General features: G+C 37.2%; 9 protein-coding genes, 1 long non-coding RNA gene and 1 pseudogene across 15 annotated transcripts in view; 6 read left to right on the forward strand and 5 right to left on the reverse strand.

Moving 5' to 3' along the window:
* The first annotated feature begins 5323 nt into the window (after positions 1 to 5323).
* Positions 5324 to 15245, forward strand: ATSAC1 (Phosphoinositide phosphatase family protein). The gene is made up of 16 exons (XM_086651047.1): positions 5324 to 5731; positions 5836 to 6040; positions 6185 to 6350; positions 7537 to 7759; positions 9182 to 9258; positions 9459 to 9646; positions 9742 to 9839; positions 10061 to 10194; positions 10274 to 10408; positions 10901 to 11285; positions 11401 to 11522; positions 11776 to 11886; positions 12577 to 12789; positions 13346 to 13537; positions 13981 to 14089; positions 14766 to 15245. The coding sequence occupies exons 1-16, from the start codon at positions 5603 to 5605 to the stop codon at positions 15021 to 15023; spliced, it is 2745 nt and encodes a 914-aa protein (XP_086507173.1). The 5' UTR covers positions 5324 to 5602; the 3' UTR covers positions 15024 to 15245.
* A 1018-nt stretch (positions 15246 to 16263) lies between these two features.
* On the forward strand, positions 16264 to 21224 carry LOC147532354 (Methylthiotransferase). The gene is made up of 11 exons (XM_086651048.1): positions 16264 to 16853; positions 16959 to 16997; positions 17228 to 17319; positions 17495 to 17744; positions 17844 to 17963; positions 18041 to 18116; positions 18473 to 18681; positions 18808 to 18916; positions 19208 to 19300; positions 19776 to 19936; positions 20499 to 21224. Exons 1-11 carry the CDS (start codon positions 16683 to 16685, stop codon positions 21060 to 21062), a joined length of 1884 nt encoding a protein of 627 aa, XP_086507174.1. The 5' UTR covers positions 16264 to 16682; the 3' UTR covers positions 21063 to 21224.
* An 866-nt stretch (positions 21225 to 22090) lies between these two features.
* Positions 22091 to 27370, forward strand: LOC147532355 (TOM1-like protein 5). The gene is made up of 10 exons (XM_086648209.1): positions 22091 to 22650; positions 22972 to 23096; positions 23191 to 23269; positions 23501 to 23599; positions 23703 to 23816; positions 24352 to 24506; positions 24862 to 24937; positions 25640 to 25725; positions 26469 to 26633; positions 26724 to 27370. The coding sequence occupies exons 2-10, from the start codon at positions 22996 to 22998 to the stop codon at positions 27058 to 27060; spliced, it is 1212 nt and encodes a 403-aa protein (XP_086504335.1). The 5' UTR covers positions 22091 to 22650; positions 22972 to 22995; the 3' UTR covers positions 27061 to 27370.
* Positions 27371 to 31167: 3797 nt separating this feature from the next.
* On the reverse strand, positions 31168 to 34881 carry LOC147532356 (uncharacterized). The gene is made up of 5 exons (XM_086647995.1): positions 34364 to 34881; positions 33382 to 33479; positions 33221 to 33286; positions 31695 to 32623; positions 31168 to 31459 (listed from the first exon to the last, which is right to left on the reverse strand). Exons 1-5 carry the CDS (start codon positions 34735 to 34737, stop codon positions 31448 to 31450), a joined length of 1479 nt encoding a protein of 492 aa, XP_086504121.1. The 5' UTR covers positions 34738 to 34881; the 3' UTR covers positions 31168 to 31447.
* A 2483-nt stretch (positions 34882 to 37364) lies between these two features.
* On the reverse strand, positions 37365 to 38085 carry LOC147532357 (ferredoxin-A). Its single transcript, XM_086646555.1, has one exon. It carries the CDS (start codon positions 37957 to 37959, stop codon positions 37522 to 37524), a length of 438 nt encoding a protein of 145 aa, XP_086502681.1. The 5' UTR covers positions 37960 to 38085; the 3' UTR covers positions 37365 to 37521.
* A 3570-nt stretch (positions 38086 to 41655) lies between these two features.
* Positions 41656 to 42357, forward strand: LOC147532358 (uncharacterized). Its single transcript, XM_086648153.1, has one exon. It carries the CDS (start codon positions 41843 to 41845, stop codon positions 42230 to 42232), a length of 390 nt encoding a protein of 129 aa, XP_086504279.1. The 5' UTR covers positions 41656 to 41842; the 3' UTR covers positions 42233 to 42357.
* A 2448-nt stretch (positions 42358 to 44805) lies between these two features.
* LOC147532359 (uncharacterized) lies at positions 44806 to 45408 on the reverse strand (annotated as a pseudogene).
* Positions 45409 to 45921: 513 nt separating this feature from the next.
* LOC147532360 (serine/threonine-protein kinase SAPK7-like) lies at positions 45922 to 57348 on the reverse strand. Of its 3 annotated transcripts, none has more exons than XM_086648189.1 (11): positions 56530 to 57348; positions 51575 to 51607; positions 51322 to 51445; positions 51164 to 51238; positions 50961 to 51062; positions 50816 to 50869; positions 50636 to 50728; positions 50449 to 50541; positions 46862 to 46966; positions 46677 to 46775; positions 45922 to 46465 (listed from the first exon to the last, which is right to left on the reverse strand). In XM_086648189.1, the coding sequence occupies exons 3-11, from the start codon at positions 51439 to 51441 to the stop codon at positions 46148 to 46150; spliced, it is 1059 nt and encodes a 352-aa protein (XP_086504315.1). In that variant the 5' UTR covers positions 51442 to 51445; positions 51575 to 51607; positions 56530 to 57348; the 3' UTR covers positions 45922 to 46147. The 3 variants fall into 3 exon arrangements, with proteins under 3 accessions (XP_086504315.1, XP_086504313.1, XP_086504314.1); XM_086648187.1 differs by having other exon boundaries at positions 51322 to 51441; positions 56530 to 56915; XM_086648188.1 differs by lacking the exon at positions 56530 to 57348 and having other exon boundaries at positions 51575 to 51901.
* LOC147532361 (uncharacterized) lies at positions 46655 to 49760 on the forward strand. The gene is made up of 2 exons (XR_015227697.1): positions 46655 to 49236; positions 49376 to 49760. It is a non-coding gene; the product is annotated as an uncharacterized LOC147532361 (long non-coding RNA).
* Positions 57349 to 61709: 4361 nt separating the features above from the next.
* LOC147532362 (patellin-3-like) lies at positions 61710 to 64639 on the forward strand. The gene is made up of 4 exons (XM_086645589.1): positions 61710 to 63389; positions 63496 to 63620; positions 63707 to 63848; positions 64124 to 64639. Exons 1-4 carry the CDS (start codon positions 62091 to 62093, stop codon positions 64376 to 64378), a joined length of 1821 nt encoding a protein of 606 aa, XP_086501715.1. The 5' UTR covers positions 61710 to 62090; the 3' UTR covers positions 64379 to 64639.
* A 315-nt stretch (positions 64640 to 64954) lies between these two features.
* LOC147532363 (uncharacterized) overlaps positions 64955 to 68531 on the reverse strand; it is a 5544-nt gene continuing 1967 nt past the window's right edge. Inside the window, exons 6-12 of one of the 4 annotated variants that reach the window (XM_086645592.1) lie at positions 68452 to 68531; positions 68094 to 68358; positions 67931 to 67996; positions 67424 to 67540; positions 66179 to 66245; positions 65959 to 65996; positions 64955 to 65295 (exon numbers count right to left, since the gene is read on the reverse strand). The exon at positions 68452 to 68531 is cut by the window's right edge and continues 86 nt beyond it. In XM_086645592.1, the coding sequence (XP_086501718.1) occupies positions 65220 to 65295; positions 65959 to 65996; positions 66179 to 66245; positions 67424 to 67540; positions 67931 to 67996; positions 68094 to 68358; positions 68452 to 68531 (709 nt within the window). In that variant the 3' untranslated portion in view covers positions 64955 to 65219. Of the gene's footprint in view, positions 65296 to 65954; positions 65997 to 66178; positions 66246 to 67423; positions 67541 to 67930; positions 67997 to 68093; positions 68362 to 68451 lie in introns of those variants that run through there. The other 3 variants (XM_086645591.1, XM_086645594.1, XM_086645593.1) reach the window with 3 other exon arrangements.

Consider the following 68531-nt stretch of genomic DNA (forward strand, 5'->3'; position numbering starts at 1 on the left):
CGGAGTGAGTTGAGATACTATACCACAACTCCTAAGATGATCGTCAAATTCTTGACTCAAATATTCACCACCTCGATCGGATCGAATGGCTTTTATTTTCTTGCCAAGTTGATTCTCTACTTCGTTCTGAAATTGTTTGAACATGCCAAACGATTCGGACTTATGCCTCATCAAGTATATGTAACCATAACGAGTGAAGTCATCCGTGAACGTGATGAAGTAGCCATAGTTACCTCTCGCCGGAGTACTCATTGGTCCGCATACATCCGTATGTATGAGTTCCAAGGGTTCTTTGGCTCGGTCTCCTTTTCCTTTAAAAGAAGACCTCGTCATTTTACCCATTAAACATGATTCGCATGTGTCATATGATTCTAAATTATACGAACCTAGAAGTCCATGTTCATGGAGCTTCTTCATGCGTGTCATGTTAATGTGACCCAAACGACAATGCCAAAGGTAACTTGGATTTGAATCATCTGACCGTAGCCTATTGGTTTCTATGTTGAAGACTTCGTTCTCAATATTCGTAATATAGAGACCGTTGTATAGCTTAGCACTGGTATAAAACATTTCACCTTTGTATAAAGAACAACGCTGGTTTTTTATTAATAGGTGATATCCCTCTTTGTCTAATTCTGAGACTGAGATAATGTTTCTAGAAATAGAGGGTACATAATAGCAATTATGTAGTTCTAAAACTAGACCAGTTTCCAAAGGTAGGCTGAAAGTTCCTACAGCTTTCGCAGCAACCGTTGCTCTATTTGCTACTCGTAGGACAAGCTCCCTTCCAGATAAATACTTGATTCTCTTAAGGCCCTGCACATCATAAATGATATGAGCACCACATCCGGTATCGAATACCCAGGATTGAGAATCAAATGTATTTGCTAAGTTAACTTCGATAACATAGATACCTTGGTCGGAATCGTGAGTTCCTTCCTTTTTCCTTTTGTTCTTCTGAATCAATTGAAGTTCTTTCTTTGATTCAAACATTCCAATGCCTCTCCGGATTGCCTTAGAAGTTCCGTACTTCCTCAACCGTGATTTGTTTCGGGACATGTCCCTTAATCGACGGATGATTGTGTGCGCATCCATTTTCCTGAATCTCTTTTGAAGATTAGGCTCCATGGTTGCCAACATAAGGCAAGTTACTGAAATTGATTTCATCCGGATACTTTTGGCCTGCTTTTGTTCCTCAATCTTTGAGTTCGCAGTTATTCTTGGAATAGGGGTATCCAGTACGCTTTCTTTGTTTGTAGATTTGAGAACACTTCTCAATCTCTTTTCCCAATCAAGGAAGTTATCCATGTTCAATTTGTCCTCATCAAGGATTGAACATAGGTTGAAAAGATTGATTTTTTCCATAGTAAAACTACATGAAACAGAAAAAAGGATTTTGCTAAGTATTACATTCGATAATTTTTGCAAAAAGTCCTAAGTTTTTGCCACATTATTCAAGATAAAACATGTCCCTAGATGAATAATGCGATTCCGAGATCCCATCTCTCAAGGATTAAGCGGACTAGGGCCCTGCCCTTAATTCTCATTGATTTAGGTGAGTGAATACTTTCACTGATCATACCATATGATTCTCGGTTGATGGATTACATGTTTAGTGTAAAATCCATCCTTTTGCCTCGAGTATCCAAGACTCTCTTGCTGATCTCGTTGAGTAGAACCATTTAGACATGTAGGCCTCTTCTATAGGCCTACCCGCAATGTCCCAAGGTAGAGGAGGTACTCTGCGAAGGCCGACCCACCTTCCTCGAACAAGGGCGCAAGGAGTGTCTTAATTTGGATAGGCACTGTACTCAAAATTACTTTTAGGAACTTTTACGCTAGTCTGGCGTTCGTTTTAGTGAACTAATTAGCCTAACTAACATCCACGACATAAAGCGTAAATAAGTAAGTAAGTGCGCGCGAGAAAGTAAATCAAGCACATATGGATCCTAGTATGGCCCCTAACCTAGAAGATCTAATCTCCTTTGGTTTGCTTCTTGTTTCGCCTTTTAGTTCGTCTAGATCTCCGTCTTTGAACCTCCATTGATTTCTCCCACTCGCCTTTGAATTTCTTCCTTGAGTTTCATCAATGGACTCATAAACCCTAAACTCTAATTACAAGACTCAAACGATTCGCAGATCGTGTAAACTTGAAATTAAAATTATTACAAAACATGCACCCATCCGTGCTCAAAACAAGAATAAGAAATAAATTCTATGGCCATACTAGTTTCCGCATTCACATCACATGCAATCATATAATATATTTCAAGGCTATCAATTATATATGCATGTATATCCGGGAGATACTTTTGTCGACATCCGTATGTCATGTACGCACCTTAAGTCTACATCAAAAGATTAGACTAATGGTGTGTCTTGGTTTGATTTTAAAATTTGATTTTAAAGAGAAATTCCGTTTGGGCCTTGAATGGCCCGGGTTAATTTCGGAAATATTTGGATTGGAATTTTGGGACAAAATTTGGATAAAACTCCCACTCGAATAGTGGTCCCTTTTCGTGGTCCGAAAAGCCTTGAAAAGACCCGGGACAAGTCCTAGACAAGTCCCGGCCCAAGCCCACAAAAGGGCTTGGACAAGGTCCGGATATGGCACGGCCCATAGGGCCGGCATGTCCGAGCCGAGGCCAATAGGCCTGATCTCATCCTGGCCGGAGCCAGGACGCTAGTCCAAGCACCAGACGTGTCCTAGACGCATCTGGTGCTGGACCGGACCAGCACTAGGTGTCTCGGACTTAGTCCGAGACACCCAGGACCCCAGACGCGTCTCCAAGACGCGTCTGGTAGTAGCTATTGGACGCGTCTGGAAGACGCGACCTGGAGCAGCTGGACGCGTCCTTAGACGCATCCAACAGTAATCTGGGACGCGTCTACCAGACGCGTCCTCCAGGCTACTGGTCCGGCCAGGAAGCTTCCTGGCCGGACCTATTGAGTTTCTAAAAACTCAATAGTTTCCCTTTTTTTTTTGTGTTGCAATTTTAAATTGCTTTTTCCAAAATTTGAAACACTTCTAAATATTTCAAATTCTTTTTAGAACAATTCTAAGTTTCCAAATTTTGTTTTTCACAAGTTTCCAAAAACTTAAAACAACTTTTTTAATCAAACCAATTTGGATCAAAATTTTAGGTTTTGAAATTCTTTTCAAGAACAAATTTTGAAATCTTTTGACAAATACTTGAATCTTATTCAAAATTAATCAAAAATTTTGTGTTTTAAACACTTTTAAACACAATAATCTATCTAGAAAAGCATGGAATTGGTCCAAAACTTAGATAAGATAGGCTAATTGCAAGAGGCTCTGACGCCACTGTTGGGTTTTACACCCTTCTACTAGTGTTTATAGCGGAATTAAGACATCTAATGTCTACACTAGTATTCCCAGGATCACATGCATAAACCTATGATAATCATTAATTAAAACTAGAAAGATAAATACCTTGTTCGCTAGTTTTCCCTCGAACCTTTCCAATTGCTTATGAGAAGACCAAGAGCTTCAAGTGTAGCTCCTCTACTTGGGACACGAGCAAACAATTTGATCTCCCACCTTGTTGTATAGCTAGCACACCAATGGTGGTTGGAAACGAAGAACTCCTTTCTTCTTGACTAGATAGATAGTTAATGGGAATTAGGTCACTTTCTCCTCTCTACTTGATGTGGTAGAGTAAGAAAGCTTAGAGAGAAATTCCACACCTTATTCTCTGCCCTAAGAGTGTTTATATAGAACCCTAATAAGAATCCACCTCCTTTTAGGTTTCCTAAAACACCCTTTAGAATAAGATTTAGGGAAATAGTCGAAAATAGCAACTATTGATATTTTCTCAATTCCCTAAGGAGGAGGTGCCCAAACACCACGAAAATTGGCAGATATAATATTTATTATATCAGCAACTAACCCTCCAAAATTCAGCTCAATCCGAGTCCTAGAAGTACCCGAACCGGTCTAGGCCCAAAAACCCTGTTTTTGGCCTTTTTGTACTATCTTTGCCTAATTCCTTTTTAGGCCTATGAGATATGTTTATGGGACACTCCCATGATTATATCTCACTCCCACTAGTCATATCCTAAATCAATTTGTCACTCTTATGTGTAACCCGTTGTAGGATCCGATCGAAGTTAGCCGCGAATTACTTCGTAATTCGACGATCGTAGTTGGTCTCTAGCTACAACTCTACGATCCCTAAATCAATCGGACTTGATGATCTTCCACATCAATTGTCCTATCCGACAAATTGTTCGCATTGTCACCTTGGTCGAAGGACATCTCCTTCAACTCCTTCACATACAATCCCAATTTTTCATCTTGCATCTCCTCTGCAAATTCATAATACCTGTGTTATCGTTTTTACTCTCCATGAAAATTCTTGGTTCATCCATGTTCAATCATCGCCTTTTCTTTTTCGCTAAATATTGATCCAAAAAACATCTTCTAATAATGCAAAGCACAAATAAGTTATCCTCAAATGCTTTCTTATTCAACTTTTGTAATACAGTACATTCAACCAAGAGTTGTCCGAAACTTGTCAATAGTTAACTCCTCGATTTAATGTTTTGAAATTGTTTTGGCAGAATGAAGATTGAGATACTTGAGCCCCAACCATGAAACTAATTTGTTTTTTTTTGGAAGTCGACTACGATCTACGCATGTTGTTACATTTGGCACTTGATACATCATAGATGTGATAAGCTCGATAACTGCCCACTCAAACACTAACAGAACCGGGCCTATAGCCCAACAAGACATGGCCTAAAACCCAACAACATTGTTTACACCCTAATAATCCCAATTCAAATAACCAAAGATTCCACCTTCTCTGGGATATGAACCTGGGACCTCCAGGGATTTCTGGAGTTTATGTCAACATCTTGGAACCACTTGGGCTACCAACTGTTGACAACCATGAAACTAATGAAACCCTTTTGCCTTTTTTTTAGTTGAAACTACCCTTTGCCTTCACTACCCATCGCGATTGATGTGCAAGATATATTTAGTTATTTGGTCCGACTACACCCGAGATACATTGTTCTTAGAAATAAGGGTTATTTCCCTAATGTCCCCCAACTTTATGACCAGCTTCCCGCCTGGCCCCCTACTTTACGAGAAATACCCATTTGGCCGGCTGGCGACCACTGCCGGAGAAGGTGATGATGTGGCGTGACATGGCAGAGAGAGAAAAAGAGATGGAGGAGAGAGAGTGACGGAAAGTTAAAGTTAACGGAAAAAGGGGGCCATATGGGTATTTCTCGTAAAGTAGGGGGCTAGGCGGGAAGCTGGTCACAAAGTTGGGGGCCATTAGGGAAATAACCCTAGAAATAATCTACCCGTAATGCCTCAGCCCGCCAACCCGGCCCGTTTCAGCACTGGCAGCAGATGACATCAATTTTTCTTACCGTCTCTCGCGTAAGTATAAAAGATAGTACTATCATCTTTCCCTCAATTTTCTCCTTCAATCCTTACTTTATTCGTCAAACACAGAGAAAGGGCGAAGAAGAGAACAACGATATTCAAACAAAAAAACACTAATGAACTTCATCAATAGGAATTTCTAAGTTCTTTGATTTTCTCTACCTTTTCGAACATCAAAAAATGGCGAAATCAGAAAAAATGAAGACGAAATCATCACCTCTTTTCCCTATTACGGATCAACCAAACGATCGAGACGTAAATCCTCATTCTTACTCACTCGAGAAATTCAAGCTATACGAGACTCGAGCAGTAAGATATTCCTTTTTTTTTTGTTTTTGGTTGAATTCAATTTGAAATTGAGTTTTCTAGGTCAGAATTTTGAGTTTGATTTTCGTGCTTTGATTTGTTAACAGAGGTTTTATCTAATTGGAAGTGATCGTAATAAGAAATTCTTCAGAGTTTTGAAGATCGATCGATCTGAACCATCTGAGCTTAATATTAGCGAGGATCCAGTTGTCTATACGCAGCAAGAAGTTAAGAATTTGCTTCAACGGATTAGTGAAGGAAATCGTTCTACTGGTGGACTAACCTTCGTTGCGAAGGTTTACGGAATTGCTGGTTCTCTCTCACTTTCTCTCTCTTACTCTTAGTTTTAATCAATAGAAGTTTTTTCTTAATTTTATTACTCTTTTGGATTTCTTTGTGAGTTTTTAAGGTAAATTTGAGATGAAATTGAGATTTCGTTTCTATTATGCTAATTAGGTTGCATCAAGTTCTTGGAGTCATACTATTTGATTCTTGTTACAAAGCGTAGGCAAATTGGATGTATTTGTGGTCATGCAATTTATGGCATAGAAGAGAGCCAGTTAATCACAGTCCCGCATGTATCAATTCAAAGTGATGTAGCTCACTCTAAAACTGAGCAAAGGTGGTGTTCCTCCACTAATCTAATTACGCGGCTTTTTATTTTAAAAATTGAATTTTGGAGCTTTGATGAATATTTGCCATACTATTCTTTACAGTTGGAATATGTCTGACATCAGTTAGAGCTTCTGAACAATTTTGATATACTTCCTATATCTTATGGTTAAAAAACTTGTGTAACCGATTTTTTTTTTTTTATATAGTTTGGTCATTTTCAAATGGATAGTTGATAGTTTCGTCGGGAATGAACTATCTCATTTCCTTTATGTAGTAAGGTGGAAATAGCTAGTTGAACTTCCTATACCTTGTTTTCCTACTTGCATGTCTTAAGTATACCGATTTACGTCTATAGCCCGTCTCATGTATCACACTGGCTTACTGTCTTGCGAATAAGCAGTTGTTACTCTAAGTGCCCGATGAAATATTAAGCCTTTGCGTGGTCTTTCTGAACGTTTATGCCCTCTCTCGGAGTTCTATTCACCAAAGCATTGTACTTTACAGTTAATCTATTTCTGAGGTAATGAGGAACTGAGGAAGGGAAGCCCCAATACCGTAATAGTAAGTTAGAAGGCGTAGGAATCCAAAACAGGTGAACTCTTTTACGACCCAAAATTGGAACAACTAAAAAATGAACTTAGTACACAAATAAGTATCTTCTTCGTGCCCTTATAGATCATCATTCTTCGACATTAGAATTGAAAGACCATTAACTATACTGTTCTCTAATAATTTGTCAGTTAATTTCCTTACTATTCAGAAAACTAAGGTCCTTGGGTGGTTAAAGAAGATATGGTGAAAACCATGAGAGCAGTAGGTATCCAATATAGGGTGCCTTCATAATCTAATTATAAGTTTCTCCGTTAGACATTTGGTTTATATAGAGTTGAGCCCTCCGGCAACAATGGATGCATATATTGGAACTTTTATGCTGTAGGAATTCATTATTTATTTTTGTATGCATCATCAGCACCTCTGTGTTCAAACAAATAAAAAATACAATCTTCAACTTGCAGACTGTATCTTCTTTGGTTCTGGTAGGGAAATCTCAATTTAGACACACCCCTGTCAATTAGGTTAATGATTGTACTGCATTTGACATCCACATATAGCTATCCTACTGTGAGCATTATTGCAGCTACACTTACATAGAGATTCTCTTATTCATGTAAGCTTAATTCCCTTAATTGCAGGTACAAGAAGCTCTTATCCAGTGTTGATTTGACAAAGGATTTTTTCTTCAGTTACACCTACCCTATAATGCGAAGTTTACAGAAAAATGTCTTGGCGGTGGGTGAGGAGAGGATGCCATACGAAAACATATTTGTGTGGAATGCATTTCTTACAGAAGCCATTCGATCAAGATGCAATAATACCTTGTGGACAATCCCACTGGTTCATGGGAACTTTAAGCAGGTTCTGTATATTATTTATTCTTTATCTTCTCGACCATCACTCGTAAATGCTACTTGTGTTCTATGGGGTTTGGTATTTGACCATTCCATTCACCAATTTATGTATGACGTATGTAACTATATATATATATATATATTACATGCTACTGTTGTCATCAGAATTTAAAAGTATGTTTCAACTGACTAGGGGGTGTTCATCTTTAGACTATCTGATTTTGTCGGGAGGTCCAGAGATTTGATAATCTTTTAGAGTTTAGACCATCTGGTTTTGTTGAGACTTGGAAAGTCTGAAGATATTATCATTTTGTGATGTTTTGTGCATAATTCATTGGCACTTGGCCTCGGGGTTGAGTGCGTTCTTTGGCTGAGAGAGCTTTCAGGAGAATTGCGTTCTTTGCCTTATGTTTGGTGAGTGTAACTTAGGTGCACAAATGAGAAGTAGTGCCTTAGGGAACGATACTGAAGTTTGGAAGGGGATGTTCTATGAGCCACACATTCAAACGTATGTTGCACAGGAGTATCAAATAAATACTTGTATGAATTCAATTTCCTCTTTGTCCTCTTAAATGGGTTCTTTTCTTAAGGATCAGCCGATCAGGTGGAATCCTGAAAAATCACCTTGGCATCACATTAAATGAGGCACTTGTTTGAATAATCCGTGCTTCATAAGGGCAGTTGCCAACATGTGTTGTTAAAATGTTTGGGAAGAAAAATAGAGCTAGAATGAAGTTTGGTAACTCTTATCTAGGGTAGAAACTTCTGACAATCAGTTTTGGAAGGAAAATCAAGAGCTTGGAAGATCGTACTTGGTCTATGAAAAAGTTTAGTGCAGCTAAGTTGTGCTCGTCAATTTATTCATTCTTATCTTTCACCTTGTATGTTGACTTCTTTTTTCGGATAAAGTATTCTCATGTAAGTTGTAACCTTTTCTTGCTAGAAAATAATGACTTATGCATGGTCTTACACGGCTTTACTTGTAAACCATGACTTGTCAGTTTCCTTTTTGTTGTAGTGGGTGTATTTATTCTTGAAAGGATTGAGTTTCTCTTTTTGCATATCTTGATGTATATTTTGTTCATTATTAATGTATAACTTTAGGTTTATCTGTCCTTTTTTGGTGCATTCATAGGAGAATCAATATTACAGTCTTACACATTACCTTTGCTATCATCCCAAACATGTCTCAGTTTTTGCCCAGGATGCATGGAGTAAAACTTTTATGTTTTTCACACAAAAGCAAATGACAAGCACACACCTTACTATTGTTTTGTGTTGTTACTTCCTACTTTTGCTCCATGTCAAGTCATTCCCTCCACAAGGAGTTCGAAGAGCAGCCTGCTTTTCTTAATCAAATTACCCCGTCTTCTTTCAGCTAACAAGATGTTAGAACTTAACTAATGTTATATTCTTTTGACGATGGCAGATGAGGTTATCAATCTTTGGACGGGAATTCAGTGTTTCTCTTATTTCTAGACGTTCTCGACACTTTGCTGGCACACGGTATGTCTCAGTATGTTATTGAGCATCAACTGATGCTGCTTTATACAAATTTTCTTTCTCATGATATTAATTGATCAAGTTCTGTGGACTGAAGATGAAGAAGATATTTTTTTTGTTTAAACTTAAATTGACCTCCCTCCCTACATTGAGAAAATAACTAATTTAGTTATGTCGTACTAAATCACTGATTTTCTCTGCAGTTATCTGAAGAGGGGGGTTAATGACCGAGGCAGGGTTGCCAATGACGTTGAAACAGAACAAATAGTCCTTGATGAAGAATCTGGGTTGAGCAAGGGAAAAATGAGTTCTGTAGTGCAGATGAGGGGTTCAATTCCTCTTTTCTGGTCTCAAGAAGCTTCCAGATTAAGCCCCAAACCTGATATAATATGTAAAATTTTCAATCTTAATAGCCATTATATTTGGTTGTGTTTTAGCTTTTGCTTACAGACAGTTTGATGCGAACTGATTTCCATGTTTTTTCAGTGCAGCGATATGATCCTACGTACGAAGCAACCAAATTGCATTTTGAGGACCTGGCAAGACGATATGGGAATCCAGTTATTGTGCTCAATCTAATTAAGGTTTATTTCTATGTCCATTCTAAAATCTCTCTTTCCCTGTAGTAATCATTGCATTACTAATTTTCTGATCATACTATTTGTTGTACATGGGGCATCTTTTGAGTATACTTATACTCCTACTATTTGTTGCTTGATTATAATAAATTTGCATGATTAGTTTATATTTCAATTACCTAAAGCCCATGCTTAAAGTCTTGTTTAAAAATTATGGGGTTATGCAGACTGTTGAAAAAAGACCTAGAGAAATGATGCTACGACGTGAGTTTGCTAGTGCAGTTGGTTATCTGAACCAGATTTTATCAGAAGAAAAACACCTGAAATTTATTCACTGGGACTTCCACAAGTTTGCGAAGAGGTGAGCATGTGAATGTCTGACCACCACAGTCCACACAATATTCGGTCGAACTAAAAATTTTGTGTTTTCTTTCTCAAAGCAAGTCGGCCAATGTTTTGGCAGTTTTGGGTGCTGTCGCAAGTGAAGCACTGGATTTGACTGGTTTCTACTATAGTGGGAAGTCCGCCAATGTAAAAAAAAAAGCAGATTCTCTCAGTCGAACAAGTACAGCCAGGTAATTGTAGCTTCATTTGATTATTGAAGCAGTCTTGGTCATGCCACAAAGTTGAAAAGTTGCACAAATTTTCTAACCTACCTTCCTAATTTATTGTGCATTATATTCTTTTCTGCGTTGATCCATATAATATGTTTCCACAGAATGAGCTATCCGCCCAGATTGTAGTAGTTTTTAACATTGCCATCCTGTATTATATAAGTATCTGTATCTGCATTAGGTTAACGCGAAATTTGCTAAAAGAGGCTGCAAATTTTCTGGTGCAAGAAAGACAACGAACAGTTACTCTTTTTCTTAACCAAAATCATATGTATAATGTATTTCAAATTGGTTCATATGGATGCACAAAAGTAGATGTAATAAAGCATTAGTTTGGCCCGTTGATATTCATGGAATTAAAGCAGAACAATAAACCCTGTAGATCATTCTCCTCAATCTCAATTTAAGCTACATATTTATTATAAATGAGCCACTCTATATCAATTTCTACAGGGATAGCACCCTCGCAGATCTCAGAGCTAATTCCAGTGATTTTGTGAAGATTGGAAGTATCAGTGAAGGTCTAAACACTTCCGCCAGTAGAGAGAGAGAATCAGAGTCTAATCAAAAGTCTAGAGAAGCCACACGATATGATACAGCACCTCGTTTTCAAAGTGGAGTTTTGCGCACTAACTGCATTGACTGTTTGGACCGTACAAATGTGGCCCAGTATGCTTATGGTTTAGCAGCTTTAGGGCGTCAACTGCATGCAATGGGTTTGACTGATATGCCCAAAGTGAATTCTGACAGTAGCATTGCTGCAGCTCTCATGGATATGTATCAGAGCATGGGTGATGCACTTGCTCAGCAATATGGTGGCTCTGCAGCTCACAACACTGTGATCTCTTTTATTGATTCCTGTTTGATTATATAATTATACCCACACTGATGCTCTTATCAGTACTTCATTTTTATTTGTTGTCATCTATAATGTTCAATCTTTATGTGATCAGGTTTTCCCAGAGCGACAAGGAAAGTGGAAAGCTACTACTCAATCTCGGGAGTTTCTCAAGTCTATCAAGAGATACTATAGCAATGCTTACACAGACGGTGAAAAGCAAGACGCAATAAATTTGTAATGATTCCTCCTTTATTGTTTATTCTTACGACAACGTTGACAGTACTACAGTAGAATTGTCATATGTAACTTCTGGACTTGAATTGTTCCCTCACATCCAAAATTTCCTATAACTCTCTCTTCCTGAATAACTTATGATTTAGTCTTTCACTGCTTTTGCAATGGCATCTTAAAACTTCATGGTCTTGCTGCTTCATTTGGTTTCAGATTCTTTTCATGATGCTTATGATACTCTTTGGTGGTTTACCAGATTTTTGGGTTACTTTAAACCACAGGAAGGTAAACCTGCTCTCTGGGAATTGGATTCGGATTATTATCTTCATGTTACTGGGATTGGAGATGAACCTGTTCATGATATTAGGTAAATTTCGTTGTATAAGTTATTGTCCTACTTATTAGGTCCTTTATTTTTATTTTGCTTTAGATACTGTTACATTATATACATCAGACGTGAAACCTAGAGAAGTGTCGTATGGAGACAAATTGACAATGGCAATCACGCATTATACCCATTTAAGTAACTAGCTGTGTCTGACCAGAGTATATGAGTACTTGTCTCGTGGTTGTAACTGAGTTGGAAAAATCTATGTTAGGTATAAAACTCTGTCTTGAGGTGCATGTTGTTATACACTAGAGTTGCACCCACATAAAGTGGCAGCACACTGTCAGTGCGTAATGCCATGTCAATCTCGATGCTTATGCCACAAGGGAAGCTGAAAAACTGGACTGTCAACCGCTGATGGTTGGTTGGAGTGTCAATGTATATGGGACCTTGTCTGTAAGTTCCATGTACAAGCAGTATCACTTTTCAATCGGGCAAAGACTGAATTATAAATCCTTTGAAAAGCTATAGGTAGTTCAGTTTGGTTCCAGATCAGGAAATGGAGTCTTACTCTTTTCCTTTCTTTTGTTTCTTTCAAGAATACTAGCCTCTTCATAGCATTACAGTTTGCAACTTCTTATATCTTGATAATTCTTTCTACATGTGAAGCTCGAAGACATTCTTTTCATTTTTGAATCTTAAAACTACTTTTTGTCTGCTCTTTTGCAGTTCACCTGCAGATACAAAACCTATGACAGGGGGAGCAACAGCTCTTGAACCTACTCCAGCTTGCAGAGAAGACTTCTCACGTATGAAACTGACATCATTCGAGAAGCTAATTGAGAGAACGTGTAGTTCAATCAAGAATGTAAGGCTTTGCAGTGAACCAGAGCTAAGGATAGGTGGTGTTGCGAGTACTTCTGGAATGGCCCCTGATGCAGCGTATGTTTCATTACTCGTAGAAACTAGTAATTGGAGTACTTCTCTTGGCTTCTTATTGCTAAGAAGGGGTTTTCTATTTCGGGGTTCTTTTTTCCCTCCCTCTAGCTTTCACATTGACTGTGTAAAAAATGATCAGTTTCTTAGTTTAGGAACCATATTATATGAGACTTGACATATAGGACACAAATATAGTGTTGACTCCCTATTATCCCTTGTGATGTTGTCGCAGGTGTTACTTGTCTTAGGCTCTTAGGGTAATGGGTAGTGCTTTTCTTTCCTCAGTCAAATCCAAAATGTGACTCCAGGTCTGGATTGACTCTTGTCAGATTTCTTAATGGTTATCTTCATCGACGTTGTTTTTCGACTGGAAGACCAATTTCTTTCTGACTCGGGATAGCTGACTTGTCTGACTGTGTTTTGGGTCCATTTGATTCAAACGAGTCATAATCAGACAATGAGAAAAAGCAAAAACGCACTTTAGTCTCTATGTGGATTTGTTCCTACGGTAGAAGAAATATTTGTGAAGTTTTTAATACCTTTTTGCCATTTGACACAGTGAAATACAGCTTAAAAGCCCAAACTGGTTGTTTGGTCAGAGAAAGTTAGAAGATAGCGGTTCTGTTCCAAAACTTGCTGCTCAAGAAAATATATCTGAAGCATCTTTAGATGAAATGATTGCCAACGGTTTCTGTGACCTAAATTGGCTTTCTTCTATTGGTGATGTCTGTGATGAGGACATTTTTCAGAGGTAAAAGTCTCGAATCTTGATGAAGTACTCCCTTTCTCTTCGGATAAGTAAAGAATTACTAACAGTTGATCTAGAGAGTCCGTGCTCACACATTGTTCTGATAAACACTTCTGATTTAGTCTAGTCAACAATTGTTCAATTGGTACTTTCTTTATTTGGTACACCATATATTTGTAGAAGCTAGACTTGAGCTCTTATTGTTCCTTGATGGTACAAGACTCTCCCCTTTACACTATTTCATTACTATTCATTGTACTTCAAAAGGATCCAATATGGTATTTTCTTTGACAACCTTAGATGTTTAAATGTTCGAAACTGCATAATAATGATACTGGTAAGCTGTGTTTAAGAAACAAATTTAGATATCGCAGAAGAGAGATCTGTGTGTCCTCAAGAACTTTACAGTCCTAATAGTCACACTCATAATCATTATTCTTTGCTAGGTACACAATTAGTGCAGTCGATGATGCCAATGGTTGGTTTGGCGGAACCCTGCTGCAAGATGAAAGTGAAGATAGCGAGATTTACAAGCATTATGCTGAACTATGTCAGGTAAGAAGTTCAAATTCTTCTATTTGTGTTCTTTATGTTGAGCAACTAGGCTATTAGTAAAGATGAATCTGGGAGGCTGGGTGAATTACCATCCACTTCAAATGGTTGTTCTAAATGGTCTTTTCGAGAACATATAACATAAATTAGGTACTAGATCAAAACAACAAATCAGTTGTGGATTTTCGCTTCTACTTAGGATTTAGGAATGCGAAGCGAACTTGAAAACTCCCGGAGCGAGGATTCAGTCGCAATTCCTGTACTTTTTTCCTCTATTCTGTTGTGTATACATGGACAGTTTTCTTCATGATTAACAACCCCATTTGAAGTTTTACTACAAGTAAATGAGTAAATAAGCATGTAAGCGCATGTAAGCAATTTGCTTTGGGATTAGGCCTGACCAAATGGCTCCGGCTGGCTAAGCCAGGCTCGAGCATAAGTCACTAGGCACATTATATGAGAAATGTAGACACACATATGTATGGTTAACAAATATACAAGGAAATGAAGAAATAACTAAAAAAAAAGAAAATGGGCGGGTGGGCTGTCAGGGACTGAGGGAGGTGATTACATCTGCCCACTTAGTCGTCCCCGAGTCCGAGACGGCTTGTGACCCTAACTTCTTAGGCATGCATATCTCTGCTGCCACTTAGTCGTTCGGTATTATAAATCTATGCAGGGCCCTGCAATGGACATTTTCCAAAATGATCCTGAGAAGGAAGAACACTATTCAAATCTTCTAAGCCTCGGTGTTGTAGAAGGTGTAGACGATGCTGAAGTTACAAAAGAGATGGAAGCAGCACTCCAAGAGTACGATCAGATAGGTTCTGACCTTGGAATCATTTCAACATGTAAGCCATTAGTTGAAGATTCTACCAGAATAACAAGATTGATTATTGGAGAAGAGAAGATAAATTCAAGGTCAACAACCATTTAATTAAGTTTTGATTATGCATTTGAGTAAAAATATCCCATTTTATGCACCATTGCTGTTGTAAGTTAAGGCTGTAAGTGAAGAGAAGGAAGAACATGAAAAAAACACATAGAAAGAGTCAGTCTCGAAGAGTGCTGCCCTTTGAGAGCTTTGGCACTGGCTGATTATAATGACGTGTATCTATTTCCATTGTTTTATTTCATTTCTAATTGTCATTTTCTTTCATATTCTTTTTTAGTTATGCCATCACTATGGATGCTCGTGATATCTGCAAATATTATGCTTCCACTTTTACATTTCAGGTCGTTCGAAGATAAATTTTATATGTTCAGCATCTGAGGGGAAAGAAACCCTGGAAGCGAGGTGGCTGAGTCTGAACAATCACTGTGTACTTCCAGGCGGCTTAATACTTGCCTCACCTGCTAAATTAGCAGACTACCCCAAGTACTTGCCCTATAAAGTGTCCCATTAGCCTACTTGAGTTCTAGTAACAAGTTGAATTTCTCAGATGGAATACCCTACGCATGGAGCTGGATAAACAAGCAAAATTATTGAAAACGATATTACTTTGGGGCAGCCAAAAAAGTGTGGGCACACTATCCAATTTGATCAAATTAACTTTACTAGGGGACAAGACAACTTAATTTTGAGATGTGAAAGACACGGATTATTAATTTTTGACCTCTTAAGCTTCATCCACTAAACATTCACCACTTTTATTGTCGCTGATTACTACCACCTCCGACCAGACACCGCACTAATCAAACCACAGTCATTTTTTCTCCGTCTACTATTTACTCTTTGTTGTCGACAACTCCATCCCAGACGAAGCTTCCCTCGCGTCAGTAGTGTGTACAGACTAAGAATGGAGAGATGGTGGTGATTGGATGTGGTGGTCGGCGTCGATAGTGTAGAGTCTAAGAGCATCTCCAATGCAACACTCAAACTCTAAATCTTGAAGTGTCATATAGGATTTTTTCGATTTTTTTTAATCCATCTCCAAATGCAAAACTCAACACAAATCTCTGAAGTGATGTGTCAAGATTTATTTTAGAGTGTCCTCTTGAGGATCTCTAAGTGCCACATAAACAAATCAATAAGTTTAAACAAAAATATAGGTTTTTGAAATTTCTCTTGAGTGTTGGATTGGAGAAGGTTTTGCAATAGAGTGTTTCTAAATGGCCAAATAAGAAAGATACTGTTTAGAGATCCATTTTTCACACTTGACACATAGGATTTTTAGAGTTTTTCTTGAGTCTTGAATTGGAGATGCTCTAAGAATGGGGAAAAGAGACATGGTGCTAACTAGATGCGGCGGTCGACAGATAACTGTTATCTTAGGTGATCTTTGCAAATCAAAGAGAGGGAGGGGTTACGAGTAAATAATGCGCCCAAAGTCTTCACCCCAAACATGTTTTAGGTGCCCCCAAGCAGCTGTTTCCGAGAAACTGTTCTAAGAAAATAACGGTGCTAGAAAACGGGTATTACCTATCGTTTTATTGTCTCACACTTACACCGTTACACGTTACACCACCTCAACTCAAAACGACGAAGTTCTACTGACGGCCTTTTGCACGACCTGTCTGTGAAACCGGTATCTCTCTCTCTCTAGGATTTTGAGTCTTTAGGTTTCTTCACACTCTCTCTCTCTCTCTAACTGTAATGGAAGACATTGAAGATCTATTTGTTGGAGGTGGAGGAGGAGATCCTCCTGGCTTTCGATTGCCCTTAACCACAGTTGGATTAAACCCTAAACAGCCGAAGAATAAGAGTCTTCACTATCTAACCCGAGAACTACCTTCTTCTCCCTCTCCTCAAGTACCAGGAACTCAGGTAATCCCCACATTTATTAACTCCTTTCATTCAAACCCCTCACTAAATCTCTCTCTCTCTCTCTCCCTCTCTAATTATCTTCTGTCTCTGTCTTCAAATTTGCAGACTATCTATATAAAGACCTTTGGATGCTCTCATAATCAGGTAAATAATTGTTATCGAGATTGAGTAGTTGCTTATTCAAGAACCCTAATGAAATCGAGAAATTTCCAGCTTAGATAATTTGTTAGTATTAGTTATGTTGTTTTTTTGAAGAAATGAATGCACTTTTAGGGTTTTCATGGAGTGAAATCTCTTGCATAGTGTTTGTTAAATGTTAGGTTAAACAATTGTTGTGCCAATCTAAACCCTTCTTTTGTGTAATTGTGTTTCAGAGTGATAGTGAGTATATGGCTGGTCAGCTTTCAGCCTTTGGATATGCTTTAAGTGATAACCCGGACGAGGCTGATCTATGGCTGATAAATACGTGAGGATTTTTCGTTATTTTTTTTAGTATTATTTATGACTTATTTTTTTTTGAACATACTATATCTTAATTTGGCCACTATTTATAGGTCAGTTGGATGATGTGAAAATATGTTTACTTTTTGATATGTCAAATTCTACGATTTCTCGTTGGTAAAGTCTATTTTTTAACACAGATGCACGGTAAAGTCGCCTAGTCAGTCAGCGATGGACACTCTAATAGTAAAATGTAAAATTGCGAAAAAGCCACTAGTAGTGGCTGGATGTGTGCCTCAAGGAAGTCGAGATGTAAAGGAGTTAGAAGGGGTTAGCATAGTTGGAGTTCAACAAATTGATCGTGTTGTTGAAGTTGTCGAAGAGACTTTAAAAGGTCACGAGGTCCGACTTTTGACTCGTAAGACTTTGCCAGCTCTTGATCTTCCAAAGGTAAACCCTAAAAGTCTGTATACACCAATATCATTCTCACCATGAGATTGGTCATCAATTATCCTTAAAGAGAATTTTGCTTGACATTCTTCTTAACAGGTGAGGAAGAACAAGTTCATTGAGATTCTACCGATTAATGTTGGTTGTTTAGGTGCTTGCACTTACTGCAAGACAAAGCATGCTCGTGGACATTTAGGGAGCTATACTGTCGGCAGCCTTGTAAGTGCCTGTATCATTTGACTTTTATTGATTCAAAACGTGACTATGTTTTTCAAAAGCGTTAATACCTGGTGCAGGTAGAGCGTGTAAAAACTGTAATAGCTGATGGAGTTAAGGAAATATGGTTGAGCAGTGAAGATACTGGAGCCTATGGTATTTCAAAGTGCATTTCTTTTCTATTTATATGCATTTGCTATTACCACGTTTTTTTCACAACTATAGAGTGTTAGCTTTCTTGAGAGCTTGAAGTAAAACTTAATTAGCTTATGACAAGATGAAAAGTCTTCAGGCCTGATAAATCTAATGTAAAGAACAATCTCCTCCTCCGTGCACTTCATATTACTTTTTTTCATGTGTGACTTACCTATATTTGGTATATACTTTAATATTGAAAATGTTTTTGTACGATATCATAAGTTTCAAAAAATTACACTATCTCTTAAGTTTCAAAAAATTACACCATCTCTTTCCAGGTCTCTTGCGTTAAAATCATTTGGTGCTTTTTGTAGGTCGTGATATTGGCGTCAATCTTCCGACTTTGCTAAATGCACTTGTTGCAGAACTTCCTTCTGATAGAAGTACTATGCTTCGAATAGGGATGACTAATCCACCTTATATTCTTGAGCACTTACAAGAAATAGCTGCAGTTTTGTCCCACCCATGTGTGTATTCGTTTCTTCATGTGCCAGTCCAATCTGGGAGCGACCCTGTTTTGACTGTAAGTGCATTGGATGTAGTTATTCTCTAATTTCATTTGATTCATTGCTCAGTGCACATCAACTGTGAGATATGTCCTTGAATGCTTTTGTGTCTTCATTTTAAAGTGAATCCTGCCTTATTTCAGGCAATGAATCGGGAATATACTGTGGGGGAATTCGAAAAAGTGGTGGATACTCTTTATGAGCTAGTACCCGGGATGCAAATTGCCACTGATATAATATGTGGATTCCCTGGTAAATAACTCACATCAGAAACTCTTGATGTCACTCTTAACTCATCAAGGTTGCTGAGCCTTTCCTATGGAATTGTTTTGGTGTTTTTTTTTTTGTTTTCTTATAAACTATATTTCAATTGGTACATATAAGGTATCATAATGAACAGTGGTGTGTGATCAGACAATAGACAATTGAGAAAATATATTGGTCATTTAACACTAAATATTCAACGCTCTTTAAATAGAAATTTTGGAGTTGGTTCTATTTTTCTTTCTCGCAGTAAAGCAACCACTTTTTGGTTTTTCTCAGGCGAAACAGATGAAGATTTTGCTCAAACAGTCAGTCTTATTAAGAAGTACAAGCTTCCTCAGGTTCATATTTCACAGTTCTATCCAAGACCTGGTAAGCCGTTGGAATCAGTTGGTGCTTTTAGTTTCACTGATTAAGTACTCTGCTTTAGCAATGTTTTAAAAGACCTTCACAGCGTGCGCCTCGACGCGAGGCAATCACCTGATGCCTCGAGGTGTACGTATTTGAATTCGAGAATAAAACGTGGGCATATGAAGTCACCTGTTATTTTTGAGTTGTTGGGTAACAACAATATTTAGTATTTTTTTTATTACACACTTAAGACTTTATATTGTTTTTACATAATTGATATCATTTCCTTACAAAAATAGTTTAAGCCATTTACGTTTTAAGGTGTATGCCTTGATGCGCCGCCTCGCCTTGTGAGCGAACCACCTTGAGGTGTAAAAACGTATTTTAAAACATTGTGCTTTAGAGTTCTGCTAGGTATTTAAGCTAAAGTTTGGATTCACATGGTACTTTTGCGTTGTATTATAAATTGTTTATCAATCTTGTGTTGTAAATCCAGGAACACCTGCTGCAAGGATGAAAAAAGTCCCAAGTGCTGTGGTGAAGAATCGAAGCCGGGAATTGACTTCTGTTTTTGAAGCATTTTCACCATACCAAGGAATGGAAGGCCGTGTGGAGAAAATATGGATCACCGAAATTGCCACTGATGGGGTTCACTTGGTAAGCCTGTTTCAAGTGTGTATGTTGCGTTAACTCTTAGCTAGTCTATTCGATTAGGTGTACCCGACTTAGAGCAGGGATCTGGCTCTGGCTCTGACTCTGACTCGGGTTTAAAAAAACCCTGGTTTAGGGTCCGGTTAGGTGCAAGTTTGATGCCAACCTTTATTTTATTAATATTAACACGTATTCTACAATATTTTACTTACATAAAATTCCTAGCCTAATCCTAACCCCGACTGCATTCTTTCCCCTACATATGTTCACTTCTCACTTTTCTATCGAAGCCCAATCTTCGGTGGCCCATCACCTCAATCCAAGATTCCAACCTGAAGAAACTGATATCCCTTTCGGAAATGGGCTTCGGCCTGTCCCCTGGAAATGATGGCTTGGGCTGAGGGTCAGATCAAATATGTCTAACTTGTTTTTGCTTGGACTGACGTCTTGGGTGACCCAGCAACCCGAGCTGGTCAATGGATCGGAATTTTATTTTTCAGATCGCTTTCTGAAGGTGTAAGTTCAAAATTATTGAATCTGAATGCAGTTTATTATGTTGTGGCTATAGGTTGGTCATACGAAGGGATACATACAAGTGCTTGTGATTGCTCCAGAAATGATGCTAGGCATTTCAACCGACGTGAAGATAACATCAGTAGGGAGGTGGTCAGTGTTTGGCGAGGTAATCGAAATTCCAACTGATTTAAAAGAAAGAACCACTTCCAGGGAAAGAAAATCAATTCCTGACAAATCTCTTCCCTGCTCCAACAAAACCGATGAAAGTCTCTGCTTCTCCATGGACGAAAGTTGTGCTTGCTCTAGCAACCCCGAACCTTGTGCCTGTGAAGGTCAAAGCTGTGGGGAATCAAAAGTTGCAGACAATAGTATTACATCAAAGATTGAAGATCAAAGCCCTAATGACCCACTCGGGTCGTCACTGCGGAAACGTAGTGTAGTTTCTGAAGCCCAAGAAACAACGACGAAAACTGAACATGCGTTAGAATCAACAGAGAAGCCAAAATCACAGGCAAGTATTATTGATGGGGCTTTACTAATTGCAATGGTCATAAGCTTTATAACGATTCTAGGTTTACTAGTTCTGTTAGGGTTTAGGATACAATATTCCAAGTGAACAATTTTGAAGTGATAAAAAGAAGACCCATTTTTGGTTTAGACAAGTGGGAGATTTTTAAAGCATTTTCTGTCAGTGTCAGATCATTTGCTTTTGGACTGAATTATGTAATCTTTTTTGTATTGGTTCAATTTTATTTATTAGTAATCAACTTTTTGTTTTACTGTTGCCTTCTCAAAATAGCATTTCAGTTTGGTCCTCATATTGACTAACTTATCTGGTTGTTCCCTACATTTTGACTTAATAGACAGCTCAACCCCAAACTAACTACTCCGTTGGAAACAGTTTCCTTTTTCCTCTGTAAAATTAATCTCTTTCTTGGTTTGACTATTTTTTCAATCTTTTAGAAGGACGAGAGGAACTTTCTTTGTTCATCAAAAAAAAAAGAGAGGAACATTCTGATTTGAAAGACTTTGGTGAAGAACTAAGTTCAAGGTTTTGAATTCGATTCAGTTTTTTGTGTATTTTTCATGTTATCTGTCTTGTCTCAATAATGTACGTGAGTTTATTTGGTATCCATATTCCGATGATTCAATTTCAAATAATGTAAAAAAAAAAATCATATTCATAGTCTCATATTTCTCCCAAGAACTGGACTAAAAAGAACCAAACTTTTTGATTGAATCTTTTCATCTTCAAATAAGAGATTTGAAAAATAGTGATTTGTTCTATGTTTGTGTTTCTTTATTTAATTAATAAAGCAATTGGAATAACAAATATTTTACATTTTGTTTTGAAGGATCATTTCATTCAAAAATACTAAAAAACTCCTCCTACAACAGACCAAGATGAGGGAAGTACAAAGTTATCACTATTTCAATCAAGTTACACACTTACGGATTTAAAGCAAAATGAGCTAAGTCATATGGGATGGAATTCAAACTTATGGGACACTGAGACGAAATCATGTGGTGACAAAGTAATTTTTCCACGTAATGTTTCCAGATCATTTCTTAATCTCCAAAGAATGTCTCGAATAGAAGAACTCATATGAGTATAAACCGATAACTTCTCCCAACTCACACCCTAACGCATAAGTTGGATGTTCGCTATGCAACCCATAAATTATAGAAAAAATTAGGGTGACCGACAATGATTAAAAAAGCATAAATTTGTCGAAATGGTCCACCATGTGGTGAGCAACGAGCTATAAGTTTGTTTGGTGTGTTTTTATGTGCCACGTCCAGCTCCTCACTCTCTCTACAGTATACTCGCAAGTAACAATAACAACCTGTCTTCTTTCCCCCACCCTCTCTCTCTCTCTCTCTCTCTCTCAATTTTCCATCCAGATTCTGTTTTGACTCTCTTTTCTCCCTCTGGACCCTCTCTTCTCACACACTCATTTGAGTCATATCCATCCATAGTTTTCCAGCTCTAAAAACTTTCACTTTCTCCCTCTCTCCCTCTCTCTCTCTAAAAAAAAGAGGACCAACAAAGAAAAAAAAAACAGAGCAAAAGTCAGTTTTCTTTGCAAAAAAAAAAAACTCACTTCTTTCCAGTGAAGAAGAACTACTACTATTGCTATTACTACTATCACTTCCTGAATCTTTCAGGGTGGGCTTTTCAAGCATTCGTGTGGGTTTCTCAAGTAAGTGAATCATGAATCAATTTGGGTTATTTTTTTCTTTCAATTCAATGGCTAATAACATTTAAGATCTGAAATACTTTCATACAAACATCTCTCTTACTGCGCAATTTTGAGGTGATTTCTTAATTTTTGGGGTTAAATTGTAGTTTTCTGCAATTCTTAGCAAGTAATTTAAGAGTTGGAATCTGGGTTTAATTTATTTCTTAATTACAAAATCAAGAGTTTAGTGACGATGTTTATGATCTTTACTGTGTTTATTGAAAATAAGATTAAAATGTGGTAATAAGTGTAGACTGAGATACTAATTTGATTTTGCTTCAGGTTTGATCATATAACAATAGATTTATGGCAGCTGAACTTGTTAATATAGCAACAAGTGAGAAACTAAATGAAATGGATTGGGCTATTAACATTCAAATTTGTGAATTAGTAGCTCGTGATCAAGGGTACGATATACTCGATGAATTTCGTTCGATATTATAGTTTGTGTCGTTAGTATTGGTATATGTTTGATTTAGTTCAGTATATTTGATGAACCAGGGAGGCTAAAGATGTTATAAAAGCCCTAAAAAGACGATTGTTGGATAAAAACACAAATACTCAATTATTCGCTGTAATGGTTAGTGATTACTCTATATACTATCTTGTCAATCAGTTTCATTTCCACAGAAAAGATTAGTAGTTTTCAATTTGTAAATCAAGTCGAAATTAGCGAAAACTATTTTCGGCGCTTGACCGCTTGTCTATAATGTTAATTTTGTTTTTACAAACTCAAATACGACTTTTTCGATGTGCACTGAGCTTATAACATGATTTTCGATGAGCACTGAGCTTATAACATGATTTACAGTTGCTGGAGGTGTTGTTCAATAACTGTGGAGAATATATTCACAGGCACGTAACTGATATCGAACTTCTTCCTGTACTTGTGAAGATAGTGAAGAAAAAGGTCGGTAAGGTTTTTATAGATACATGAGGTTGCTAATTTTGATTTGTTACCTACTTCTCAAACACCATTAATAACTGTTTGTAGTTTGTTTGCTTTTTCACAGTTAGATTTTTCTTTACGAGAGAAGATATTTGTTCTTCTAGAGACCACACAAGCATCTCTTGGTGGAGCTTCAGGAAAGTTCCCTCAATATTTTGCTGCATATTCTGAGTTGGTGGTAGGTAAAGATGCATATGAACTATAATTCCTTGTTTACTCGTTCCTTGAATTTCACTTACAACATAATCGATCACATCTAGATTCATTTGTGTATTATAAAACGGGGAAATAGCGTATCTTGAGGAAAAGAGTTTTTCCTTCTTCCAGCTAATCCTTTTTTATCAGTCTCTTTTTGTTGTCAACGACTCAATTAAAGCTCATTGTGGCTGAAATATTTCGAAATTTAATTCCTTCTTTAGGCATTGTGAAGAGAAAGCATTTGAATTTCCGTTTCGATGGAAATTTCGGTAGACATGGATATCGAAATATTTCGGCCTTTCAAAATTTAATTTCTTGGCTCATAGTCCCAGGAAGTAGTCTTATTGAAGGTGTATACTTTTTGGGGGCTTACCTCAAGATACTTTCAAAATTCTTTTTCGTTGTTGTTCATTGGCTCCCACCTATCAAAATAGATCCCCAAAGGACCTATGCACTCTGATGTTTGTGGGCTTAGCACATGTCAGTACGATAATATTTTCTTTTTGTATTTACAGAGTGCAGGAATACAGTTCCCTCAAACACCCCATGTTCTCCCTCCAGATCCTACTCCAGTGCCACATAAAAGTATTTCATCTAAAGCCAAATCTGTCCCTTCTAAAGGCAAAGCAGTTGCTCAACAATCAGGTTCTCAGGATTCACCTGAATCAAGGTACTCTACCGTCAAATAACATTTAGTAGGTTTCTTATCCACTCTACGTAGTTTTTTTCACAATTCTTGCACATTAGCTATGTTTTCTTAGCCGTATATTCGTTTTCTATTTTGTAGTTTTGTTTATACTTTAATACTTATGGTAGTATCTACTTGTAACATGATAGTAGTAAAACTTGGTTTCCACTATAAGTTGTAAGTAGTTTTGAACTTGGTCTTGACGTTACATTCTAGAAACACAAGATCTTAATGCATTCCATATTATAGGTCAATTTTTGTATTTGACCAATTTTACTAAGGAGTTGGTTTACTTCCTCGTAAAAACTAGTATAATTAATAAAATTTATTTTTCCAGCATTATTCAAAAGGCTCGTGCTGTGCTAGATCTTCTGAGAGAAGTCCTAAGTGCTATTGATTTCCGGCATCCTGAGGTATGGGTTTGAATAAGTGATATGCAGATGTCACAATTTTAGACTTATAGTGTTTGGCAAACTTGAACCACACATTGCATCCCAGAAATCCCACCAAAGGGGTTTTAGGTGGAACCCCTGTTTAATCACCATCTTTGATAGATTCTTCTAGATTGCATCATGGAAATAACACCCGGCTCAACCAGCTATATATCCTTACTATACCAAGGCCCACTAGCCTAGTGTAGTGTACAAGGTTTTCCATTGGCACGTACTCTAAACCACCCCAGGCTTCTCAGTCTAACCAATCTATGTTGCAAGTCCATCCAATAGGCCAAGCTAATATAGTAATATGTGAGAAGGTATTGTGTAATATAATCCAGGTCTGGAACGTCTTCCTAAACAATGCAGGAGGAAGTGCCTAGCATATGAAACTTCTATTTGACATTATAAATTTACCCATCTTCAGATATCAGATTGGTCACTGATGAGAATATTTCAATCGAAGTTTGTATTTGGTTTGTTCTATGCCTATTTTATGTTATGTTAGAAAAGGCTCAATATGCCCCTTTGCTTCCGTATTGGCTTTTTCACCAATAGCTAAACCTTAATGTACTTGACTCCCTTCCTCAAAATTGTCTAACGAACTCGTCGTATGCACAAGCGCTGTAAGCGTCAAAATTGTTCATATGGTTGACTAATAAGCTATTTATCGAAATGCAGGGGGCAAAGGATGAGTTCACACTTGATCTTGTAGAACAGTGTTCATTTCAAAAGCAGCGAGTAATGCACGTTGTGCTGACTTGTCGGTAAAGCTATTCAGTTGAACTCTCATTTTCAATACTCTATTCTTACTACTTGAATTGCGCTTCTGTTGCATACCTTGTGGTGTTACCAGCTTATTTTTTTTAGATGTTATCTGTCATTGTTTCTTAATTTGTCTATAGTTTGTCAGTTACTTGATTTTATGATTAGAAAAACTTGATTAAAGTTTTCATGGGTGCAAGAAATCAGACACTAGACCTAGGAAAACAAAAGGAATATTGTTTCAGTTCAGCTCAATTCGTTAATCATATAAAAGTGTGAAACAACATTAACTGGCTTCTTGGATCAAATTCCGTAATCTTATTGACCTAATATGCATGTAGTTGTCCATAGAATACGGAACGGTTCGGTTTCTTAGTTGTCATCAACCAACGGCAACAACTCTGGGGAGAGTCCAAGCCTATTTTAAGGTCCAACTACAGTCCAACATTCAAGTTATTTTGCAGTTTGACTAGATGATAGTTTGGCGGCTTGTGAAAATTTTATTTTGAATTTTGAACTGATTTCGGAATGTCATGTCTAACGTACCAATGAGAGAATAACATCTATCCATTACTCATCAACCTTTTCTACCACCCAAATCAGGTGTTTTTTTTTCCTATATTATCAAGTATAAGTTAGTTTCGAACATTGTCAAAATCTTAGTAGACCAACTATGAATGAAACTTTGTTAACTTTTATAGTCCCAAATGTATGACATTGGTGTTTTGCCTTTTAATCTCTTCAGGAATGAGAAGGTGCTTTCTCAAGCAATTGAATTGAATGAGCAGCTGGAAGAAGTACTCTCCAGACATGATGCACTTATTTCAGTTCGTCCTGCATCAACTGCCACTCCTTTTGTTCATGAAGAATCAGGTGAGGAAGAAGAAGAGTCCGACCAGCTTATCCGAAGGTATTTTTCTTAATGCTAGGGGTTTGTTAAGGAAAAAATTAATTTTGGATTGTTTCCTTTATCGCTCTCCTACTCTGTAATATTTTACAGAATTCAGAAAGGAAAAGGTCGTGTGAAATTTGAAGATGAAGATCAGCACAAGGAGAAAGCACCCGGAAGTCTGTTTGGAAGAATTCAACAGGAACGGTTGCATCGCCCAATCATAAGGCCAACGGGTTCAGAGCCAAAGGAATCTAGTAGCGAACCTCTTCCTCCACCACACCCTGTTGTCGTGATTCCTCCACCACCTGCCAAACGCGTTGAGAGAGAGAAATTCTTCCAGGAAAACCATGTAGTCGACGTTTCTGCATTGCCTAGTCAAATGGAAGGCGTCTCGTTGAATGGACGTAGCTCAACAAGTGAAGTAAGCGATTCTACTCCGAGTTGATTGGGTTTGCCTATGTGAAGTTCAATTTTCAGATTGTTGAAGTGAGTTCCTGATTTGATTGTTCTCGTGGATCATTGCCGGTTAATTAATTTTGGTGTACAATAAGCTCATAATTTGAATGTATTCTTTGGGGCATCAGCAAGAAACATTGAAATTCCTCATGGGGGCGCCTTTAAAACTACCTTTTTATATATTTTTTTTTCCGAAGTTGACTGATAATATGCATTATTCTGTATTCCTTCTATCTTGTGTATAAGTTTTTATAAGTTGTATTCTGGTGAGTAGGTATAAACTGATGTGTTTGAGGTTCTGTTACTGTTCGCCGGTAATATAGTCCCATGAATTTGCTGTGATAATTTGCAGGAAATGGAGGAGGTAGGTTCAAGAGATGAACTCACTTTCTATTGCCTTGGATTTGAGGTTTCACATTTTAAGCCTTGTTCCAAGTTTGATTTCACAAACTTGTTGGGAAAAAGCTCACAGTTTTGGCCACCAAAAACCAGATTGGTTACTAAGTTATATAGGCACCCTGCTGTTTTGGAAACCCCAACCTTAGCTACGGACAACCCCCCACAGAACTTTGGACCAACATCCGGCTTCAACGAAATTCGATGTTAGACATTATAAAGAAGCTTTAGGGACAAGCTTGGGAACAGAAAGAGTTGGAGAATTGGGAAGAGTCGATTCAACTAAGGTGGAATTTGATTTTCTTTCTAAGTGTGATTGTCTAACTCCGGCTATTTTGATGAACTTTGAGTTCGGGCCATTATGCAGATTTTATTGAATGGATTAAATACGAAAGGTAAATTGTTGTGGTTGTGGATACATCCGCAAAATTGGTCCTTCTCATCAAAATCACTTTACAAGTCTATCGAGAAGGACTTGCCCCATCATCACAGATTTCGGTATTGCCTAATGACTTGGCATAGATTTTGGAAAAATTGAAGGTGGTCCCACGGGTTAAATTCTTCCTTTGGCGACAGTTTCATAAAGCTCTGTCCACGAAACTAAGGGCCCTTCAATTTAATGATGAAACTTCAAAGGTATGCTCTACGTGTAACGAAGAAGTAGAAGATATTGAGCACCTGTTTAGAAATTGTAAATTTGCTAAGGAGGTCTAGAGTTGTTCTCGATTATCACTTAACATGGAAGGACCGATGAATTTCATTGACATAGTTAGTGAGTGGTGGTTCACAGGAGAGGACACTGACTGCTCGATTAAGACAAGGATATATACCTTGTAGTCTTTGTGGAAAGTTAGGAATAAGATGGTATTTGAAGGGATCAATCCATATAAATCGATGGTTGTCTGGGAAGCTATAAACATGATGAGTGACTTCTCCATGAATGAGACTGAACAGGATGATGCGGTGGACAGAAAAACAAATGAGAGAGATGAAGTATGGACTACTCCCATGGTTGAAGTGACGAAATTCAACTTTGATGCTGCTTTTAAAGATGGTAAAGCGGCAATAGTGGCGGTTGGAAGAAACAATGATGGGTCATTCACAACAGCCAGAACTAGAGTGGTGATGGTGATGAATGCATTACAGGCGGAAGCAATGGCGGCAAGTTTAGCATTGCATCTAGCTAATCAAAGGCGTTGTCAGAAGTATATCGTTGAAGCTTGATGCAAAGGTTGTGGTTGATGCTTGCTCGAATAAAAGTGAAACCTCTCCTTGGAAGATAAAGAACATTGTGGCATATATCAAAAGCGCAAATACCTCCTTCGACACTTTGTAGGGTTCCTTCTGTCCGAAAAAGGTGAACCAAGTAGTTCATAATATACTAGCAAAATTTGCGTTCAATTTAAATTTAAATGAGACTCAGGAATTACCCAATATCCTTAATTGCATTGTAAGTCAGTTGGCGACGGACAAAGCTATAACATATGTTGAATTTTAATTCTTAATAAATATTAGCGAATGCCTACCTTCATAAAAGAAAATCTAATTTGAATTTGTCTTTTCTTTTTGCCATCTGTCTATGTGACTTGTGTGAATGTTGAGCTCGGCCTAATTTGGGTCCATCTGTATCAAACATGAAAGTAGTCTACATTAAGAGTTTATTATCTGAAATAAGATTATTGGACTATTGCACACTAGACCACAAGTCAAACTTAGATGAGTCAGATTCAGACAAACACAAATGCCAATTTATACTTTACCTCTAACATAGTCTATTTTTCAGAACTCTGCTCAGAGGCGTGGGTAAAGGGGTGCGTCTGGTGCGATGGCACCGTCCCCTCACTTTACCCAAAACCCCAAATATTATCTGTTGCTCAATAGTTATAGCTAAAAAAGTTTTACTAAGTAACAAGAAGGGAATATATAGTACCGTTGTACTACTCTCTAACTTTTCTTCTCTCTCTTTAATGTAATAGGTACTGTTGTACTTCCTCTTTGTTTTTCACTCCAAGACTTACACTTTAACGTTCTTTAACTTAGGTCAAACTAAAAACATTTTTGATATTTGACATTAATTGACCTAATTGTAATGTGCTATGTGTCATGTAATAATAATCTGTTGTGTATTATATGTCATGTGTAGTTTGTTTCTCTCTCTATCTCACCTATATAATTCTACAAAAATGTATAAAATTTATCACTTGTTTCAGTTTGAAGTTACATAAAAAGTATAAGTAAATATGATCTCTTCTACAACAACAAAAATATTATTTTTGATAATTGCGCGAATGAACTATGATTGTTTTGCACCTGGCATATTGCTCCATGTAGAGATGCCAATTGAACTCAAGCATGTTAGACTTACTTTATTGCGAACCGACCTAGTTAGGGGTGGGAATCGGTTCGGTCGGGACGACGGCGGGCCTTAACTTCATCGGTCGGTCTCGGTCGGGCACTCAAAATCAATGTTCGCCTATTTACTCGGTCGGTCCGGTCCGGTCAAAATCAACATTTCCATTGACCAAATCCCGCTTGTGACCGAGAGACCGGTCGGGACTCACCGCTATCGGTCGGACGGTATCGGGCCAAACCACCTAATTTACAATTAAATAATACCTAAATGAAAAGTTAAAATTAGATTTCATTAACTATTCTTATACTCTTAAATACCACTTAGACTTGGTCACTTACAATTTACATGTAAGACTAATGCTTTCAACAAAAAAAAAGTAACATTACAATATTGTGGGTATTTAAAATAACAAAAGGGAAAAGTGAGATATTAGTATATTAGTTACAAAGGGATATGACGGGCCTATCGGTCGAGGTAGGTTGTTATTTCGGTACTTAATAGTCGGGCCTATCGGTATTAACCATCGGTCTTTAATCGGACGGGTTAATCGGTCCGGTCACCCGGTCAAAGGGATATGACGATTTCCCGCCTGCTAACTACCCGACTGGCGGGCCGGGCTTTTCCCGTCACGGGTATCGGGTACCCGCGGTACCTAACGGACCCGGGCGGACCCAAGCGGGTATCGGGCCTCCGGGCCGTTATCCCACCCCTAGACCTAGTTACTCAGGTTGGCCCGTCTACTTTCCTGATAAAGCATGCTGAGGAGGGGGGTCATGATCAATATACAACTTCTAATCAGTAAGCTAATTAGTTTTGAGGAATTGTGAGAAAACCCCCTCAGAAAACCACTCTCTGTCCCGTTTCTCTCTCCCGTATTTTGCGGTTAAAAGTTATTCTTTAGGGACAGAAAGGTTTAAGAAAACAAAGGAGAGAGGAAGAAGTAGAAGAAGAGAAACTTAACTCAGAAAATCGCTCTCCCTCTCATTCCTCTCTCCCCTATTTTGCAGTTAAAAGTTATTCTTTAGGGACAAAACGGTTAAAAAAAACAAAGGAGAGAGGAAGAAGTAGAAGAGAGAGAACTGGAAAGGAAGAGAGGAACAATAGAGAGAAGAGAGAGGAAGGAAGAAGAAGAGAGAAAAATGCATTATATTTCATGTTTGAAGGTCGCCGACCGAAAAATTGACCGGCCATCGACATTTACCGGTGAAGACGATGAGGTGGCGAGAAAATGAGGTGACAGACAGAGGTAATGAGATGGAGGAGAGAGAAGTGATGACTAATTAATGAACATTTAACGATATAAAGTAGGGGGCCTTTCGGGACATAACCCAAAGGAAACCTAAGAAATTTAAGTACTAGAAAATATATAATCTGGTTTAGATTCAACTTTCAGTATGCTCAGTTCTACTATTTCTGCCAACTACATGGATCAAAATCTCATCAATGTACTCATAACACCATCACACGACGGAAAAACCTATATAAAGATCATTCAGATAGTTTCAAGATGACATACTGAACCACAGAAATGCTAATAACCAAACCGATTATTGTAGTCTCGGATATCTGTACGACAGTTCTGAGTTTCACTTCCTTCCACCGCTTCATAGCATGCGTGTAAATATTTTCAGTATCGACCCTGCACCAACGGATGTTACTTATCAGGCAACAAGTGTCTTTTGGCAAGGAAATAAATCATGTAAAAGAATTCTAATAGCTAGTTCCTATGTCAAAATAACCATAGGAAACAAGTACAGAAAAGGATTCTACCAAAGTGAATCCCGATCAAAGATTTAAAATTAGACAACAGATAAGCGACGAGTAAACTCGAGTGCATACATGAGAAATGGAAAATAAGAGAATTGAGTTCATACTTGTTCATTTCTTGTTTGTCCCATAGGATTGTAACCTCCTTGCTCAAATCCTGGTCTGCCATCTGATTGAACCTGTTGGAAACTTTGTCCTTCTCCAGGTCCAGGATAACCTTGCCTGAAGCCAGAGGCATCTCCTTGCCCATATCCACCGCTAGGTGGCGGGCGGAAATCCCCTTGCCCAGCAGGTGTGTAAACCCTTCGATCCCCTTGTGTCAAATCTCTCTGTCCTTGAGAGAAACTTCCACGATCAGCTCCACCGAAGTTAGGAGGAGGCACTGGACCTCTTCTATCTCCTTGATTATTATCTCTTCCAAAACCTCCAGGGGCATAGTCCTGACCACCCATTGGCATGGAATCCCTAGCTCCTTGTCCTGGATGACCATAATTTGGTTGTGGCGTGTAGTTTTGTTGATTTCCGAAGTTCCCCCCGACACCTGGCATTGGGGCTTGGCGATCAAATGGTTGGTGTCTTCCATCTCCTTGCATAGGGGCCTGGCGATCAAATGGTTGGTTTCTCCCATCTCCTTGCATAGGGGCCTGGCGATCAAATGGTTGGTTTCTCCCATCTCCTTGCATAGGGGCCTGCCGATCAAATGGTTGGTTCCTCCCATCTCCTTGAATAGGGGCCTGGCGATCAAATGGTTGGTTTCTCCCATCTCCTTGCATAGGGGCCTGGCGATCAAATGGTTGGTTTCTCCCATCTCCTTGCATAGGGGCCTGGCGATCAAACGGTTGGTTTCTCCCATCTCCTTGCATAGGAGCCTGGCGATCGTATTGTTGGTTTCCTTGCTGCATCGGCATTGGGGTTCTCTGCCCGTCGTACCTTGGCCGGTCATAATTTCGATTCCGATCACCATACCTTCCTTGAGACCTTCCGTATTGGACAGGAGGGGGCCTTGGTATGATTGTCCCGTCGATATATTTGTCTCCTATTATAGTAGATCGAAGAAACATAAAGGTTATATATTTATGCAGACGCATATCGCGAGCATAAAGGGGAAAGTACAGGTAGAAAGTTTCTTTCAGTCCCTAATAGAAAAGGTTCATGCAAAATTCAGGAAAAACAGGAAATTTCATAGCATATAAGAAAAGTTACATATCAACACAAAAATAGAGATCTTAGTATATAGGGTTTGTATCTTGAGTTGACATTTGGTTTCAGATGAAATGGTGGGGTTCAGTTGGTCTAGTTGCTAACGGGGCTTAATCTCCGTCTCCCCAGTTTGCTTATCTAAATTTCCCTATTATAAGATGTGTTTCTTCTTCACATAAACGAAAAGAGTTACAAAATTTGAGAGCATATTTAAAGTAGCAACTTGATAACTGTACTAGCTATACAAGGCAATCAGGGCAAGAACATTTTTCTCCCAAAATGAGGCTATACCATTATAGTTGCACCGTGGAATCCTCATAATGTATGTAGTTTTCTACACAGTGAACCAACAAGCAAGTGTATTTCTTATGCAACATGAAACATGATGGAAGTAGATATTAATTGCATTAGGAAGAAATCTCAGCAGTGTTACCTCCATATTCCTTGTTCACTGGATCGATATAGGAATCTGGTAAGATGAAAACAACTCCCGGAAGACCTGATTCAAGCAAAGCAAGTATAAGATAACACAATTCCAATCATATATCTACATACATAGTAGGATTAAAATATTCTAATTTATAAGAATTCTACCTCGAAACTTTTCTGACATTTCCTCTGTCATAACAGCCTGAAATCCATTATACGTTGTAGTGCTACAAGCATACATTCTCTTTTTTGCTTCTTCAACACTACATTAGTACAACACATTATTCAGCTTCTAGACATTTGATTCTATACAGTAACGCAATTCAAATCTCAACAACAAAGAGAAGAAAATGATCAGCAGTTATTTCTATTTGACATACAAAAAAACATGAATATGATGTATTCATATCTTTCGTCGCACTTCCTTAAGAGTACCCGTCTAGCGTAGAATTGTTTGAGTGTGATAGAGGGCAAGGTTTGGGTAGCAACGGTCTACCACTGACCACATACTATTACTCAGAAATATCATCACTAAATTAGAGGAATATAGTATTTTCCTTTTAGTACACGAATCCCGTATGTCTAAATCAGTACAAAAAAACAAACAAAAGTAAAGAACAGAATGGATCATGGATACATATTTGACATATCAAATCCTATAATGGTAAAGAGAAACTGTACAAAATCAACGGAGTCCCTTAACAAAGAAGAGAAGACCCCTTGAGACCTAAACACTAGCTCCTGAAAGGCTGAACCCTTAACTGAAGAGACTTCATATAAGAGTAGTTCAAAATAATAAAATCATAAGCTCAGTCCTCATACAACTTCATTTAGAACTCCTTCAGAGTTCAGAATATGAGCTAGCTAACTAATGGCACCGAAAAGTTCACTAAACACATACTTCACAAGCAAAATTGATCAACTAAAATACAATAACAACCCATTTCCCTTGAGAATCAACAATACATTCTTCATAGTCTAAATACACTTATTACAAATTTTCAGCACAAAAACCAGAACCCAAATTCCATGTCTACCAATTAGGGTTTTATTGAGCTCCAATTGAATGTCTGTTTCAAAATTATTTCTTTTTCTCCTCCAAATCTAATCTAATTCAATAAATAAGACAAAAGGTTCTTAATTTTACCTTCCAACAACCTTAGCTAGGGTTTGCACGTAAGTCTCAACCATTTCCTCAGGAGTGGGTTTGGGATCCTTGGGGAAATCCATGGTGATAAGCCAATGATTATAATCACAACCCTCAAAGAGAATGGTGTCTGGTGATATCTTGTCATCATCATTGTTATTGTATGAAGACCTTGAAGAGAAAGACGGTAGAGATGATCGAAATGAGTGTGATTGAATTTTACTATGATTTCTAGTATGTTGGGGAACAGTACTGGAAGATGAAATAGAAGACGAAGAAGAAAAAGAAGTTATTGAAGAGAAAGAACGAGGGTTTCTGAAAAAAGGGGATGAAAAGGCTAGGGCTCGACGAAGACGGAGGGAAGATAACGCCATTGATATTAGGTATTCGTTGCAGAGAGAACTTCTCTTCCTTTAGGGTTTTACAAAGAAATGTCTGATGGACTATGAGACTACGAGAGTAAGCGGAGGGTTTTAGAGAGAAAAATGAAGGTAGGTTACCTGTATGGGCAGTCTAAATCCAAAGTCCAAGTGAAGTCACAAGTGGTGCGGTTCACAATGGGCCGTTCGTGCCTGGATGGCCCGTCACGCTCGCCGCAAAACCATTTGGTGGTGCTAGGGGTGTACACGAGCCGAGCTCTTAACGAGCTGCTCGAGCTCGGCTCGACTATTGCTCGTGTTCGACTCGAATATTAACGAGTCCAAGCTTAACACGAGCTCAAAATCAAGCTCGTTTACATAAACGAGCCGAGCTTGAACATTCTTTAGTGTATCACGAGCTACTCGTGAACAGCTCGTTTAACATACTCTTATAATAGTACAGTACATAATTACGTATTAGTATTGAAACTTGTACATGAAATATCAACCATTAAAAAATTATCGTAATATGAATCATTAATCATTATTATTGTATGTGACAAATAATCATTGAAGTATTTTGATGATATAGAAAGTTTAATTTGAAGTATTTTGATAAACGGGCTTAAACCAATGCGAGCTCGAGCTCTTTCAAACTTATACGAACCGAGCTTGAACAAGTGGACAATTACTCGAACGAGCTCGAGCTCGAGCTCGACAGTCAAATACACGAACCGAGCTTGAACATCTTACTACTCGGCTCGGCTCGACTCGAGTACACCCCTAGGTGGTGCCAAGAAACGAGTCGTGTCCCAACGTAGTAAGATAAAAAAAAATGTTTGGGCCTGTACCAAATATTTTTTTTTCTGAATATTGACTACAATGGTCATTACAAAGGTATTGATACATCGATACGATGTGATAAGCACGATAACTGCCGAGTGTCGAATTACTACGAGCCTAAAGCGTAACGAAATTAATGGGTAACGAAACTAATGGCCTAAAGCCCGACGAGTTAACAGCCTAAAGTTAAAAGATATTACTTTATTATACCCAAGTTTAATATTTCAGGATTTGCACAAGGGATTGAACCTGGTACGTCGGTATTGCAGAGTAAATTCACTTACCAACTAGGCTACCAGCTGTTGGCAGGGTCTGCCCCAACTTATAACAACGACTAAAACGAGTTTGTACTGTTGTTGGGCCCTGTCAGACTATGCAACCCACTCTAACTTCACGAATTCACCCCTGGATGAGTTTGGAAGCTTATAAAAATCCCACATACTATTATCTTTTATGAGAGCTCACGACATGGGATTTTTTTAAGTCTTTCATTGAAATTAATCACTACTAAGAGGATTGACTCGTCCAACCAAACATGTGTGATGTTCATGGAGGTCCGCACTCTCCTGGTGGACTATGTCACACTATAGATTGGGTTGTGCTAAACGGACTGGCTTGACAAAAATTACAAGCCCAACCAGTTTGGTTGTGGCGTGCTATTCCAACCTTCAAAAAATGGGTCTTACAGTTTTAACATTTCTAAATGCATTGGACCTTGTCGTTTTCGTGCCAACCCACTCCTTTATGAACTACTAAGTGGCGAGAACAAAAGACTCAAAGAGTGAGTTGTTCTTTTGTGGGCAATGTAAATCAATACCGGCATTGCAGGTTTGAAGAGGTGGAGCAATACAAATGACCACTATTCTAGCATCTTGCCAGCCCTTACAGTTAGATCGTCTATTTACATAATTGAAAGGCAAAAGAAGCATTCAGTGTTTAAGAGTATTAATGTTTTCAATTGTTCTTGGACGTGTGTATACACAGATTAATAGCATGGAATGACGTTAATGCCTCTCCTTCATCTATTCAACATATAGCTTTAATGTTGATAAGTTTAGGGCCTTACTTTCATAAGCATTGTTTTCTCAAATACATATTCGTCCATCGATTGCATGTTTGATTAGTCAATCATTTCTAAGTTTATAATACTAAGAATTCGATTGCATTTTTTTCTCACGGTTAATCACTCCAGAATTTATATAATGTCGTCCTAATGCTAGTATGTCATCTCATTGTAGGACTGGAATCACTCGTCGCTCTCCCTAAATGCTCGAATAATCCATCATCTTTTCTAAAATACTAGCTCTAGGGCCATCCATGTTAAAGGCTACTAACCCTAATTTGTCTTCAAAACCAACTTATAAAGACTTGTCTACTTTCCAAAAACTAATGCTATATATTGAACAGTTCTCTAATTTGGATTTGGGCTTCAAATGTCCATCTTAACCAAAGTAAATGGAGATCAACCAACAAAGAACACCAAAAAAAATCAAATTGATAGGATAAGGTTGTATATCAAATAACAACCACATATTGATTGTAGAGTTCCAATTGCTAAAGAGACTAGGAACAAACTTCCGTCTAACAACGAATTCGTGAATTCAAATGTTCATTAAGAAGTTCGACAATGAACACTCCATCTTTCGGTGAAGTCTGCTTTGTTTAGGTAGGAAGCATGACCAAATTCTTCGTACGTCCAAGAAATTTATAGTCCCCTACAAAACCATTGTCCAATTCCAACAAAAAAGCTAACTATACTTAAAAACGTAATACAAGAAGGACATTATGATAAAGTAATATGAAAACTAAAGCAATGAAGTTTGATAGTATATATCAAAACACAAAACAAGCTTAAATGCTCATCTCAAATCACCACTTAGTTCAATATGGCAAATTAATCAATTAAAACCATGAAATACTGTCTTAAGAGAGAAACACATCACAAATTGTTCAAAATTAAGCAGTTAATTCTTCCTCCTTGTGGGTCTCAACGACGACATCCGAAGTTGGGTAAGCCACACAAGTGAGCACCCAACCTTCTTCAATTTGATCATCATCAAGGAAACTTCCATCCGATTGATCAAGGCTTCCTGATACAACTTTGCCTGCACAAGAAGAACAAGAACCGGCACGACAAGAATATGGCACATCTATTCCCACCTCTTCAGCTTGGTCAAGAATATAAACATCATCTGGACAATCAAATTCTTGAGGCCCTTCAGGTGTTATTAACTTCACTTTGTATGTAGCCATGGCTGTTACTCTACCTCGGCCCGCTTTTAGCCCGAATAAAGCTTGACCCACGTTGCAGAACGAGCGAAGACTCGTTACGGGTTGTCTCCTGATGAAGGATGTGCTCACCATTGTGCCTGAAGGTGGTGCAAATGTTGCCATTCTTCTTCTTTGGTTGGTTTCTTTGCTAAGGAATAAGAGACTTTTTCTCTTGAGTTTTGGTATGAGAACTTTAGAATGGGTTTCTCTTCTTAGTTCACAAGAGTGGGTATTGCTTTTAATAAATACAGGATAATGTGTTCTATCGTGACACGTGGCAGCTTGTGATGGATTGGTTTATCCCTTTTGAGGGTTACCCAATGAATGGGTTTGTTCACATGTTTATCACTGGTTGTGGTTGCCACAAGCTTATCAATGGGAATGAGGATATTTAATGTCCACGTCATCATCACAAAAGAGAAAAATATTCTTTCAGGATTAGGGTATCTTGCAAGTACCACAAGTTGGTTAAATCACATATCAAGTGATTATGATTTTCTTTCAACAAAAAAAGTGATTATGATTTTGGAGTCATAGCTAGTTTTTCTTACACTCCACTTACACCTACCATTATGTCCTTAGTGTTTAATAAACATGAAAGTGGCATGGATAGTTTATAGCTGACTTTCATGCCAAAAAATAGTATTAGTAAATGAGCAAGAAATTTTAGACGGCTTTAAAACCATCCAAGGTTAAGAAACAAGCAACCACCTGAAACTTCGATCGTTTTAGTCTTTGAGACTTTTGCATCGTTAGGTTTCTCTTGAACATTCAAATATTGATCGATTGGACATTGAGAGCAAGTATTCATAGCTTAACCTTAATCACATATTTTTGATGGCCTTTTAAGTCATAAAAAATAAAGTAGAACACAAGTACCAATAGAAGGACGTTCACAATTAACACAAAAAATGGGAGATTAGTAAATGTTAAATTCACGATTATATAATAATCGGAGATATGGATATAAAGAAATGACACGATAATTTAACGTGGTTCGGTTGAATACTCAAGACCTACGTCCACGGAGAAATAACTTTTTATTATAATTCACCACATACAATTGTACGTGGGTTTGATCGGTTACATTGGTCAGACATAAACTCGATGAGTTTGAATCCTAGAACCTTCTCCTATTTATAGATAGTTACAAGAGATATTCTGAATATAAGAAACAAAATCTTCACATATCTTCAATATATCTTCAATATATCTTCAAATATCTTCAATACTCTGAATTCTTCTTGATCGTCGGATCTCGTCTTCTCGATCCGTCACGTACATACACATGTTACACACGTATATTATTTCTCCAACTTATCTTGACCGCCGATCTCCTATTTTCGAGTCGTCTTATGTAACGTATCCTATTAGTAAATCGGACAAAAAAGAACAGAATTTCAGAAATGAGAAGAATAATATAGAAAGAAAATGAAGATAAAACTACAAGTCTATAAGTACGTGTTGATAGAATTACAAAACTGAACGTTCTCAATTTTGTATAAGAAATTTGATTTCGTTTACATGAGATAACAACCCATAGTCAAAAATAATTTTAGAAAGCACTAGGTTTCGTCCATATTTCAGAAATTCATTCATTCGGAATAACAAAACTTGTAAAGCAGGGATCTAAGAACCCGCAACCAGATCACTAATTCTACGTGACATGTCATTTGCCAACGTGGAAAGTAGAGAGGTAGTGAATCGATCTTAGACCTGTCTTAAAAACATTGCCATTTTTTTTTCTCTGATTTCTCTTTTAGACAAATAATCACGATCAGATAGTTGGGGAGAACATGTACTGATAGTTGGGGATAACATGTACTGAATATGTGGGAATCGACTTGTCTCTTAAAATAAATAGAGTTGTAGTCAGAGCAATTGTCGAAATTTAGGAGCTAGGTTGCCTATAATAGAAAGAGAAGCTAACCTTGATTTAGTTCTTCTAACTCAACCATGCTATTTGTACTTAAATTTAGCTAACAGAAATTGTTCAATCAAAACTAGTGCTGGCCAACGGGTTATGTCGGCACAGAAACGGACCGGCACAACCCGTTTATAAGGCAACACGACACGGCACGGAACGTCGCGTGCCGTGTCGTGCCGACCCGTCACGGGTCAAGCGGGCCGTGGCGGGTCTGGGATTTTAAGCTCCCAGACCCGTCAACCACGACACGTTAGGAACGAAAACACGACACGCCACGGTCCGTGGCGTTCCTAACCCGTCACGGCACGCTAACCCGTTAGAAACGAATACTTCATTTACAAAACATTACTGTTATTTTGTTAAAAGTTGTTGTTAATTGATAAAATTAATAGTTAATAAAATTATTAAGTAATAAAATTATTAAGTAATAAAATAAACATAGATTGTAGAGTTTAAACAAATATCACAACGTTTGACTTAGAAATTATTTAGTGCTTTCTCTTGTTACGTTTGGCAACAACTGGCCCATTAGCCACGACCGGGCACAGAAACGGCTGGGACCGCCACGGAAACGGCATGGCAACGACTGGGGCATTTTTATGCCAAGACCTTGTAGTCTAGGCACGACACGACACGACACGACACGGCTCAAAGTCGTGCCTGGCGTGACTGTGGCGTGTCTAACACGCCACGACTGTCAAACTGGTCGTGCCGCCACGGCACGAACCGTTGGCCACCACTAATCAAAATCAATTTTCACGTTTTAATCTCGTACATCTAAATTCAATAGGTAAGATTTTAAGTTTGTGGTTACTTTGTCTTGGTTGATGAAGAGCGAGATATAAGAAGTCATTTCTTTCTAATAACAAAATTTCTATTTCTGATTCCAACTTACTTTCCAGCACGAAACGCAAGCTCATTTTTATTTAAATATCTCCAAAGTCACTCCATAAATTTCATTTGTTCATGCATTCCTTTGCAAATAAAAAGATATGGACACATAGACCTTCTCTTTTGGTCAACATCGGTTGATTGCTTTTAAGATTTTAAAGTTAGAAATTCTTATTTATTGTAAATATAATTAGAGGAACTTTTTGACTAAATGAACGTTGGCTTTGTTCAATTTACACTCTCTTTATACCCCATAAAATGTTTATATGATGGAAGACACAAAATGAAGTTGTGGAGTCCACCACCTTTTGGTGTAACGGATGGACACCCCTCTTAAGACCATGAGGTCGTGGAATCGAGTCTCGGTGGAAGCAGTTGCCTTGTAGGCGGTTATCGTGCTCAGTACATCTCCATGATGCATCAATGCCTTGTAACGACTAACGTAGACCGTAGTCGAATTCTCAAAAAAAAAAAAAAAAAATGAAGTTGTGGAAGGTGTAATTAATTTTAATCAAATTTGAAAAGTATTTGTTTTTGTATCATCATCTCATTAGTTGACTTTAGTTTCATTTGAGATTAGTCTAGGACCTTATACAAGAAATACGAATAGTGCAAACAATTAGCCATGTTAGCAATTGGCCACCCACAATTTCTTTTTTTGTTTTGATATGGATTCAAGAGTCATTACAACATTACATGACATGAATAAATCATGAATTTAGATAAACTCAATAACTACCATCGCAAAGACATCTTAGATTCTAAAGACCATATAGAAACGGTTAAGACCATCATAGTATCATACGGGACATCAGAGCCCACTTATTCGTAAATTTTCTGCCCAAGTTCAATAAATAATAGATTTGGACTTCTATGTGAATCAAAGTTAGTAACTTGAGGAGTTCATCCACTAAGCCAAATGGTGGTGGACCACCCACAAATTAAACTATACATTAAAAATGTCTCTTCTTTTTTCTTTTAAAAAGTTAAATTCCAACACGACATGTTCCCGAATGTGGTGGGGGAAAATTGAAACGGAAAACAGAGTTTAGAGAGAGAGAGGAAATGAAAGAAAACGAACAGATCAGAGAGAGAGAGACAAGGGTTTCACAAAATTAAGAAACTGAAACCCTAATGGATCAACTGTGATTGTGATCACTGATCAAGACGACGACGACGACAACGACGATGATAATGAAATTTGGATGGTGGAGAAGAAGAAAAAGAAGATTGATATTTCTAATTCTATTTTCACCATTTCTTATTCCTCTGATCTGTTTCATATTTCCATGGTTATGTATTTTCCACTTATGTTTTCGACGAAGACGAATAGATCAAGATTCAAAAAACAAACAAGATGAAGAAGAAGAGATTGAAGGAGGTTTATTACAAAGATATTTAGAAGATCAACTTGATCTAGTTATTCAATCTGTTTATTACGATTGTGTTATTGCTGATGATGATGATAATGATCTTGTTTTTGATGAATTGAATTGTGTTGTTGTTGAGGTAAGTGATGAAAATCATGAAATTTTTTTTGATCAATCAATTGATTCAAAGACTCCTCTTTTATCATGAATTTTAGGGTTTTGATCTTATTAGTAGATGATGATAATGATGAATTTGGGGTTATGATTTGTGTAATTTAGTTTGTGATATCAACAACTTGTGAATTTATAAAGTGAAATTCTGATTTTCAGATTTGATCTGATTTTTTTCTATTTTTAACATTCCTTTTCTTGATCTGGAAGACTTTCCTTTTTTTTCTGGTTAGGTTGGAACAGTTAGTTGGGGTGGGAAATTTTGACCGTTTTGACTATACTCTCCTAACTGTCAGTTAACCATCAAGTCCTTCATTTTGGGTCTTCCTCATGTTGAAAGAGTCCACATTGTAATGACTAATGGAAGTCCATATACTCCAAATTTCTGGATGTCACAAGTTCGATTTCCTGAAAAAGTGAGTTATTAAAAGTTATAAATAAATTAGTTTAGTCGGACTTTAAGATCGTATCTTTAAGAGTTCAAATTTGACAGTTATCATGGTTATTACATCTTGTTGATGTAGTAAGAGCAAGTCCAGCCCTAGCCCGGCTGAGGCCATAATTTTGAAATTATGGCCTCAGCCACCCGCTCCAAGCCCAGCCGCTTGGAGCGGAGGCTGGGGCTCCTCCTTCAGTCGCCCCTAATGTTAGGGGAGACTGAAGGCTCCCCAACATGACCGTTGGGGAGTCCCAACGGTCATGTTGGGGTGATCCTAGTCGTTGGATGAAATCCAACGGCTAGGATCTTCTCCAATTTATTTATTTTTTATTTTTTTAATGTAAATAATAATTTTATAATTTTACTTAGTTTTAATTCTTTTTAAAATTCTAGAAAAACTTAAATATTAATAGTTAAAATATATCCCACCAAATGTCGGTCCCCGAATAATTTTTCAACCTTGAAAAAAAAAATATTATTTCGAAAATAGTTCAAACACGTGTTTTATACATACATAAAATCACACACTTTCTTCGCACACCAACTAAAAGTCCACACACGCGTTTCCCACATGAACAAATTTTTCGGCCTCAAGAGAGACTGGGGCTGGAGCTGAATTTTAGAGGCTGAGCTGAGGCCAATAATTTTAGGTGAAAAAGTGGTTTTTTCGGCCTAAGACATGCTGGGATTGGACTTGCTCTAATGTCATTTCAATGACTATCGTAGTCTATTCCAAAAAAGGGAAGAGTTCTAATTTTGACTTTAAGATTTTCTATATGGAGATGAAAAAGTAGTTGGATTTAGTTATCAAAACACGTTACAAAGAGATTAGGAAAGTCATAATATGCATTTCCTTTCTGTTTAGGTCTATTCTACTTCAATTTTAAGTTATTGCCGAAAAGTATTTTCTTTCTTACTATCTTAAGGAAGATCGTAATGTATTATACATGTGTGTGTGTGTGTGAGTATCTATGTCAAAGAATAGTTTAATATAAATAAGGATGAAGTAATAATGTGACCTAGGATGACCAGCTTTAAGATCTCAATTGAGTTTTGCATTCGAGAGTTTTTTTAAAGAAAAACCTATAAAGTCCTAGGAGACACTTTAGATTTTAAAATCTGAGTCTTGCATTGGAGATGCTCCTAGAGAGAGCTTCAAGTTTGAAAAGATGGAGATGGTCTGACGACATAATGGACGTTGGAGGGGTGAGCGAGCAAATGATTGGACCATATTGTGTTGGTGAAGAGGAAGTCTATATAAGCACCCCCACCCCTAATGGAGGAAAACTAACAAAAAAGACAAAGAACTTCGAATGTAGAAGTCCAAACTTTTACATTTAAAACGTGTATCAACTTATGCCGAGATGAAATATAACTTGTGCAGGTTTAATATATTGGTTTGTGACTATCACGAAACTGATTGTCATCATTCATATAGTAGTTTTGTGATGTATCCTGGTTTAAATAACTTAACTTTGGATCATAGACGAAACAGAGTCCTCCTAAGAGTATTCTTGTTGTGGTCAAGAAGGGTTGATGCAAAAGAGTAGCTATGTCATTTCAGTCCTATCGAGCAACGGTGGCTACCAAGAACATCAAGAAGAGCCAACAACCCTTGGTTGGAGTGGTAAGAGATATAATCTTCCACCTTAGAGGTCAAGGGCTCGAGACACACGCTGAACAATTCAAAAAAAAAAAAAAAAAAGAACATCAGGAAGAATGTACGCCATCCACTACGGGTTAACTAGGGATATGCCTTCCGTGGTTGCTATCACACCTATAGGTGAACTTAAATAACTGTATTTCATAAGAAGTCTACGATTTCCGACCTTCTTTGTGGCTAAACACCATCATCCAACACCATCATCAATTTGTAACTTGATTTAACTATCAAAATGTGGGCTCTGATACGAATAATACTGAAATCTCTTCAAGTGTATAAACTGGAAATAAAATTTTCTAGCATTCATAGATATATAATGGGGGTGTGATGTATATAATATGCAAAAATAACCATCTATACATATATGTCTACAATCTGAAGCTATTTGGAAAAAAGATTCTACTTTATATCAATCACACCTAATTATAAATTTTTCGCCTCTGATAATTTCTTTCATAATAGATTATCATCTTATCAGACCTATCTCATCAAAAAAAAAAAAAAAATCTTAATCAGACCTCTTGTGCTCCTTTTCGCTCTCAGAACTTGACTCAGATTCAGGTCCTGATTTAGAACTTGAACTCGAGGACCCACCATCATCAGATTCAGATGCTCGTTTCTCTTGTTGCATTATGAATCTAGGCATATTCTTCAAGTACTCACGCAAGTTTTCTGTTATACCACCAAGACCAATTGATGTGAAGAAATTAATAGCGAATCTTGTGTTTCTAGGATTACCCTTGGGGAATATGAACTCGAACGACTCCTGCATCGTTGGATCCGAAAGTCGCTCATTCAACAACCGCATTCCAAGATGCTCAGACAATTGCTGTCATTTTTTTTTGTTGAAATCAATTCCTGTCATTTACAAATCATATCCTAATTAGATTCCACACTCATAAAACTTAGCCATTTCACTAGATTATTTGTTAGTTGAAAGCTGAGACACCTGGAATAGAATTTTTATAAAGATACGAGAAGATGATGTTGTATCCTCCTCTGTCGATCGTATATAAGCTAGAGCATTCCAAGGAAGGGCATCAGTGGGAAGTAAATGAGCAAAGAACTTCGCCGCATTACGCAATTTATTAGTTTCAAGCCTGTGCAGCATTGAATATCCTTTTAAAATGGACCTAGTTGGTGCCTATGCCCGGGACAATCTAGCTGATACTGAAAACCACTTCACATCACACATTCCCACAAAGAATAGTTTTGTATACACTCTGCAATCTTTCGGTTCTCTCATACTCATGCGGTTCATGTGGGATAAACAGATACAAATTCGTATAACAAATTATTATGGGAATACTTATTGTTTGTTTGTTTGTTCAAATAACAGTTTTGGAGCTGAAAATCTGTCTCAATTGTCTACACCATAGGTAGAATTCTGACAACAAGCTACACCAATTCTAGAAGTCTGTCTTAATGCGTCAATTGATTGGAATTAGATTTCAGAATATTTGTTTTTGCCTAAGGGGTTTAATATATCTTATTCGGGCTAAATTTAGGTTCCTTCGAATTTCAGACTCAAACATGTCAGATTAAGACAACTAGAACCATCTTAGTCTTGAAAACAAACTCTGTTTCACTCTCATCTTAGTCTTGACAACATGTCAGATTAGTCTTGAAAACAAACTCTGTTTCACTCTCATTAACATATAAACTAACATAATACATTCTGCTTACAGGAGTGAGCAAGTACTGATAATTATACAAATTACAATCCATTATAAAACCCAAACTAATAGTATACAAACATTAAAAGCACTCGGAAAATCAAAACCAGCTTAAGATTTAAAAGGAAATTCTCTACGAAATGATAAACGAGAAGATGAGGAAAATTACCATCTTTAAGTGAGGTGATACTCACCACTAGCATGAACTTCCTTCACCCTTTTTTCATATTCATCTTCGACTTCTTCTGTATCTTCTTCCTTGACTTCTTCTTCGTCGTCTTCTCCTCCCCATCCGAATCCACCAACAAACCTGGATGATAGTGGAGGAGTTCTTGCTTCTTTGACGATTTTCATTATGTCTTCGATACTCTGGAGAGAAAAGCTTGCTGGGTTGTTTCTTTGGTAGTATGTCGCTTGGGATGACTCAGTTAGCTCCCTTGGTAGGTTCTTCAAGAACCATGGGTGGTTCTTGATTTCCTTCAGAGTGATTCTCTGTAAAATTTAGAAAATTAAGTTACAGAAGTATGAAAGTTAAGTCATTATTCTTAACATGTTCATCGGCAGTATGGAGGAATCTTATAATACTTGGAGTTACGTTATTTGTTCTTTTTTCTGAATCATAAACTGGCCAGAACCGTCTATTCTAAACAAAATTGAATATTTATTTGAACCTGCTAATACAGAATTTCAGGAGAAGACATACCCGAGATGGATTGGCAACAAATATTTGAGAAAGAAGATGCCGGCAGTCTTGAGATATATAAACATAATCAGGGATCTTGTACTGAACAGCCATTATTCGCTGCAAGAATGAAGGTGAAATAACAATTACTTAGATAAGTTATGAAGTCGACGAGTAACTAAATAAGGAAAACGAGGTTTACTTACTCCGATGGTCTTTCTAAAATTCTTGGGGTCCTTTTTGTCTTCAAAAGGGTAGGCTCCCACCAGCATAACATAAAGGGTTACTCCACAAGACCAGACATCAGCCGACTACAAAAACGTAAAACATACCGAGAAGACAATTACAAGAATTTTGAAACTAAAAATGTCGTTTTTCTATAACCAACCATGTTTATGTACAAAACTGGAAATCAACTCGAAAAATAAGATTCAGTAATGCTATAACAATCGGCCTATAGTCACAAGAACCGCCATTCATTAATATGAGGAAGCACTTCTTAACTTTAATCTTGTCACAACAGAAGCATTTGTGTGATCAAACACCAAAGAAGAATTAATGACATCAAAAACAAATTACGAACAAAAGAAAAACATATGTAAATGTCTAATGTTAATCGAACATATACAATTTTACAAATGTCCATGGCACCGTCTACTTAGGATCATGAGTGTTCATACTCAGGACTGTTTGGGTGTTCGCAACTCTCCCTGTGACTCTACTATGAACTCGATGAAACTCTGGAGTTACTAGTGCGCCCAACCTCCCCAACTATTACTATTTGTATCTAAAAATTCCGTTACAGGATAGCTTTGCCTTAAAAGTTAAAGGAAGGAGATAAACTAATATATGGACGTCAGGAGGCAAGTAAGTGATTCAACCTAATTGCTTTTTTATTCGTGATGTGGATCAGTTTCTCCAAATAATTAGTTTCTTCAGGTCAGACTGGCATGATAGTGCATTAGTGCTTAGGGGGTATCCCTGTTCCATTAATTGTGTGCCATGCAAAAACACACAGTTATCCATATAGAACAAGTTGATCTCCCCCTCGAAATATCTAGGGCTGTATGAAATTAAAATCGTCTTTTACAGAAAATAAGTACATATTTTGGTAGATCATGACATCAAAGAGAACCACAAAAGTGACCCATACGATATGGAAGAGAAATAACCAAAATGAAAAGATACTCAAATAAGATAAGGTAACAAATATAAGATCTTACTTCAGAAGCATCTAATCTGCTCAATGTCCTCCTTTCCAGCTGCTTCCGTTTTGTACATATTGTTAGGGTGTCTTGGGAGATCATGCGAAAAAGACGATCGTCTTTCAACTAGAGAAGGCCTAGTAATGAGCAAAAAATAAGAAACAAATTAGTGATGAGGATAAAAACAATGCATCGAAAGACAAACTAACTTGAAAACAACGAATCTTAATATTTGATTGCTTACCAAATTCTCTTTCAGGTTCTTTGCTTATACTTGTTGTCTGGAGTTCTTCATGAGCTTTACTCTTTTTTTCTCTTACAACGTTTCAAAAGATCTCTTATTATTTGACTAGGTATCGAGAAGTCAAAACCTTTATAACGGAAAAAATTCATGCCTATATCTGAGTAAAAGATGTACATCTTAATGTTTTTAAGTTCAGGAACAAAGAAGGATCGGTGACAACTCCGCAGATAATAATCATCATTTTATCTATTCTCTCCATTATGTATGAACTCCCCCATATATTGAGATGAAGGATTCTTACTTACCAGCGACTTTCTTTTTCGAGTTATATTAACTAAATGTTGACAAAATGGAAGGTTTACCCTTCAAGAGCATGGGCTTGTGATCACTAATGCACATCTCGTTAACTCGTTAAGCCATATGAGACGTTATTATACGTGAGTGTTTGGCATCCGGATGAAAAAGAATTCCGGTTAGTTAAATAATGGAACTGACATTAAAACAGGTTTTATTATCATGAAGGTTACAGAACGGAATTTTTTTTTAAAGTTGACAACTGAAAGTATGGCAAAATCCGTGACAAATTCGACACTGAAATTTGACTCGCTGCCATTACATCAAGTCAAAATGAGGACTTATTTACAGCATGACTACTTGCGTGACGTTTAGATGCTGAAACATATGCATTGAAGTAATATAACACCAATAATAAGATGTCCATGGTAAGTAAAAAATCTTTCCTGCCATTCTGCCAATATATAGGGGGCCTCACGCATGTAAGAGAGAATAAAGAATATTTTCTTTTTGTTGAACTAAGTATGATGATTCTTACTCGTGGAGTTATTACTAACGTAGTGATGGTGCATGTTTTTCTGGTAAAACCTTAAGCATTATCGGTTTGTCAGAATCGCCTATGTCTAATCCAGTAGGCCAAATTATGTACATGAACTTTCTCTAACATAAAAGTTTTGATTTCTCGATACTTAATTAAATAATTCAAGATTATCTTACCAAGCCTTCTCTGGTTGAAAGACAATAGTATAGTTCTTTTGTTCTCCAATGACACCCTGACAAGACATCCAAAGGGAAGCAGCCTGAAAGGAGGATACTTAGCGAAACGGATGATTCTAATGTAAGTTCTGATGTATATTTTCAATTGTTTTAGCCTTACTTGGATAGTGGTAAATGAAGTAATACCTCTTAGATATATGTATGCATAAATATTTACATACTGTGATATGTTGACCGTGTTCCCTGTGTATGTACTGTAGATACTTGAAGATGATAGGAAGTTTGGGTTGACGAAGAGGTCAATTATTACCAAGACTATGGCTGGACTCTTTCTCCTTCAACAAGGTGATTGGCACCGTGCTCTTACATTCTTTTATAAAGCAATGACTCAGGCAATGCAAGCACCTAAAACGACACAGTTTCGAAGGCTGAGAGGTGTCTTTGGGAAGAAAGAGAGAGAGGCCGAAAAGAGAGATTGAGAGAGAGCCGGTGGTAGTCGCCGGTGAGGACAAAACCGCAATTGGGGAAGAAGGTGGTGAGTGACTAACATGTGAGTGTAAATAGTAAAAATGGGTTTGGGTTGTGTGTGGGAATACTGTGTGTATTGTAACAAAAACGTGCATATTAAATTTATCTTTTATCATTTAACATTGTATCTTACCTTTGAAGGATCACCAAAGGCCAGTACTTAGAAAACTTCATGATAATTATTTTTTCCATACCATCTCTATCAAAATAAAGGTTTAAAACATCAAGAGTCTCTATCCTGCAAGATAAGGTTTCGACTACTTGTCGACCAAAAGATTCCAATCCTTGAATTCAGTTGTGCAATATTTTAAAATTCCAATTGAAATTGATGGTCAATCAGTTCTGTTGAATACTTGGGTCAAACCCGACATAAAACTTAATTAACTAAATAATAAGACTTCTCTACGAACTCCCCACTAATATTCAGAAAGATATGAGCATTAAAATTTTATAAGATTTAGAAAAATATTATTTGGGTCGAAGCCTTCAATTTCATTCTTTTCGAACGATTGAGATACAAATCTATGATAAAACGTAAGGATAGGTAACAGAGGGGTCACTTAGTGGTGGCGAATAGACTTTTTCATTTATAATATCCAACTTGTGCAATTCCTGAAAGAAAGCATAATATTCACCAACAATAACGACACTAACACAAAAACAAAAAGTTCGTATTGATATATTATGTAACTCAATTTTACGTGACGCATATGGGCTCCGCCATAAATTCGTGGCGCTATAGCTATGACTTGGTAAGACACGCATAGTAAATAAAAACGTATAATAAAACAAAATAAAATATTACCTTTCCGTCGTATTCTCGCCGTGAAAGAACTTCCGGTGCTATATACGCTGGTGTTCCGACCGTCGATTTAGGTATTGAATGAAGTAGAGATGACTGTTATTCATTTTAGAGAACTACACATTAAACTCCATTAAATTTACAAATTTTCCCATAGATTCAATTTTACTGAAAGTTTTAAGTTCCTGACCTTTGAATACCCAAAATCACAGATTTTGAGACGTGGAGCAGGACTTCCATCTAAAAGAGTATTTTCAAGCTTCAAATCTCTATGACAGATTTGCTGATCAAGAAGCCGAAAAAATTCAAATCCAAATTCATCCAGAAAAAAATCGAAAAAACATGGAGCAAATGATATTTTTGTGTTTACCAGGTAATGACAGTAATTGACGCCTGAGATTAACTGCTGGAAGAAATATCTTGCCTGCAATTTATTCAGACTAGTTTAGTGTGTAATTTATGCTGAAATTTGAAGAAAATTAGAGATGATTAAAGTAAGAGAGGGAGAGAGAGACCTCGTCTTCACTGAATCTACCAGCTTCACAGATTCGTTCAAAGAGTTCTCCGCCAGCTGCATATTCCATGACGATGGCTAGATGAGTTGGAGTCAAGACAACCTGAGAAGAAAATCATATTAAAACCCTAAAAACCCTATCACAAATTGAATTACTAATCGATTCTGAGACAACTAAAAAGAGAGAGAGAGAGAGAGTATTACCTCCTTGAATCTGATAATGTTTGGATGGCGAAGAGATCTGTGATTAATGATCTCTCTCGCTACATTTTCATCGATCTGAAATCAACAGAGAGAGTGAGTGAGAAGAGAGAGAGAGAGAGAGAAAGGAAATTGGAAATGATTTCAATTTAGGAAGAAACCTTGTGACCTCGTTCGATATATTTCATAGCAACAAGTTGTTTGGTTTCTTTGATTCTCATAAGTTTAGCAACACCAAAATTTCCAGATCCAATTTCTCTAACAATCTCATACTTGTCCATCTTTCTAAATAAAAAAGAAAGAAAGAGAAAAACTGAATCAAAACCTAAGAATTCCAAAGTTCTTAATTGGTATTGAATTCAAATTAACAAAAGAAAAAAAGAACTTGATTAGTTTACAGAGAAGAAGAACTACCAGTAAGATCTTGCCTTGTATCTTTTGAAACTTCTTTTGGGTGCTCAAAAAAAAAAGAGAGGGAAAGAAGAGTAGTTATTGATTTCCAGATTGAAATAGAAAGTAGGAATGATATTTAAATGAAGAGAGAGCCCTGCCTGCGGTTGAAATATGGATATTTCACAAACCAATGCTATAAACCGCTAAAACCCAAATTCTATTCAAGACTTAAAAATACCAACTCCATGTTACCCAAGCACTTGATTCTTATTTTTTTTTTATTTTTTTTTGGTTGAAGACAGTTTGATTCTTATTTAGATACGTAATGAATATACACGTCTTGGTCCCAATTCAATACTAAACAAGTTCGAACTAATTGAATGCTTGTGTAAGAAATTCCTCCAATTAGTTTTCCATTTCCATAAAGAATATAATTGACAACTCGAAGTTGTACATTATGCAATAGATAGTGGGGAAAAGCGTTACTAAATTTATCTCACCCGCTATTTCACATGTGACTACGCGTCGAACCAAAACAAAATACTTTTTTTTATATAGGCGTGATCCGTTGGACTTGGACATATATCCAATTTAAAAGAGGTGATCTCGTAGTTCTTGGTTTGTGAAGATGAATTATTAGGTGCTCCATTTTCCAAATGAGGTCGAACCTAAACCTGTGCTCGACAGAGCTGTCCATAAACTGACAAGGGATATGTATGAATTCTCGAGAATAGAGGAGCCGTGGTGGTCCCTCCCGGACCGCCTGGATCCCACGAGTGAATAGAAAGTTGGATCTACATTGGATCTCACCTTAATCACCCCATCTATCCTCCTGAGGATGAGCACATTGAACCATCCATGTGGCTGAGATCCCTCACAACCCAGACACAACGACACAATTATCAAGGGCACACTCTACCATTGGGCTAATAGCTCGTCGTGCGGCCTTCCAGCGGGAGGCCCGCTATGCCAAAGGCAAGACAAACCCCATCACTATCTTTCCTTTTTGGTAGGGGTGAGCAACGGTCGGTTTTTTTCGGTTTTGACTCGAGCCGAAGCCGAACCAACAAGTGGCGGTTTGACTAAATCATCGGCCGAAGTCGAGCCGATCATTCGTCCGGCCGACATGGTTCGACTCGGTTTGGTTCGGTTCGGTTCGGTTGAGTTCGGTTGATCGGTTTACTAATGTTATTCATATCTTTGCATATATCGAAAAAAAAAATTAAAAATCCATTGTACTTTTCCACCATTACATATACCGAAAATTAAAATTGAAAGTCCATCGAACTTTTGCACCATTGCAAACAAAAAAAGAAGTAGAATGGCGAATGCAAGACCTATAATATTAAGTTACTAACTAAGAATAGGTAGTGGTACATAGAAATCAATGAAGACTTACCTCTAAAACTTTTCAATCAAGTTGAATAGGTTGTGGTTGGTAAAGCCAACAACAACTAGGAAGGAGGACAAACCTTAGTATGGAAGAGTTGATTAGGGGTATTATATTTTTTTTCCTTTGTTGTTTAACACTTTCCAACTTTACAAAATTATTACTCCCTCCGTCCCATTTTATTTGACCTTTTGGGAGATCCAACTTATTAAGGATTTTAATTTATTGCTTCTTAATTAAACGTCTTTTCCTAAATTACCCACATTAACTTTAGAGTATTACAATGAAAACTACATTGGAACTTGTGTAAAACCAATATAAACTTTTTATTAGGATTAAAAGTAAGGGTAGATTGGGAAACATCAATAAAACTAGTAATAAATAAGTCCTATTTAAAGTAAGTGGACAAACATTTTGGGACTTCCTTAAAAGGAATAACACCCAAACAAACTGGGACGGAGGGAGTATTTCATTTTTCCTTAGGGTTCGGTCGGTTCGGTTTGGGCGGTTTCTAGAAACTCAAGTCGAAGCCAAACCAGACCGATTTAGGTTTCATCGGTTTTTCGGCCGAACCGAGTCGAACGGTGATCGGTGCGGTTCGACTTGGTTTGGTTCGGCCAATTGATTCGATTTTTGCTCACCCGTACTTTTTGAAGTCCCATGTACCACCACACGGGAGGGACACGGGGACGTAAAAAAGGAGATTCCATCAACTTGTTCTGATCTAAGATAACAAGTTCATGAGCTTGGTCTTACTTCATCATCATCTGACAAAATTTTGTCTGACTTAGCGTGACTATCAAGTTTTATTCAAAATATCGTTGTTTTTTCTATTATATTTGCAAGTGTGTCACTCAAAGGATGATTTCTTTTTGTAGACGTCCTTAGAATATTAGATGACTAAAACGAAATTTGTCTCTTCCCTAGTTCATGATGATAGGAGGACAATTTCCTCTTAACTTCATGATCGTATTTCTTTCCTTCTCCATTTTCACGCACAGATAAGTTTTTTTTCCTTCCTTACTTCATGACAACAATAGGAAGCGGAAGAAGGAATCAGATGGGGCGGGGATAACTTAAATCAGCAACAATCTAACTCACTGAACTAGCAAAGGACAACAACAACTTTCATAGAAACAACGAAGATACTAGGAAAACCAACAACGAAGATAATAGAAGAACCAACAACGAAGATAACAGCAGTAAAACCTTCCACTCTTCATCAATCTCATCTAGCGGGGACGTTAACCTCTTAAATCTATATTTTTGGTTTTGAACTTTATGGAATATATATGATATTTTCAAGATTTCCATACTATGATGACTATATTATGCATGCCTACTTAATCTTGATCGGTGAACTACTTAATCTTGATCGGTGAACATCTGGATATTTTCCTGATTTGTTGTCTTATAGTATTCACATCCCTATTATCTGATTTCACTTCATCATACGTGAGGCAAACCTCAGATAGAGTAAAGAACGACAAACATTATAGTAGGAGGTCAAATACCTCTACATCCCGATCTCGATTTTCTCAGTCGGCTAGTCAAGTTTAACCTTTATGCCTATTTCGATGGTCGTTTTTTTCTTCCTTATATAGTGTTATCCCATTGTCGGCCTACTTCCGATCAATTTGATCGGTTATCCATTCTAGTCTCACCTCGCTTTAACCGAAATCAGTTTAGAAACATTAATCTGCCATTCGTTGGCTACTTTTGTCTCTCGATCAGAACAGTATTACAAAGCATCCACCTCAACTTTCCTTCGACCCCGGACAACACTATATTTCGACTATTAATCTCCGCCTTTGTCGCCCATTTTTTGTTACTTATCTCCCAACTCACTTTTTGTTGATTACATTTGTCTTTGGTTATCGAATAGATTCAATTCTATATCCAAATTCATTAACATTTTCACTTCCACCCTTATTCGCAATTCAATTGCGAACCTTTGTTGGATTAGCTTTGTATCTATACTCATGTTATAGCGGTGATCTCAATGATCAGGTGTCTGATTAGTTTCTTTTCATTAGGACTCGAGCGGGTACGGTCTCTTTGTTTAAAGAATACTGGTGGGATAACTCGGAATCATTTTTTGGTTCCTTCTTGCAGACATCCTTGTTTCTTCTTGAAACTGTGGATGTCTGTTTAATCCACCTTCAATGTTACAGGATGTTAGGTACAAGTTTCATCTCTCTTTCAACCAGCCAAACTTCTAAGTTCAAAGTGCATACCTATTTCAAGATGAGTTGTCGGACTTGCAAGCTACAGAATGAAGAATGCTGTACCGATAGAAGTTATCTAATGCTATTTCTCATTTCTGTAATTTTGATTTTTATTTTCTATTTTGTGTATTGTAAACTGTTTTGTTTTTTAATGCATTTTCTTTTTTTTTTTATAAAAAAAAAGAGGAAGCCATTTGTTTAACTAATGGGTGATGTCACAAGTTTGGCAATTGCCTATAAAACTTACCAAATGAATTTCATCGGCCACAGTTATTTTTCTGAAAAAAATATAAATTTACTTGGGAAACAAGTAGACATATGATTGCAACATCAATTGTACATACTAATATACTATTATGACATTGTTTAGTTATTTGAATTTTGATATAATTTTTTTTAGTTAATCATGTAAATTATTTTGACTAAATCAACTATTTTCTACTTTTTAGATCCTATCCTCTCACTAAAAGAGGAAGAAACAGAAAAGAAAAAGAAATTGTATCTACTTGTGTGAAAAATGAACAAGATATCCATAATAAAAAAGAAGGGAGAAGACTTCGAGAAGTTTGAGAGAAAGGAGAGGATTTGTGTGTTATAATAAAAAAGAAGGGAAAGACTTCGAGAAGTTTGAGAGAAAGGAGAGGATTTGTGTGTTAGGGCAAATGATCGTATTTCTTTTTTCTGCATGGAGTCGTATTTCAGAACCCACCCTCTAAAATTTGTTATTTTTCCTTTCATTGTTCATATTTCCATTCAGCTATCCACATGCAGTATAGATAATTTTTTTTAGAGAGAAAGAGAAGAAAGAAAGAAAAAAAAATTTATAGAGAGAGAGAGAGAGAGGAAGAGAGAAATTATTTTTTTTTTAGGTTTGAAGTCGCCGGCCGGAAATTTGCCGGCCGACGACTCTCGCCGGAGAAGGTGATGAGGTGGCGTAACAGATGATGTGGCATGACTTGGCAGAGAGAGAAAACATGATGGAGGAGAGAGAGTGACGGTGTTATAACGGAAGGGGGCCATATGGGTATTTCTCGTAAAGTAGGGAGCCAGGCGGGAAGCTGGTCACAAAGTTGGGGGCCATTAGGAAAATAACCCAAAAAATAAAGAGGAAAAAAAAGGCCAGCGCTTTGGGGAAAGTTAAATAGTTTCCGGGGTGTGAAATTTTAAAGGGAATATGTAGAATTTTAGAAATTTTCCGGGGAAATAAATTTTAAGGGGAAATAAAAAAAAACACTCCACCTCACCTCACTCTATCTCCACCTCACCTCACTCTCTCTCCACCTCACCTCTTTGTCTTCTCCGATCATAATAACTGTGCCATTAAAATTAACAACATCGAAGAAAAGCTTAAATTTTACCTGAACGATCTCCTCGGTCATCGATACACAGCTAGGAGTGTGGTCTGTTGGAAGAATCCTAATTTGAGTCTGGGTCTCAATCCTCATTTGCTCAATAATCTTCCCACCTTTCCCTAATAAACTACCCACATTTGCTTTAGACACAACAAGTCTAGCAGCAACTCTTCCTGCCACTCCAGTTCCATCAACATCATCCCCTGCATCATAATGAAACCCTATACCAGGTTCACTCTCTATTATCCTATCATGTATTAAAAGTAAAGCCTCTTGTGCCGGAGAGAGATCCGGCATCCGCCCATCAGGATCACGTCGTCTAGCATCAGATATCACAATGATCCGTTCCACATCATCAGCAACGAGTGGATGAACATTAATCCAAGCTCCAGTTTCTTGCCTGATTGCTTTGATTATTGTCCCTGATTTACCAATAACTCCACTTGCTTTAGCATCATGGCAGAGAATTCTGTAGCTAGTTGTAGCAGTAGAACTATCCTGATGTTTTGGTAATCTTCCTCCATTCCACCACGACGATTATTATTGTTAAAATGGTGATTATTGTTGTGGTGATGAAAACGTTTATTTCTAGGTTGATGTTGAGAACCATAATCTTGATCATAATAGTAAACCCTCTTCGACCTAGATCTATCCATTCTCTTTCCCTCACAGTAAATCACTACTTTCTTAGTTTCTTTTTCTCTCTCTCTAAGTTGTTGTGGTCTCTATTTTAGAGAGAGAAAATCAAACCTTTGGTCCTGAATAACAAAACTTTAGGGTTTCTCTGAAATTGTACTGTCCTCGGTATCAGTCCAAATCTCTTTCTTCGAAGACAGCTAGAAATTTAGGGTTTTTCAATGTTCTAATCCGTCATTCATAAACGATTTTGATTAGAATCGATTAGGTAAAGTGAGCTACTAGAAAGGTAAAACATCAATTTCGTGGAAACTTTTTAATGGCGAAACTTTTTGCTCTTCAAGCTAAAAGCTTGACGAGCTTGAGGAAGAAATTTAGGGCTTCGTTTCTCTCTCCTCCACATTTCAGAGTGTTTCCCCCTTTTTCGTTTCTCTCTTCAACAGACCGAAACTCCGACGAAGGGAAACCCTTTCGCCGGAGTTTCTAGAGAGAGAGAGTGAATTTTTTTTTTTTTTTTTATGGTTGCCGGCCGGAAAATTTTCCGGCCGGCGACCTAATCGGAGAAGATAGAGGTGAGGTGGAGAGAGAGTGAGGTGAGGTGGAGAGAGAGAGCTGAGGTGGAGAAGTATTTAGCTTTCCCCCTAAATAAAATTGTCAAACAAAATTGACCAATTTTTTACCAAGTCTTCACACCCCGGAAACTATTTAGCTTTCCCCAAAGCGCTGGCAAAAAAAAAAACGACCTATACAGTTCTTGGGAATCAAAGACGGTCAAGGTCCTACAGCCAAAACGGGATGCCCTAAATTTCATGTGCATTATGAACCAAGAGCCCATTTCTAATGGCCCCAAATCAGAGAATAGACTGCTAAGGCCCATAGACAACTAACTTTGCAAGCTTTGAAAAACTATAGGGAAATCTTAAATGCACTCACCATCTCTGTTACACACACATCTTAAGTATTTTGGTTCAAGTCAAAATATATGTGCGTGTGCATATAACAAAAGTTGTGAGTGTATAGGCTACAACTACCCTGTTTTTTGTGTGGTAAGCTTAATTCAAATGGTCCCCAACTGATATCAGGATTAAAGACCATTCTCTTTAATTGAGTACTAAAGATTCTCCAATTTCTTTCACAAAGAAAGAAAAAGGATTTGGGGAAACTTGAAAGTAATTTTTTTTAATGAAAAATAAATGGAAGAACACTCTCGTCAAAAGGAGTATTATGACTGGCGTGAGGATGACAAAACTACTATAATCAGGGACGGAACTAGGAGTAGTAGTCAAGGGGGGCCGAACAAAAAAAAAAGTAAAAAATCTAAGTCTATGTGCTCGAACCCAGGTCTCTCACGTCCAAAACTCAAACCTCTACCATCTCACCCATGCTAAATATATGTTATATGTATGACTCGAACTTTATTTATACGATAAATCAGAAAGCAATCAGCATTTTTAAAACAATTTACGGCAAGTCAAGGGGGGCCATGGTCCCCTTTGGCCTGCATGTAGATCCGTCCCTGACTATAATGAAACTTCTCTTCTGCTGTGTCCTTTTCTTTTTTTTTTTTTTACGTTTTACTAGTTCTTTTCTTTTGATATAGAGCATCATACTAACATTTATTTTTGTGTTATAATTACTTCCAAAAAAACTTTTTATGATAAAAACTAACTGACATTTCATATTCTATTTTATCAACAAACATCCATATCTTTCAACAAAAAAAAACAAACATCCATATCTAGTTGTAGTGTTAGCTAGGTGGAAATATATACTAGTGCTAGTTTTTTTTGATGAAGGATATACTAGTGCTAGTTGAGACCTTTTCTTTGTCAAATTGGCTGGACTTTCTCTCTTTATGAGTTGGTTTGCCTTGTTGAAGTGATCAACAATCTAATCAAAGATTATCCAATAAATGAGAGTATTGACTCATACCTAACATAAAAAAGAAATACTGGGGTTGTTGTAAAAAAAATCCTTACTCGTCTGTAATCATCTATACTTTTCACAAATTTACTTCGTTCCATACTAAATCATAAAATATATGTCATAATATTGGAAGTTGTGAAATTTGAGACAGATAGCTTGGCCTAAAGTGATAGTTTATTTGATTAAATTAGTGTAAAATAATTTTAATTAATGATTTCTAAGTTAACTATATTAGCTGTGATTGATTGTGAATTTACAAGAGTATGCATGAATCATAATTGATCAAAACCATGAATCACAATTGATGGAAACTTAATATAATATTAAGAAAGTAAGATAGAATAAAAGGTTATTTTCTAAATGGTCCTTAGTTGATGACCAACTTCCCGTCTGACCCTCTAGTTTATCGAAAATATCCATATTGTTCCTTTTTCTTCTTTTCCATCACAATACTGTTAATGTCAGAATTCCTATTCCCACATTATCCTTCCGCATAATATTAAGTTTGCAAAGATTTACTTTGGCCCCTTTTAAAGTTATCACGTCAAATCTACATGTATTCTTTTCCAAGATTTACATTTTAATTAATGGATACCTTGATAAGAATATTTGCAATGAAGTATGAAACTTCACCTGAGCTTATGTTGTTATTATCACATAACAAAATTCTAACTTCGCTACAATTAAGAAAGGGCAAACTATTTGCAACTTCTTTGCCCATAGATTTTCCTCTTTACGCTTCATCCCCAATTCGATTAAAATCAAGTCAACGGTTTCTTACCGTCTTCTCCCAAGTGATAAAATTGCGGACAAAACTAACAACAGTAGCTCCACAAACTTCAGGCTCAATTAAAACTCCACATACTAGAAAACAATAATCTCCCACTGTTAGCTGAAGATAGAAATATCTAGTGTTTCTTCGATCACAGAACTGATCGTAAATTCCATTAACAACTCGAAAACAAAGACACAACTCTGATATTGAGTCTTCGTAAAGCCTAATTAATCGTCGCTATCAATAGTCAGATTCCTGTAATCTCTGCGTCTTTCTTACAACTTGAGTTCAACCAATAGAAAATTAAAGAGAGATAGAGAATAACACTTTGGACGCTCCTCTTTTCTTTCGTTGTTAATTAAATCCATTAATGGAGATCCTCTTTCCAAGATGTTAAATCAGAACGGATGAAATTAAACAAGAAGGTTAGATAGATATTGTGTTGTAGTCTAGGGCTTACATGGGAAGGTTTAGTAGTTAGGTTTTGAAAATGAAAATAAATCTTGGAAAATATTTTGAAAAAAAAAAAGATTAATAGGACAGTATGAAAAGGTGTGTTCTGGCAGCACGGAAGGATAATCTGGGAATAAAAAATTTGACGTTAACGGCCGTCTGACAGAAAAGAAAAAGAGATCATATGAGTACTTTTTACAAACTATGGGGCAAAACAAGGGAGTCATTTGAAAAATAACCCTAAAATAAATTTAGGAAAAGAAAAGTGTAAAAGGGAAGGGATAAAGGTATGTATGGTCGTTGTAAACAGCGTTAGATTCCAATAATTCCTTTTGTAACAACTGTCAACGGCCACCAACCATTCTTCCTCTCTGTGTCTCATCATTCTAATCATCAAGATAAAACACTCTTTATTCACATTTTCTCTCTCTACATTTTTCAAAACAAACTTCTTTAATCATTACCATTACTAGAATGAACACCAATGATCACCTATTTGGGACAGTGTTCATCATACTCCCTGATAACAAAATTATTTTCTATTTTCAAAAAAAAAAAAAAAAAAAAATTATTTTCTCACTCACTAAGCCGGTGCTTACTTTTATCTTAACAAAAAAAAAAGGTGGCGTTTACTTTTTACTTGTATTAATCTTAAACATCACAAATAAATCAGACTCGAAGTCAACATTAATCTATGATCCAAACAATTTAGACAAAAATAATCAGAAGAATCAAACGCCCTCAATATGGCTTGAGTCAAGTTAAACTTTACATCCAAAGGAAAAAAACTAACTAAAAGGAAACGAAATATTTCTTTGACGTAGTTACAACGAATGAAAATGATCGATACAACATCGAAACCGAAGGAAGATACAGCATCGAAACTAAAGGAAGTTGAATATGACAAAAATAACAACTGTACTTTTCTAATAATGTACTCCTTGGAGTAAACTTTAATTCAAAGTATAGAATAATGAGGAGAATTAGAGAAAACGGCTAGAATACCAATTGTACCATTCATAAACAACCTAAATACAATCTAGAGAGTAAAACAAGTAAAGATTAAAACAAGAAATTGAAACCAAACCTCAATTATAGAGAGGATAGATAGGTTAGGTGGTGGGTCCATTTTACAACAATTAGAGAGTTGAAGTTTTAAGGCTGGCTCCACAAGCACAAGAGTATCCATCTTACTCTAAATGTCAATTAAATATTGGTCGCATCCATATTATACAAGTCGTTCCATATTTAATGAACATGAAACATTATACGTAAAAATTAATTCTCTATAGTAAACATATATCTCTTGTTCAGTATGTTCATACAAACACACCAACTAGACATCTCGGGTAAGAAGTCTGTATGTTCAAACGAGTTGTTCAGATGCAAACATATGCATGAAAAAGAAATGCAACTTGATTTGGTCCATACAGACTAATACTACCATGAAATTTGTGAGAAAATTTCTGGTTAAGTTTGAGTTAGGGTTTGGGACCCAGGATGAGAAGATTACCAAGCTGGCTCTAAAGGTGACAGACTGTAGTTTGAATCATCCGAGGTGTACAAACTACAAACAGCTCTTTCCCCCTACCTTTGAACCTCTTCTTCCTACCCTTCATAAAACCACCACTCTTCCCCTCTCTCTCTCAACCCTCTCTCTCTCTCTCTCTCTCTCTCTCTCTCTCTCTCTCTCTCTCTCTCTCTCTCTCTCTCTCTCTCTCTCTCTTCTCCACCATCAATCAACCTATAACCCATTACCCATCTCCTCCTCTTCTCCATGGCTGAGGAAACCAAAGCTTCAACACCGTCAGCGGTGGTCGAGGTGGTGACAGTGGTTGCTGAATCAGAAGCTACTTCTGCTCCATTGGTGGAGCTGAAGAAAGAAGAAACAAAAGATATTCCATTGGTAATTGAGGAAACTAGTGAAAAAACTACAGAAGTAGTTGGTGGCGCCGAGACAGAGAAACCAAAGGAAGGAGAAGAACAAGTAACAGAAGAAGTTGCTCAATCTAGTTCTTTGAAGGAAGAATGTAAAATTGTTTCTGAAGTTGAAGATCCCGAGAAAAAAGCCCTAGATGAATTCAAACAACTCATTCAATTAGCTCTTAATAACCATGAATTCACCTCTCCTACTCCTAAACCAGAAGAAAAGAAACCCGAAGAAGAAGAGAAAAAAACAGAAACAGAGGAGAAAAAACCAGAAGTTGAAGAGAAAAAAACCGAAGTTGAAGAAAAGAAAGAATCAAATTCTGAGGAAACCCATATTGAATCCACTCCAAAAGAACCAGAATCGAACCCAGAACCAATTCCTGAGCCAGTAAAAGAAGAAGAAGAGAAGAAAGAGGAGGTATCAGTACCAGAACCAGTTGTGGAAGCTCCTGTGGTTGATGAAGATGGTGCTAAAACTGTTGAAGCAATTGAAGAAACAATTGTAGTTGTTCAATCAACCAAAGAACCAGAACTTGATCTTCCTGCTACTACTACTACTGAATCTGATACAGTCGTTGTTCTTGAAGAAACAACTGTAGTTGTCGTTGAAGAAGAAGAACAAGCTCCGCCACCACCACCTGAAGAAGTTTCAATCTATGGAATCCCACTATTAGCTGATGAAAGAACTGACACTATCCTTCTGAAATTTCTCAAAGCTAGAGATTTCAAGGTAAAAGAAGCTTTTACTATGCTTAAGAACGTTGTTAGTTGGAGGAAAGAATTTGGAATTGATGAACTAATTGAAGAAGATCTTGGTACTGATCTTGAAAAAGTTGTTTTCATTAATGGGGTTGATAAAGAAGGTCATCTTGTTTGTTATAATGTTTTTGGAGAGTTCTTGAACAAGGAATTGTATCAGAAAACTTTTTCTGATACAGAGAAAAGTCAAAAGTTTCTGAAATGGAGGATTCAATTCTTGGAGAAGAGTATTAGGAAGCTTGATTTCACACCAGGTGGTATTTCGACGATCGTTCAGATCAATGATATGAAGAACTCTCCTGGTCCTTTTAAGAGTGAACTTCGTATCGCTACTAATCAAGCTCTTTCTTTGCTTCAAGATAATTACCCTGAATTTGTTGCTAAACAGGTAATTCGATTTATTTTAAGTTTCGATTGATTGATTATTTCATTTATTAAGATTAGATTATTACTGGGTTTTAGGATTTAGATTATATCTTATTTTGGTTTTGTAGATCTTCATTAATGTTCCATGGTGGTACCTTGCTGTGAATCGGATGATCAGTCCTTTCTTGACTCAAAGGACCAAGAGCAAGTTTCTTTTTGCCGGACCGTCCAGATCTGCTGAAACCCTTTTCAAGTAAGTCTCTCTCTGCAAAACTCTCTCCTCTGTCTTTCTCGAAATTTCGTTGTGCTGATGTGATTTCGTTTCGATTATGGAAACAGATATATAGCTCCTGAACAAGTACCAGTTCAGTTCGGAGGTCTCAACAAGGTTGGCGAAAAGGAATTCAGCACAGAAGATGCAGTTACAGAGATCACCATTAAACCATTATCTAAACAAACTGTTGAATTACCTGTTTCTGAGGTGGGTATTCTCAGTACCCAGATCATAATTCTTTTACTAGTTATTCCCTTACTCTGAAAGAGATCCATATCAGGTCATCTCAGGCTGTTTCTTGCCCGCCATGACCTGTTTGAGTGGATCTCCAAAATGGCTCATAAACGGGTTATGATCCGCAACGGAAACGACCTGTTTCATCACGACCCAACAAACATGAGCCGACCGATTTGATACGAATCGGCATGGCACAACCAGTTTGGTGTTCATTTCAAATACTGAATCTTTCTTATGGTTTGCAGATAAGCACTCTTGTTTGGGAGCTTCGAGTTATCGGATGGGAAGTTACCTACTGTTCTGAATTTATTCCAGATGCTGAAAATGGGTATACAGTAATTGTATCTAAAACAAGGAAGTTGATTTCTACCGATGAACCCGTTTTATGTAGCAGCTTCAAAATCGGAGAACCAGGAAAGGTTGTTCTCACCATTGACAACCCTACCTCCAAGAAGAAGAAGCTCCTCTACAGGTCTAAGACCAAACCGTCCTCAGATTAAATCTAATGAATTCATTAGATTTCAACCTCAAGAACCTGAAATGAAAGATATATGCTGAATTTGCTACCCATTTCTTTGGATTTGGTTTTTTGTTTTTGAAGAGAAAATAAAGGGTATTTTATTTATTTATTTGTTATATTAATTTTATTTATGGGGAATTATTCGTATTTTATTTTGCTCAAAGAGAAAGTGTATTTGGTTTCAGTTTTGATGTTGGTTTTTACTGTAAAGTTTAATGTAAATTTTATTCTTATTTGTTTCTGTTTTCACTGTCCGTATTTCCTATTCTATGATTCTCGTAGGTCGTAACATACCCGAGTTATTTTTTGTCCAAACCTTGAAGGAATGCCTATCCACATATTAAGTTAGGTCAGGTAACTGGAGCTTCAAGTCTCCTACAAACTTAATTATTCTATAATGTCAACTAAGCTAATAAGTTCAGACACAACAAACTGTGATTTGATTTCAAAGTTCAGTCAGTCCCAACTGATTGTGGTCACTCCTGGTGTAACTAACAGATTGTTATCAAAGGATCGAAGAAAAATGTCGGCTATAAGGTTGAAGCTCATTATATGAAAAAAGAGTTCAAGTAAATTCAAGCAGAGAAATTACAGAGTTAACGATGTTTCACCGCAGTAACCTGAGAGTCTCATTGATAATCAAAAGATCCTTCACTTGAAAAAAAAAACATAAAAAAAAATCACGAGGATAAACTTCCATTACTTCATAGCGATGACCAGAAGATGTATTTTTAGCTGTACCATATAGCAGTCACGGAACATTACAAAACAAGTCATCACCTGATCGATGATGGTATCAGATCCACTGTCATGAGAGAGATCTACTTAGGTTTGGGAGGAGGAGATCTACTGCTGCTGCTGCTACGGCTATAGCTGCTGCTTCGTCCTCTCCCGCCCCTAAAAAAGAGTCGACCTCAAAATTAAAAACTGATCAAAGAAACAAAGGTGGTGTTTTTCTTCGTTGTCAATATCTGACTCACCCTACTAGTCTGAGTCTGACTCAAATGGACCCAAAATCAACTCAAAGCAGCCACTCAGACGAGTCAGACATAAGGCAAGAAAAAACATTCTGAAATCTGACTCCCGTTAATTTAGACCTCCAGTCAAATATTAGATCAAACCTAACCAAAAATACAAACCCTATCTACAGAAATTAACACAGGACACTAGTAATTTGTGTAGTAACTGATTACAGCATATATCTAGTTCAATTTCGCTATCATACCTTGAGTAAATGGTGTAGGTCATTATCAATAATTCGGGAATATTGAACTTAAAAGTCTAAACAAGAAGCACTTCTTGGTGCTAATGAGACCTGGTTGCGCTAGAAAATATTAACAGGGTGATCTGGAAACCATTGTTTCATTCAAGGACTACTGGTTCATATCAACAAGCAATAGAGGCTTCTTACTCAAGCTTTAGCAGCTAGTAGAAGCCATCGGACCAACTCAAAAATGGGCAGAGTTTCATATGCCACTCCATCTTGTACTAGCCAGGTCATGTGCAAATCAAGAAGTTATTTTATAATTGGATGCAAAAGGAATGAAATGGAAAAGTTACCTTCTAGGACTACGACTCCTTGAGACCTTCTTAACCCCCTGTAGAACAAAATATGATTGAAATTCGTAATTAATTTCAAATTAACTAAAAAAGAACAGTCCAGATTTATAATCTTACAGATTGTTTTAAGAACACACAAATCACAAATTTAAGATGGATAATATCATAGAATTGAGAAATTGTAATTTATTGATAAAAAAGAACACTGAAGGAGAGAGACCTTGCGAGGACTTGGCGAACTGGAATATGATGAAGACCTTCCACGTCTTTGAGCAAAGTTTCGACCTCTGTTTCAGGCAGATGGCACAGAACAACATGTGTGAAGAACATATATACAAAAAAAAGTTTCAAACTTAAAAATGTAAACAAAATATCTTTCAACCTTTTAAAAATTACGACACTTGCAATCTAAAAAATAACATATCGAAGTTACCCGTCAATCATCTGAGTAATGGACCTAATGGTCATCGCAGGATAGCTCCGGATTACTAAATCAAGGTGGTGTAACCCACTTACCCCATTACTGTCCTGTCACCATTTTATCCCTTGTCGCAAAGTGGTTTAGAGGGGAAGATAATTTGAATTGGGTAGTTGTAATTATTAAATACAGAATATTACATATTTCCGCTAATGAACACGAGAAGTTTGTGGTATCAGGCAGTGACGTGCCCACAATTTAGAAAAAAAAACCTAACAAAGCACAAACTAGGGAGAGAGCCTCATTAAATTTAAATACTTCATATCAAATTATGTGAACAAACATGAATTGGTATGTGATTGGTGGGTGGGGGTGGGGGGTCCTCATAATATAAAGATTGAAAGAATAATGACATCATCAATTTAGTAATGCCCTTTACTCTTAGTGATTTCAAACAGTTAAACTAATGTTGATCCTCTCCTCCACAATCTCTTTTTTCTCTATTTGTAGTAGCCTGTTTTCTCACCCCAAACCCAACCTAACATGAACAATCGAATTTTTTATGTGAAAAAGTTAGTCTTCTTTTCTACAAGGAAAAAATGACTTTCACATTCAATCATTTTCAAAAGAACCAAAGGGACCCTAAAGCCTACAAAGTAAGGCTATAGCCATATGTTAATAATTCCAGAGAAAACTAGTGATTAGCTATTCAAACAACTTGGAACTGATTATAAAGATATGTTGCTTGTTGCCATTCAACTACAAGAAGTCATCAAGGCACAGCATGGAAAATATATAGTATTCATAGGGGTGACATAATGAAGGACTTCATTCAGATATTTTCTTCATTGTGAGAAACGTTGTAAAATATGAAAGATGTTCACAAAAACTGAAAACTCATATAATAGTTTGACATAGATGAAGCCTAGGAAGTAATTTTCTTTTCTACACTATGTAAAATCTAAGATAATTCATCAACTAGTCTTTATCAAATTAGATCACTAACTCAGATGGTATTATCATTATCAGAGATGATTAGAAATATACCGACGAGGAGAGACAGATCTTGAAGGTGAGCGAGCAGGTCTGCGAATAGGAGAGCGGCTACGCCTACGATTGATAGGTGACCTTCTAGGAGGACTACGCACTCGTCTAGGGGGAGAACTGAAAAAAAAACAACTTTATTTCTAAAGAACAAGAAATTGTATCTGGATTATATATCTTACAATGTTAAGTTCAACTTCACATGTACAATTTACAGTAACATTGTAACAACTAACAAGATAATGTCAACTAGTAGCAAATGCAGTTACTTTTAATAGCTTCTTTCCTTTTAAGCACTGGGATAGTGTAGAACTGTATCACTTAGCATATAGTAAGCTTGCACATCATGGACTTTCATAGTAAGGATGTTAGAAAAATATGAACTATAAGCTGAGCCTGGGTAGACAGCTCAAACTTATGCCTAATAATCATAACAGACATTTCGGACTGAAAAACAGAACAGAATTAAGAAAATCAACATCCTAGATTTAGTGATTTATCTCAGCTTACCGTCGTCTCATTGGAAGGGGAGAGCGTCTTCGAAAAGGACTACCACGCATCCTTCGGGGAGAAACACTGTTAACAAGAGTATAAGCCTAACTTTAGAAACAAAGTTAACTAAAGAGAAAAGTAAGTAGGCTTGGAAGTTGCTAACAGTAAAGGTGACCTATACCGTCGTTGAGCTGGGGAAATTGAACGTCTTCTAGAAGGAGATGCAGGCCTCCTCCTGGGAGAAGTTTCTCGACGACGGGAAGGAGATACCCCTCGACGATGAACTGGGGATTCAGCGCGACGTCGTTGAGGAGAAGCTAGTCTACGTTGAGGAGAACCTGGTCTACGTTGAGGAGAACCTGGTCGACGTTGAGGAGATTCGCCTCTTCGATGCGTAACAGGAGATCTCCTTCTTGGTGGTGAAATAGATTTTCGATGTAGCAAAGCTGCTGAAATGAGGTCCAATGAGACAAGGTTATAATACGCAAAACAAAACAAGTAAACAAACATAATTCTTTTGGTAACAAAGTGTAACGTACAATCTCTTTGCCTTAGGGCTGCATCCTTCTCAACATCATCGGTAACAATGTCCTTCTCTGAAGCTTCTTTTCTAGGATCA

The sequence above is a fragment of the Eschscholzia californica genome, unplaced genomic scaffold (assembly GCF_041429995.1).
Source record: "Eschscholzia californica isolate CP2 unplaced genomic scaffold, dmEscCali1.0.p SCAF_6, whole genome shotgun sequence".
NCBI lineage: Eukaryota > Viridiplantae > Streptophyta > Magnoliopsida > Ranunculales > Papaveraceae > Eschscholzia > Eschscholzia californica.

Excerpts from the sequence above, each read along its gene's own strand:
- ATSAC1 (XM_086651047.1), top strand. The coding sequence starts at position 5,603 with ATGGCGAAATCAGAAAAAATGAAGACGAAATCATCACCTCTTTTCCCT. Across the intron at positions 6,351-7,536 it reads CACTCTAAAACTGAGCAAAG|GTACAAGAAGCTCTTATCCA; the intron begins GTGGTGTTCCTC and ends CCTTAATTGCAG. Across the intron at positions 7,760-9,181 it reads TTCATGGGAACTTTAAGCAG|ATGAGGTTATCAATCTTTGG; the intron begins GTTCTGTATATT and ends TGACGATGGCAG.
- LOC147532354 (XM_086651048.1), top strand. The coding sequence starts at position 16,683 with ATGGAAGACATTGAAGATCTATTTGTTGGAGGTGGAGGAGGAGATCCT. Across the intron at positions 16,998-17,227 it reads TTGGATGCTCTCATAATCAG|AGTGATAGTGAGTATATGGC; the intron begins GTAAATAATTGT and ends ATTGTGTTTCAG. Across the intron at positions 19,301-19,775 it reads ACAGTTCTATCCAAGACCTG|GAACACCTGCTGCAAGGATG; the intron begins GTAAGCCGTTGG and ends TTGTAAATCCAG.
- LOC147532355 (XM_086648209.1), top strand. The coding sequence starts at position 22,996 with ATGGCAGCTGAACTTGTTAATATAGCAACAAGTGAGAAACTAAATGAA. Across the intron at positions 24,507-24,861 it reads CAGGATTCACCTGAATCAAG|CATTATTCAAAAGGCTCGTG; the intron begins GTACTCTACCGT and ends TTATTTTTCCAG. Across the intron at positions 26,634-26,723 it reads TCCGACCAGCTTATCCGAAG|AATTCAGAAAGGAAAAGGTC; the intron begins GTATTTTTCTTA and ends AATATTTTACAG.
- LOC147532356 (XM_086647995.1), bottom strand. The coding sequence starts at position 34,737 with ATGGCGTTATCTTCCCTCCGTCTTCGTCGAGCCCTAGCCTTTTCATCC. Across the intron at positions 33,480-34,363 it reads CTAGCTAAGGTTGTTGGAAG|TGTTGAAGAAGCAAAAAAGA; the intron begins GTAAAATTAAGA and ends GTACTAATGTAG. Across the intron at positions 32,624-33,220 it reads AGTGAACAAGGAATATGGAG|GAGACAAATATATCGACGGG; the intron begins GTAACACTGCTG and ends CTACTATAATAG.
- LOC147532357 (XM_086646555.1), bottom strand. The coding sequence starts at position 37,959 with ATGGCAACATTTGCACCACCTTCAGGCACAATGGTGAGCACATCCTTC.
- LOC147532358 (XM_086648153.1), top strand. The coding sequence starts at position 41,843 with ATGATAATGAAATTTGGATGGTGGAGAAGAAGAAAAAGAAGATTGATA.
- LOC147532360 (XM_086648187.1), bottom strand. The coding sequence starts at position 56,820 with ATGCCGGATCTCTCTCCGGCACAAGAGGCTTTACTTTTAATACATGAT. Across the intron at positions 51,608-56,529 it reads TGACCGAGGAGATCGTTCAG|AAGTTTCAAAAGATACAAGG; the intron begins GTAAAATTTAAG and ends AGCACCCAAAAG. Across the intron at positions 46,776-46,861 it reads ATTTTAGAAAGACCATCGGA|CGAATAATGGCTGTTCAGTA; the intron begins GTAAGTAAACCT and ends TCATTCTTGCAG.
- LOC147532362 (XM_086645589.1), top strand. The coding sequence starts at position 62,091 with ATGGCTGAGGAAACCAAAGCTTCAACACCGTCAGCGGTGGTCGAGGTG. Across the intron at positions 63,621-63,706 it reads TCTGCTGAAACCCTTTTCAA|ATATATAGCTCCTGAACAAG; the intron begins GTAAGTCTCTCT and ends TTATGGAAACAG. Across the intron at positions 63,849-64,123 it reads TTGAATTACCTGTTTCTGAG|ATAAGCACTCTTGTTTGGGA; the intron begins GTGGGTATTCTC and ends TATGGTTTGCAG.